Genomic DNA, 72,089 nt, shown 5'->3' on the forward strand with positions numbered 1-72,089 from the left:
TTCTCAAAAAGACACCACTCATTGGAATCAGGACCCACCCTAATCATTTTCACTTAATTTCATCTGTAAAGCTTCACAAATACTGGGGCTTAGGACTTAAACATATCTTTTCCTGGGAGGAAGAGGCACAATTCTACTACTACTACACTAAAGAATAAAGAAAGGTTTGGATCTCAATTTTTATGACAGCGTAATCAGAGACAGGTTGAAAGGTCTACATCAGACATATTGACCAGGGTATTTCTCTCTGGGAAGTTTGCACTGAGCTAAAACCTGAATGACGAGCAGGAACCAGCCATATTCTGCCAAGCAACAACTACAACAATAACGAAAAACAGCCGGTGGCGAGACCTCAGAAGGCAGAAAGCAATGGGGTAAATAAGAGCTGGATCCTGTAGGACTTGACAAAGCAGATGTTCTGGCCATCTTTACTGCTGCAACTGAAAAATCTGACCAGAATAATTTTAGGGGAAGAAAAATTTATTTAGGGGCTCACATTTTCTGTGTTCTTCACACATAGACAGCAGAATGCATTCCTTGGGGCTCAAGGTAAAGACAAACATCATATAGAAAGAGTGTGGCAGACAGAAGCAGCTCAGGTGATGATCAGGAAGTAGAGAGAGACTCTGCTCTCCAGATACAAAATATATACCCCAACCCCCTGACACAATACCCCACCTCCTCCAGCCACACGCCACCTGCCTCCAATTACCACCAGTTAGTCCCATCATGGATCCATTTGCTGATTAGGTTAAAGTTATCATCACCCAATCATTTCTCCTGCAAACCTTCTTGCATTGTCTCACATCTAAACCATAATAGCAGAATAAAGATATTATGATCAATCAGGGTCTAAGTAATTTTCAAAATAACTGTTATTGAATGGTAGGCGATATTGAAATGACTTTTACATACCTTATCTAACAGAAAAATCAGTCATTATATTATCTTCTTTTTGATATAAGAAAACAAAGCCTCAGTCATTTTAAAAAACTTTTCTTAAGGTTTTAGAGATAATTAGGAACATTTGTTATTGATTTGTAATATGATAACTTATCTTCTAATATTTACTTCATTTACATTAGTCTTTGAAGAGTTTTAACCAATGTGTACTAATATAGTCCTACTTATCAATGTATTAACTTATCTTCATATCTACAACTATCATTTTGTTGTATGTGCTCTATGCTGCCTTATGTGATTAAAAAGAAAATGTCACCATCATGGATAAAACTAAATGATGGTATATTTTTTATTTTTATAGTCTTATGCTTTCTTTCCTTTCCTTTTTTTTTAAAAAAAATAATTACTTTACCTATGTTTCTTGCATTCATCTAGAAAATATTTTCAAAATAGAATGCATTTAGGTATTTGACTACAATATCCTAGAAGAACTGTATTGTGATGAAGGCCTGCTCTCTTGTTACAGCCTTTTCCCTAGGCTATTACATACAATTTCTCCTGGCAAAAATCATTTTCAATACAAGGGCATAGTACAAACTCTAGTTTTTGACTTCGACTGACTGAAAATGAATGAGGCTTTGTAATATCCTTCTCTACTAGATTCCTGTTATGCTATATTTCTTTCACCAGGAGGGCTTTTGTAAATCATATTAAAATATTTTAATATTAAGACCTTTATGAAAACAGTTACATCATTGATAACACACTTCTGATTTCTCATCAAAATGATAATTTCATATCAGTTTCAAATTTAAATTTTTATCATCAATGTCATTGGCTTAAATGAAGCATCTTGTTTTCCAAATCAATCATTCACTAACTTCCAAGAAGGTCACATCTTCTTAGTTGTAATTTCTTGATCATGTGGCTAGTCCTTCTGACAGAATTGAATATCAGATAGTATCAGCAAGAAGGAACAATAGGATGTAAAACAGCTTTATTGTCCTGATAAATGAGTTGGCAGAAAATTATTGTTAAAACTCTGGTTGCTGAATTATTTAAAAATATCTGACAATATGTAAAGTTCTCACACATAACAGTGGTATACATAATATTAGGTCAATAAGAACATTAAGAAGGACAGACTTCAAAACAGAAAATGACAGGTCCTTTTTAGATAACTGATTCTTAGTCATTTATGCATTACAACTTAGCTAGATCTCAGTTTCAGTAGATTTCAAGCATCATATAAATTCCAGACTAAAAAGGAAAAAAAAATTTTAAAAAAAGACTATTGGTATAAACCTCAGTATAGAAAACTTACAGAGAAACAAGAAATCCTACCAATTTTCTCACATAGACGCAATTCTGTTTAAACATCTACACTAGATCCATTTATATAATCATAAAATTTGGATGGTTCACTTTAAGTTAGAGATTCTGAGAACTGTGCTCAGAATCTTATAGGAGCTCAGTTATTTATTTTATGCTATTGTGGTTCTATTTTTCCCCCTAAATAGTAACTGTACACACAAATTCCTCAAAACATGATAAATAAAATCCCCCTATTATATACACCAGTGTAAACAAGAAGATTAAATGATTTGTTTTGTATGGTTTATCCTTATTCTTTTCCTTGAATAGAACAGTTTAGAAACTGTAACCTTTTCTTCCCCCCTCCTTCTATGCCATCTGGGTAGGCAAACCCAATTAGCACATGTTGAAAGCTAGCAACACCTTTTCCAACATTTCAAAGTTTTGGCAAGCTTTAAAAGTTACTGTGTCACATAAAAGCTCATTTGGCACATTACAAGGATTTGCAGTATGAATTTATCATATGGAATGATCATTTTCCAAGTACATAGAGAACATACAGTGCAATTGGATTTGAAAAGATCAGTTGAAACAAACTCCATCATTGTGGTTCTAGGATCAATTCACTCAATCTCTTTAATGGAATTCTTCACCTTTGTTACTTATGCAGAAGAAAGAATACCTTCCAGAAAATCCCTGGCCTTGATCTAAGGTGTTCTTATTTCTGGCACTATATCAAGTCACTAAAGGAACCTTAGAAAGGATGGAAACTCTAAGTGTATACTGCAGTTTTTATGAAATCCCCAATTCATATGACTTTCTCATTATACTAATGTTTTGCAAGACTGTCCAGAGCTCAGTGATCATTACTTTTCTTATTGTATGTATCTGAAAGTGGCTACCAGTTGTCCACCAGCTTCTCCTTTTTACCTTGGTAACATGCATTAGAGAAATTCTCTAGAATATGTGCTTATCTATTGTGGTAGATAGGCTATGTTGCCTTGTTCGACACCTGTTCTAAATGTCTTTTAGGGAAATTTCTTTTGCTGCAGAGACCAGACAATGAAATATTACATTTCCCAGACTCCCTTGCACCTGCAGTTCAAGATGTAATTTAAGACCCACCATGCCTAAATGAGTCTGTAATTAAGTTAAGTTGTGAGACAGGCAATAGCCCTCGAAACATCCATTTTTCTGTTGCATTGCAAGCAGCTACAACAGGGCTCTGGGGCTAATAACGATGGCAGTAACTTCATATCCCATGATCAAAACTCAAAGAGCTGGGTCAATAGCTACCCCATTTCTAAGATTCTGGATTTTAGAAGAATTTTCTCTTCTTTTGATGGGGCCAGTTCTATGTCTAATGTCCTTCTAATACATCTCAGCCAGCTCTTCCAGTAATTTGACTGGGCTCCTAAATCCCAGGATTAAATATCTTCTTGTTTAAGAGAGCTAGTTTTCATCTGCAACTGCATTCTGATTCATACAGTCATACTGTACTCCAATGAGATGACTATGTCCTTGACATAAACCCGTATTTATGGAATGATTTAAGCCATGCCACATATTCTTTTATCTCCTTCTTGCACACACAAAGTTGAAACCCTGAGAAATTGTTTTGGAATTAAAAATATCACAGTAGCTCAAGAAAGTGGCTTATTCTAAAACTCCTTGACATCCGGGTAGATCACTTTGAAACTACTTTTAGTGACCTGCCAGTATTAAGAATAAGATTATGGGCATGGAATATACATTTACACACACACACACACACACACACACACACACACACACACACTGTTTTGTTGCTCTATTATAAACCAACTATTTCTCCCCAATCCAATTGCAATAGTTTGCTTAAAACAAAAACTGTAACTGCAACTAATATTCCTATTCTTTAATTTATAGTATGTTGTGGTTTAGATTAGGTATGCCCCAAAAGTTCATCTGTGAGATAATGCAAGAAAGCTTAGAGGTGAATTGATTGTTGTGAGATCCTTTACCTAATCAGTATTTTAATACCCTGGTAGAAATTAACTGGGTGGTTAACTGTAGGCAGGTAAGGTGTGGCTGGAGGAGGTGGGTCCCTGAGGGCATGCCTTTTGTCCTTTTTGAGTGAAACCCTCTCTAATCTTCTGGGTGCCATGAAGTCCTGCCTGGCCTCAGGTCCTGAGGGACAGAGCCAGCCTTCTTCAGACTTAGACCTCTGAAACCATGAGCCCCCAGATTAACTTTCCTCCTTTAATTGTTCTTGTCAGGTCTTTTTGTCACAGCAATGAAAAAGCTGACTAAAAGGTATTACTATATTATTCTTACTTTAAAAATCATCCCTAATACCTAAAAAGTCTCTACGTCTTACTTACTCTTCTATGACAATCATATTTCCTCAAGGGAATCATGATGCAATTAGCCACACCCTAAGTCTATATATGACATTCTCTCATTGCTATTAGTTTCTTCATATGAATTATTGGTACACTAAAACCTACTTGATAGGTTTGAGAGGCAAATAGGAGCATTCATATGTCTAATAGTGATCAATAATTCCTTCATATCTGTTGACATCTGTCTCATTCCAGCTCTTGTTATATCTTATTGGTGCATTGCACTGACCTGGTCATGTTTCTGATGACATGCTGGGGCAGATATTTAGAAAGGACATTACCTAAGGGTCTTTTAGATGAGAAGAGTAGGTGCCTTAGAGGAATATATGTGTTGAATCACCTCCTCCTAGGATTCTCTGAAGGCAGAGGTGAACCTTCAATGATGAAACAAACTGACAAACTTTCCTCTTGAAAACATCTGTGATTTTGAACTTTCATGTAATCCTTATATTTTTCACATATTTACGTTTTCTCAATGACATTATAAGCTGGAACTGGGGTTTACACCAGGGGCCAAACAAGGCTTATTATGGTCTATTCCTCCCAGCATATAACACTGTAGGTTTTGATTGATCTAACCTGACATCAAGGGTGCTAGAATAAGATGCATTCTTGAATAACTACAATGCATTTAAGTTACAAAATAATTCTTCCTGCCCTTATTTCTGTTTGTCTTTTTTATTGATTTAATTTTATTTTTTGGTACACTCTTTAAATAAGACTTTTTATATAAATAGATAACTTATTACTCAGAGCTTTTGCCACCAGAATTGAAATCTGTCCAATGTTACAAAAATAGCTATTTCTGAAATGATGCTTAGTCACAAAAAATCTGATTTACTGGTGCTGAAATGTCACTTTTAGAATTATCACTTTGTCATAGGTGACCAAAGGCCATACTGAATGGGATCAACTTATCATGATTATACTTCAGACTTTCCTAAAATGATTTTTAAGTGGCTGACACATCTCAAGTGCCCTAATAAAGACTGCTTCAAAAATAAATAAGATAAGAATCTATAAATGTATAGTGCATTCAATACAGAAAATTTTGTGTTGTTCTTTTAAAATAGACAAGAACCAATGATAAATCAGTATGTTTAATTGGATATTGGTCCCCATAGTATTTAGTGCATTATAAGATATTGCATAAATATTATTATTTATTGCTAGACCTAACAACTACTAATGTGTCATGTACTACCTACATTAATCTGAAGAGGTAAATGTATAGGCAACTCTGATGAAATTCTTGCCTTAATTGCTGGCATTAGCCAGTTAGGGGCTGAAATGACAATCTACACTTGTGGCTTAAATGGTTAAGCATGTCAACAAGGCAAATGTCCCACAAAGATTCCTTGTTTTCTGACACATCTTGCAAATACTTACGTAATGCAAACCCTGCTCAAAAGACTCAATTCTGTAAGAGAAGAAAGCCAAAAATTTGAGTTCCCAAACTGAATGAAAATGTGTTCATTCCTCCCACTTCAGGGAGGTGTCGAAAAAGACTGTCAGTTTCATAATTATGCCTTTTGAGCAGATGGGTGGTAAGGCATTCTGTGACATTTGAGAAGAAAATAATTTTAAAACCCTAAAAATAATAATAAAGGAACTTATAAATAAAGCGCATGCTCCAGCACACAAGTAAAATATCTTAAAGTAGGAATGGGTTTTTAAAAAAAAATGACTAGAGAACCATTTGTTAGCTAGACCTTTCTATGTTTACAGTACACACACCATCAGGTTTTATAGCAGGTCATAACAAAAGACAACCCTGCAGAAAGTTCCAGAATAGCTGCATGTGTTTGCAGACGATGAATTTATGTAGTATGAATCCACAGTTTGGTCCCGCCTTGAATCAACCACAGGAAATAACTGGTGCAGTGAACAAGGTTAAAATTACAATATGAGGTGGGGAAGTGTGGCGGGGGCTAATTCTCAACTGTTGTTACATTCATCCTTAGAGAGCAAGTAAAACAGAACACAAGGGTGTAACTCTTAGCTCATATTCCTGTCACAACCTGAAGGCTACCTGGTTCTCTGAACTGCCAGTGTATTGATAGATGCTAAAGATTTCTATCCCCTGAATCATCACACCCTTTCACAGCACTGTATTTTCCTGACAGTGTTTTTCGGGGCCCACTGGATAGATGAGCCCACAGCGTTAGGTGTGAACAGTCTATCTGGAGAAGTATGAAAAAGAATATTGACAGGTCTTTTGTGTCAGATCAGAAAACCAAGAAAGGGGGATGGGGAGGAAAGAGTTCAAAACCACATCAAATTTTGGTTGATTTATGGCACAGCCACCTGAGTCGTGAAACTAGCAGAATTGTTCTAATAATTTGATGATCCTTGTCTTATAAGCCTCATACATTGTTTTTATTTTTTTTAAATATGTGTGTAGTATAGAATTATCATAGTAGAAATAGGAAATAAAGATAAGCAAAAAAGAATGAAATAGTGAAATAGGAATTGACCACAATTCTTCTTAGAGGTTTCTTCTAACTATATTTTAATACTGGTTCTTCCTGGTATTTTTCTTTTCTTTTTCTTTCTTTCTTTCTTTCTTTTTTTTTTTGGTACCAGGGTTTGAATCCAAGGGCATTTAACCACTGAGCCACATACCCAACCCTTTTTAGTATTTTATTTTCAATTTTGAGACAGAGTCTCAAAGTTGCTTAGGACCTGGCCAAGTTGCAGAGGCTGGCTTTGAATTTGTGATCCTCCTGCCTCAGCCTCCCAAGTTGCATGGATTACAGGCATGTGCCATCACACCTAGTTTCCTGGTACTTTTTTATATTTGCAGGTCTATGGTGGCAAGACCAAGGTAGTTTTTCTTTTTTTTTTCCTTCACTTTTTCAAAAGCTGCTTTTTCATGTACATTTTGACAATTTAGTTATTATACATTATGATTTTGATAAATATATATTGCTTATTTGTATACATAATATACATACTATAGTATACACACACACACACACACACACACACACACATATATATATATATATATATATATATATATATGCATAATGATTATTTCTATTACATTTTCCTTTTCTTCTAGTAGTACCTACTATAGGTACTAGTAGTTCCTATTGTATTACAGACTATATTACTTAATGTTATTTCCAAAATTTTGCTATTATAAATATTTTGTGATTAATTTTCTGTTAAATATAACTTTTAAAATAAATTTTATGAATTATTAAAATTAGTTTTTTAGAATTCTTACAAGTAGAATTGCTAGGTCAGAGACTATGGAGATGCACATTTTTAAAGATTTGACATACTGCCAAGTTCCTTCCCATAAAAGCAGTAACTAATTTAACCTACCACCAGAAATAATCAAATATTCAGTCTCTACACCTTAGTAAACCTGAACTTTCTCTTTTTACAACTATCTTAATCATATAGGGAAAATGTCATTCATGAGTTTTCCTTCTTATTTGCACTATTTGGTTATTAATGATGCTACATAAACAACATAAATAATTTTGTAGGAAAATTTTATTTTTCATGAATATTGCTTATGACTTTCTTAGGATTTAGTTGTGTATAATAGAAACTTACTAACATTCTTTCAAGCAATTTATACAATACAGGGCTTTATCTGTTTGTAAATTATATTAAGAAAAGGCACAATAAATTGTAATCTGAATGTGTCACTTTGTGGATGGTATTATTTGCCACATTCCCCTTACTAGCAAGTTCACCATGTTCCAGCTGCTGTATTGACTCACTGACTTCGTGCATTGCCCTAGCATTTCGTTTTTGGTCAATAGTGACTGCCTCATCCTAGACATTCTCCCCAGAAAAAATTAACAGACAATAACTGATTGACATGTGGTCATTGAGGTAGTGGTACTGATGCCCCAGACTTCTCTGAAAAGCTAAAACTTGTCTCAGGCATAGGCTACATCTTGCTAAGTCTCTCCCCACTCTAATCTTGCTTTCTTTATTTATTTCTCAAGTGTATTCCCTTAATTAATTACTCATGCAAAAATCCCCATTTAGGATCTGCTTCCAGAAGTTCTGAGGAAACACAATGACAATGAGAACAATACTACAAAACTGGCCCACTGTGAAGGTTGGTGGACCAATTTAAAAGGGGGATCAAGAAGGCTGTCACCCCAGTGCAGTTCAAGATCTAATATACATAGGCACAACAAATGTTTTGGATCCTGCATTTTACTAAAACTGTGGACTGGACACTGGTGAGGACATGGTTTTGAGAAAAAGGAAAAAGAAGGTTTACTGCTTTGCTAGCAAAGGAGAAACACAGAGGAACTCTAGTCCCAAAGGCTGTGATTCTCTAGATCAGGAGGGGGTTGGGGTGAAGGGGTGTTTTAAAGGAACTCTTCAAGGGTTACATTCCAGGCGAGCTCTGGTAAGGGGTCTCAGGGCACCCAGATGTCATGTTAGGATTCACTTGTTAACTGGAAGATATTTATTTCCCAGATCCTAGGCAGGCATCTCCTTTCTGTCTGCAGTGGGTATGTTCTAGGGCAATTAACAAGGGGAAGAAAAGATAACACTGTCTCCATAATTTTATTAAGGAGGGGAAGAGGGGAGAAGAGAGAAAAAAAATATTTAAAAAAAATAAGCCTTAGAGCAATGAGGGCTATATTTAGAAGGTGAAGGGAACACTGTTACATAATCATAAGGACTATTATTACTGCACACAGTGGGTTTGCTTCTTGGTGAGTTCAAAGCCAAGAAGCACAAGGAGACAGTGTTAAAGAAAGCAGTGTCTCCCTAAGCAAAGAAAGCAAGGTGCTTCTGTTGGGGAAACACATACAAATTCACTAAGGAAAATTCATCACCACATACAGAGGTGGGCATATTCTTGAGCAGGCTTTTACAGACATGCTTCTTCACATATCACACATTCAAAAAATGGTAGATAAAAAGGCCTTTGAACAGAAAATTCAGCATTATAATGAGCAAAGTTTACTCAAGGTCACATGAAAGGAGTGGGTCAAGACAGCTTGTCATAAATAAATATTCTGGAAATAGGGAAATTTTAAAAATGTTTATAATTTATGCCTTTTTTATGTTTTTCATACTCAATGGTCTAAACAATTGTATTTAAGTCTCCTACTTTCTGTCCATTATTTTTCTTGTGGTTCTCAAATCTTTGTTTATAAGCGTCATTAAAAAAAATGAAAACCTCATGACAGTTCTGTCATGTGCAGATTGTAAATGTCATAAATGAGTTAGATATTTTTTCATTTCAAGTATCGATTTTAAACTTCAATTCCATTTTTATTTTAATATTGTGACAACTCGAGTAGTTTTGTTTACATGTCTTTTATATTTTTGTGCAGCCTTTCATTATTGGATTTTAATTTTTCCTCAGTTGCCACATTTAAACAGTGACATAGAGTGGAGATTTTTAACATTAATTGAGATGTGTAGAAGAAAAGCAAGCATATCACAATGTGTGAATAAATCACAAAGAAAGTATTATACATGGAAAATGACAAACCCCCCAAATATTGAGACCTGGTAAAGGGGAATGAGAAGGAAAGCCATACATTGAGAACCTTGATCCTTTCCCAATATATTCTTTCCTGAGGAAGAGGTGTTCTTCAAACCTCTGGAAGAGGCCAAAGCATTAATCCTTTCATAAACAAATTCTTTCCAGATACCAACAATGGACCCCGGGTCCTCCATTCAGTCCAGTAAGATAAATCCCAGAGACTGACTGCTGGCCCTAGTCTCCCTCCCATTTTGCCCAGTAAAACAAACCCCAAATTCCTGAGTGCCCAAGCTGACATGCTCATTAATTAAGTCACCTCTCAGTATAATCTACATAAGCCCAGTCTCTTCCTTTGTTTAGTGGCTTATTTTCCACCAGGAAAGTGGGTCCATTCCTGTAGGTGAAGTCCCATTCCTGAATAAGGGCTGAAATGATGGGTGAAGTTTGTGTCCAGCCCGGTCTCTTTGTTCTAACAGAAAGGAGGCAGAAAAAGGAGACATTTTAACAGCAATTTGTCTGACCTCTGGAGGGGCCAGTTCAGATAGTGGAGAGAGTCAGAGGATGCCTTATGGACCCATGAGTTTTATACTCACCCTTATTTCTCTTCGTTTTGTGTCCATCTTATATTACATTTAACAGAAATTTTCAGAGTTTGGCATTTATTAAAACAAATTCAATGACCAATGTAGGGTTTTTACTCTCTTCACTCCCATTTTTTTTTTTTTGGATGATTTATGTTCGGATTTATAGAAATAAGTCTTTCCAGATTTCTAAGAATTGTTTGAGAGTTACATTTCACTTGTCTATAGTGAAATTGCTTCTGTAAATTCAGTTTCAAATGCTTAGTAATTAAATTCATTAATCAGCTAGGTATTCAAACTTTTTTTTTTAAATGAGCTTTATTTTTAGAGCAGTTTAGGTTCACAGGAAAACTAAGCAGATTGCTTTTTCTGTTTCTATGAGGAATGCCATTAGTATTTTGATCAGAATTGCATTAAATCTCTATAGTGCTTCTCATAGAAATAGAAAAAGCAGTACGTGGCGGCGGGCGGGGAGGCAGCGCTTTCAGTACCTCCTCATTAACGGGGTCAGAGAGACGCATTAATACGCTTAGATTCTACCTTCTGAGAAACTTCTAGCAAAATTCCGCTGAAATGAGACCTGCCAGGAATTAGTAGGATTATTGGAGGTGACAGTTTGCCCCAGACGAGTGAATCTCCGCCATGTGGCGCGGAGGTCCAGACCCGCCAGCCGCCGCTTGCGTGGCTCATCGACCGGCCTCCAAGGCGCGACTCAGCAGGCCTGGCGAAGGGACCCTATGAAGAGGTCTCTAACCAAGCCTTCATGAAATAGCGAACCAGGAACCAAAACCAACTGAGATTGGGTCAGACCAGAGATAGGCCAGTCCCACCCCTCCCTTTGTACATTCGGGCAAGGAGCCTGGGGCCGCTATAGCAGAGAGCTGACATCACCAGAGTTTGGCCGACGGGATTCCTTCCCAGTGGAATCCACTTTAGCAGGTGTGTGACTCCCACCCCCACCAGATACAAACAGCCGGGAGACCTCAAAAATCTCTCCGGGGGTGTGACTGTAGGGTCTGAGGGATTCCCGACCCCCAACTCCCCCTACCGCCAGCGACGTGCGTGTGACTGTAGGGGCGGAGGGAAGCAGAGAAGACTCCCCACCCCACCCCCCCCCCCGACCGCCAATGGAGTGGGCTTGACTGTAGGGGCCGAGGGAAGCAGAGGGGAGTCTCGATCCCCAACTCCCCTTACCACCAGTGGCGATACCCAAGGTCTTAGCCACCAGTTTCTGAGGGCATGCCCACCAAAGGGGTCTGGAAAAATTAAACTGTTGGTTCCCAGATCACTGCTCCACAGCACTGGGGCTTAGATGAATGACAGAGAGAGTGCTCAGTCATTCGGGAAATAGGGCATGCGGTGGGGCTGCAAGTGTAACCGATCCTTGGGGAACCGCCTTCGGTGAGCAGGACCTGGCTGGCTGGCAGGAGGAAGGGGGGAGAGGCCGGAGAAGTGAAATGGCTCTGGACTAACAGGATTGAGAGACTCCCAGGAGCCGCCTTACAGGGATTGCTGTGGGCACATAGAGGGCAGAAGCTCATCTCGGAGGGCACAGCTCCGCCTACTGAAAGATAAGAAAATGGATCACTAAGACCTCATTTTTTTTCTTTTCTCCCCTTTTCCTTCTTTCTTTCTTTCCCTTTTCAAGTTTTATTGTTCTTTCTATTCTCCTCTAATCTATCTCTCTCTCTCTCCTTCTTTGTTTTTAAGAGCACCTTCTTTCCCCTACCCCCCAACTTTCATCCCAAGCATTACGTCTTCCATTACGTGTAATTGTCTAAATGCAAATAGGTGAATGTTTCGAGGCTGTCTATAGGGCTCCTAAATAACTACCTACTACCAAACACCCTGATCCAATAGCCTGTTAGTATCCCCCTTCAGTAGAGCAATCTTCCAAAGTAGCCAAGACATACTAACCCTCATACCATCATAGCACCTAACCTAAACATAAAGTGCTAAGACCAAATAACAAATCACTATATGCATACAGAACTCAGAAGCCTTTTATGAATTGAATGAATCAGCTTTAAAGTACAATAAAGCCCTAGGCATAGTCTCCCACCACAAAGGACAGACCACAGAGATATACAAAATCAAAACAAATTTATAGGAGAAAACAGAAACATAGCAGTTAAACAGAGTTGGAAAGTAACGTAAACAACATGAAAAAACAAGGGAAAAAAGGATTATAAACAATGCAGGACAACTTAAATCTATAGGAGAACCTAGAGGCATCAGAAAAATGGACAGAGAAAGAACTCAAGGCATACCTGACTCAGATGGAAATGGAATCTTAGAGAAGTCATGAGACAGCAAGTCGAAACAATGAAAGAATACTTTGCAAACAAATTGCATAAACAAATTCAAATTGCGAAGAAGGAACTCTACCAGGACATAGAGATTTTTAAAAAAATCAAACAGTAATCCAAGAAATGCAGGAAACCATAAACCAAATTAAAAACTCAAACGAGAATATTACAAATATACTAGATCAAATAGAAGTCAGAACATCAGATAATGAAGACAAAGTTTATCAACTAAAAAAGAATATAATCAACACAGAAAAGATGTTAAAAAATCACGAGCAATCCATACAAAAGATATGAGATGTCATAAAAAAAACCAAATTTGAGAGTCATTGGGATAGAAGAAGGTATAGAGGTTCAAACCAAAGGAATGAACAATCTATCGTATGAAATAATCTTAGATAACTTCCCAGATACGAAAGATGGAATGGATTGCCAAATCCTGGAAGCCTACAGGACCCCAAACAAACAAAACCATAGTAGACCAACTCCAAGACACATAATTATGAGGATATCCAACATACAGAACAAGGAGAGAATATTAAAAGCTATGAGAGAAAGGAGGCAGATTACATTCAGGGGTAAACCAATTAGGTTAACGACTGATTTTTCATCACAGACTTTGAAAGTGAGAAGATCCTGGAACAACATATTTCAAATACTGAAAAATAATGGATTCCAACCAAGAATACTGTACCCAGCAAAATTAAGCTTCAGATTTGACAATGAAATTAAAATATTTCATGATAAACAAAAGTTAAAAGAATTCGCAGCCAGAAAACCAGCACTGCAAGGCATTTTGAGCAAAATACTACAAGAAGAGGAATTGAAAAATAGCACCGAAAACTAACAGTGGGAGGTATCTCAGTAAAGGGAAAGAAAAATAACCAAAGAGATAAACTAGCCAAATTAAAATAAATAAACATGACTGGGAGTGCAAACCATATATTAATAGTAACCCTAAATATTAATGGCTTAAATTCACCAATCAAGAGACATAGGCTAGTAACCTGGATTAAAAAAACAGATCCAACAATATGCTGCCTTCAGGAGACTCATATGATAGGAAAAGACATACACAGGCTAAAGGTGAAAGGTTGGGAAAAATCATACCACTCACATGGCCCTCAGAAGCAAGCAGGTGTGGCCATACTCATATAGAATAAAATCAACTTCAAACCTAAGTTAATCAAAAGGGATAAAGAAGGACACTATATACTGTTAAAAGGAACCATCCACCAACAAGACATAACAATTATCAATATATATGCACCAAACAATGGTGCTGCCACGTTCATAAAACAAACTCTCCTCAAGTTCAAGAGTCAAATAGACCACAACACAATAATTATGCGTGACTTCAACACACTGCTCTCTCCATTAGACAGATCCTCCAGACAAAAGCTAAATAAAGAAACTATAGAACTCAACAGCACAATCAATAACCTAGACTTAACTGACATATATAGAATATATCAACCATCATCAAGTGGATACATGCAGCAGCACATGGATCCTACTCAAAGATAGACCATATATTATGCCATAGGGCAACTCTTAGTAAATATAAAGGTGTGGAGGGATAATACCATGCATCTTATCTGATATAATGGAATGAAACTGGAAATCAATGATAAAAGAAGGAAGGAAAAATCCTGCATCACCTGGAAAATGAACAATATGTTACTGAATGATCAATGGGTTACAGAAGACATAAAGGAGGAAATAAAAAAATTCTTAGAGATAAACGACAATATACACACAACATATTGGAATCTATGGGACACAATGAAAGCAGTTTTAAGAGGGAAATTCATTTCCTGGAGTTCATTCCTCAAAAAAAGAAAAAAACAACAAATAAATGAACTCACACTTCATCTCAAAACCCTAGAAAAGGAAGAGTAAAACAACAGCAAATGTAGTAGAAGACAAGAAATAATTAAAATCAGAGCGGAAATCAACAAAATTGAAACAAAAAAAAAAAAACATTGAAAAAATTGATAAAACTAAAAGTTGGTTCTTTGAAAAAATAAATAAGATCGACAGACACTTAGTCATGCTAATGAAGAGAAGAAGAGAGAGAACTCAATTACTAACATACAGGATGAAAAAGGCAATATCACAACGAACACTACAGAAATACAGAAGATAATTAGAAAGTATTTTGAAACCCTATATTCCAATAAAATAGAAGACAGTGAAGATATCAATAAATTTCTTAAGTCATATGATCTGCCCAGATTGAGTCAGGAAGACACACACAATTTAAACAGACCAATAACAAAGGAGGAAATAGAAGAAGCCATCAAAAGACTACCAACCAAGAAAAGCCCAGGACCGGATGGGTATACAGCGGAGTTTTACAAAACCTTCAAAGAAGAATTAATACCAATACTTTTCAAGCTATTTTAAGAAATAGAAAAAGAAGGAGCTCTTCCAAATTCATTTTATGAGGCCAACATCACCCTGATCCCGAAACCAGACAAAGACACTTCAAAGAAAGAAAACTACAGACCAATATCTCTAATGAACCTAGATGCAAAAATCCTCAATAAAATCCTGGCGAATCGAATACAAAAGCATATCAAAAAAATTGTGCACCATGATCAAGTAGGATTCATCCCTGGGATGCAAGGATGGTTCAATATACAGAAATCAAAAAATGTTATTCACCACATCAATAGACTTAAAGATAAGAACCATATGATCATCTCGATAGATGCAGAAAAAGCATTCGACAAAGTACAGCATCCCTTTATGTTCAAAACATTAGAAAAACTAGGGATAACAGGAACTTACCTCAACATTGTAAAAGCTATACATGCTAAGCCTCAGGCTAGCATCATTCTAAATGGAGAAAAACTGAAGGCATTCCCTCTACAATCTGGAACAAGACAGGGATACCTTCTTTCACCACTTTTATTCAATTTAGTTCTTGAAATACTAGCCAGAGCAATTAGACAGACAAAAGAAATTAAAGGCATAAAAATAGGAAAAGAAGAACTTAAATTATCACTATTTGCGGCTGATATGATACTGTATCTAACAGACCCAAAAGGGTCTACAAAGAAACTACTAGAGCTAATAAATGAATTCAGCAAAGTGGCAGGATATAAAATCAACACACATAAATCAAAGGCATTCCTGTATATCAGCAACAAAACTTCTGAAATGGAAATGAGGAAAACCACTCAATTCACAATATCTTCAAAAAAAATAAAATACTTGGGAATCAACCTAACAAAAGAGGTAAAAGATTTATACAATGAAAACTACAGAACCCTAAAGAGAGAAATAGAAGAAGATCTTAGAAGATGGAAAAATATACCCTATTCATGGATAGGCAGAACTAACATCATCAAAATGGCGATATTACCCAAAGTTCTCTACAGGTTTAATGCAATGCCAATCACAATTCCAATGGCATTTCTTGTAGAAATAGATAAAGCAATCATGAAATTATATGGAAAAACAAGAGACCCAGAATAGCAAAAGCAATTCTAAGCAGGAAATGTGAATCTGGTGGAATAGCGATACCAGATTTCAAAGTGTACTATAGAGCAACAGTAACAAAAACAGCATGATACTGGTACCAAAAGAGGCGGGTGGACCAATGGTACAGAATAAAGGACACAGAGACCAATCCACAAAATTAAAACTTTCTTATATTTGATAAAGGAGCTAAAAGCATGCAATGGAGGAAGGATAGCATCTTCAACAAATGGTGCTGGGAAAACTGGAAATCCATATGCAACAAAATAAAGCTGAACCCCTTTCTCTCACCATGCACAAAAGTTAACTCAAAATGGATCAAAGAGCTTGATATCAAATCGGAGACTCTGCATCTGATAGAAGAAAAAGTTGGCTCTGATCTACATATTGTGGGGTCGGGCTCCAAATTCCTTAATAGGACGCCCATAGCCCAAGAGTTAATAACAAGAATAAACAAATGGGATTTACTTAAACTAAAAAGTTTTTTCTCAGCAAGAGAAACAATAAGAGAGGTAAATAAGGAGCCTACATCATGGGAACAAATTTTTACTCCTCACACTTCAGATAGAGCCCTAATATCCAGAGTATACAAAGAACTCAAAAAATTAAACAATAATATAACAAATAACCCAATCAACAAATGGGCAGAGAACCTGAACAGACACTTCTCAGAGGAGGACATACAATTAATCAACAAGTACATGAAAAAATGCTCACCATCTCTAGCAGTCAGAGAAATGCAAATCAAAACCACCCTAAGATACCATCTCACTCCAGTAAGATTGGCAGCCATTATGAAGTCAAACAACAATAAGTGCTGGCGAGGATGTGGGTAAAAGGGTACACTTGTACATTGTTGGTGGGACTGCAAATTGGTGCAGCCAATTTGGAAAGCAGTATGGAGATTCCTGGGAAAGCTGGGAATGGAACCACCATTTGACCCAGCTATTGCCCTTCTCGGACTATTCCCTGAAGACCTTAAAAGAGTGTACTATAGGGATACTGTCACATCAATGTTCATAGCAGCACAATTTACAATAGCTAGACTGTGGAACCAACCTATATGCCCCTAAATAGATGAATGGATAAAAAAAATGTGGCATTTATACACAATGGAGTATTACGCAGCATTAAAAAATGACAAAATCATGGAATTTGCAGGGATAATGGATGGCATTAGAGCAGATTATGCTAAGTGAAGCTAGCCAATCCCTAAAAAACAAATGCCAAATGTCTTCTTTGATATAAGGAGAGTAACTAAGAACTGAGCAGGGAGGAAGAGCATGAGGAAAAGATTAACATTAAACAGAGACGAGTGGTGGGAGGGAAAGGGAGAGAGAAGGGAAATTGCATGGAAATGGAAGGAGACCCTCATTGTTACACAAAATTACATATAAGAGGTTGTGAGGGGAAAGAGGAAAAAAAAACAAGGGAGAGAATTGAATAACAGCAGATGGGGTAGAGAGAGAAGATGGGAGGGGAGGGGAGGGGGGATAGTAGGGGATAGGAAAGGTAGCAGAATACAAATCACTAATATGGCATTATGTAAAAACGTGGATGTGTAACCGATGTGATTTTGCAATTTGTATTTGGGGTAAAAATGGGAGTTCATAACCCACTTGAATCAAATATATGAAAGATGATATGTTATGAGCTTTGTAATGTTTTGAACAACCAATTTTTTAAAAAAAGAGTTCTAAAAGACATTGTCAGAGGTGCTGGGGCACAGAGGGAGACCTGGGAGAACCCAGCACGTGTGGTTTAGAATGAGTATAGTTATATAAACTTTCAAACAAAATACAGAAAAAAAAATAGAAATAGAAAAAGCAATCATGAAAGTCATCTAGAAAAACAAGAGACCAAGAGTAGCCAAAGCAATCATTAGCAGGAAGAGTGAAGCAAGTGCCGTCACTATACCAGAACTTAAACTATACTACAGAACAATAGTAACAAAAATAGCATGGTACTGGCACCAAAACAGACTGGTAGACCAATGATACAGAATAGAGGACATAGAGACTAAACCACAAAATTACAACTATCTTATATTAGACAAAGGAGCCAAAAACATGCATTGGAGAAAAGATAGCCTCTTCAACAAATAGTGCTGGGAAAATTGGAAATCCATATGAAACGAAATGAGATTAAACCCATATCTCTCACCAGGCACAAAACTCAACTCAAAGTGGGTCAAGGACCTAGGAATTAAACCAGAGACTCTGTGTCTAATAGAAGAAAAAGTAGGCCCTAATCTTCATCATGTGGGGTTAGGCCCCAACTTCCTTAATAAGACTCCTATAGTGCAAAAATTAAAACCAAGAATTAATAAATGGGATGGATTCAAACTAAAAAGTTTCTTCTCTGCAAAAGAAATAATCTGTGAGGTGAATAGAGAACCTACATCCTGGGAGCAAATTTTACCCCTCACACATCAGAGAGAGCACTAATCTCTAGGGTATATAAAAACTCAATAAGCTAAACACCAAAAAATCAAATAAGTCAATCAATAAATGGGCCAAGGACCTGAACAGATACTTCTCAGAAGGTGATATACAATCAATCAACAAACATGAAAAAATGTTCACCATCTCTAGCAATTAGAGAAATGCAAATCAAAACCACTCTAAGATACTATCTCACTCCAGTCAGAATGGCAGCTATTACAAAGACAAACAACAGTAAGTGTTAGAGAGGATGTGGGGAAAAAGGTATACTCATACATTGAAAGTGGGTCTGCAAATTGGTGCAGCCATTATGTAAAGCAGTATGGAGAGTCCTTGGAAATCTGGGGATGAAACCACCATTTGACCCATCTATTCCTCTCCTCAGTCTATACCCATAGGACTAAAAAACAGCATACTACAGGGATACAGCCACATCAATGTTTATAGCAGCACAGTTTTATAATAGTTAAACTGTGGAACCAACCTAGATGCCCTTCAGTAGATGAATGGATAAAAAAAAATGTGGTATATATACACAATGGAATTTTACTTAGCAATAAAAGAGAATAAAATCATGGCATTTGCAGGTAAATGGATGGCGTTGGAGAAGATAATGCTAAGTGAAGTTAGCCAATCCCCCCAAAAAACAAATGCTGAATGTTTTCTCTGATATAAGGAGGCTGACTCATAGTAGGGTAGGGAGGTGGAGCATGGAGGAATAGACGAATTCTAGATAGGGAAAAGGGCTGGGAGGGGAAGGGAGGGGGCAGAGGGTTAGCAAGGATGGTGGAATATGATGGACATCATTATCCAAAGTACATGTATGAAGACACGAATTGGTGTCAACATATTTTATATACAACCAGAGATATGAAAAATTGTGCTGTATATGTGTAATAAGAATTGTAATGCATTCCACTGTCATTCATTTTAAAAAAATCAATTAAAAAAAGAAAAAGAAAACTAAGCAGAAGGCACAGAGGTTTTTCAATCCTTTCCTGCCTCCAAACATGCTTAGTGTTCCCATTATATCAATATGTAATATACACTGGATAAAAATGATTAGGCTATGAAAGATTATTATGATATGACATATCACTATCACTCAAAGCTCATAGTTTATATTAGGTTTCACTCTATGTGTTGAATCTTCTAAGAGTTTGGACAAATTTATAATGATATGTATCCACAATTACAGTATCATACAAAGTAGGTTCACTGTCCTAAAATTCTTTTTTCCTCTTATTCATTCCACCCACCCCATAATCCCTCATAAATGCTAATCTCTTTATTGTCCCTGAACTTGCCTTTTCTAGAATGCTATGTAGTGAGAACTGCATAACATGCAACCTTTTCAGATTGGCTTCTCTCACTTAGTCTTATGCACTTAAGTTTCCTGTGTGTCTTTTCATAGCTTGATAGCTCACTTCTTTTTAGTTTTGAACAATATTCCATTGTCTGGATTTCCTGTGGCCTGTCAATTTGCTTCCTGAAAGCAACTTGTTTGCTTCTAAGTTTGTTCATTATGAATAAAGCTGCTATAAAGATTTTTGTGCAGTTTTTGTGTGTGAACATATTTTTTTCAACTTCTTTTGGTAAATATGGAGAAGTGCAATTGCTAGGTCATATAGTGAGAGTATGCTGTATATTTGTAAGAATTGACCAACCTGCCTTTCTATACCATTTTGCAATACCATGAGCAATGAATGAAAGCCCATGTTGTTCCATTCTTAGCCAACATTTGTTTTCCACAATATTCTGGATTTGGGCTGTTCTAACACATTTATAGTTATACGACAATGTTGTTTTAATTTTCATTTTCCTGATGGCATGTGATGTGGAGTATCTTTTAATATAGTTATTTTCTAACTACTTCTTTGTGAGGTATCTGTCAAGGTTATTGGCCCATTTTTAAAAGTAAGTTATTTGGCTCCTTATTATTGAATTTTAAGTGTTCCTTGTGGATTTTGGATCTCATCCTTTATCACATATTTTATTTGCAAATAATTTCTCCCAGTTTTGACCTTTTCCTTTACTCTCCTGACAGCATCTTTCATGGAGTAGAACCTCTAATTATTAAGTCCAGTTTATCAATTCTTTCTCTCATAGGTCATGTGAGCCAAAAGTTGTTCAGATTTTTCTCCTAGGTTATCTTCTAGGAGTTTTAGAGTTTGCATTTACACTTAAGTCTGTGAAACATTTGCGTTAATTTTCGTGAAGAATGTAAAACCTGTGTTTAGGCATTTAAATTTTTTTTTTTTTTTTTTTGCTGTGGGTATTCAATCAATTGTTTCAACTTTTTTTTTTTTGTGGAGGTGGGGAAAGATTAAAGAAACCTTTGTTACTTTGTTAAGTTTAAATACAATATATTTATGTAGATTTATTTTGGACCTACCTTTGATATATTTGTTTATACTTTCACCATGACCACATTATCTTGATTCATGTAGCTTTCTAGTATTGAAATCAGGTAATATATTAGTATTCCACCCTATTTCTTGTTTTCATTATTGTGTTGGCAATTCTGAGTCTTTTGCTTATCCATACAAACTTTTGATTTAGTTTATAACTATGCACAAAATAACATGTTGGGATTTTTTTTGGGGGGATATATTGAAGCTGTAGATAAAACTGGAGAAGAACTGAAATGTTAACAACAATTGTCTATCTTATATATATATATATATATATATATATATATATATATATATTCATTTATTTAAATCTTCAATTTCTTTTTTCTGAGTTTTGTAGTTTTCCTTATGTTCAACTTGAATCCATTTTGTAAGATTTACACCTAAATACTTAACTTTGGGAGGTGGTAATATAAATGGCATAATTCTTTTAATTTCAACTTACATTTGTTCATTGCTAGTGTATAGGAAAATGATTGTTGCTTTTTACATATTAACTTTATATCAGGAAATCTTGCTGTGATCATTTATTAGTTTCAAGGGTATTTTTTCCATTTCTTTCAGATTTTCTACATATATGGTAATGTCATCTATGAGCAAAGACAGTTTTATTCTTTTTTCCTTTCCAATATGCTACTTTTTCTTTTCTTTTTTTATAGCATTAACTAAGACTTTCCAATACAATTTTGAAAAGTAGTGGTGAAAGAGGACATCTTTTCCTCATTCTCAGTCTTGATGTTAAAGTAATCAGTTACTCACTAGTAAGTATAACATTAGCTATGGGATTTTTTTGTAGATATTCTTTGTCAAGTTGAAGTTGTTACACTTTATTTCTAGTTTACTGCATGTTTTATCATATAAAATGGGACTTTTCAAAATGCTTCTTTTATACTTATTATGATTATGTGATTTTTTAATCTGTAAATGTGATTACATTAATTACATTTGAATGTTGAACTAGCATTATGCACTTGGAATTAATTCCATTTATCTTAATGTATAATTATTTTTATACATTATTGAATTTATTTGCTAATACTTTGTTAGGGATGTTTGTATCTAATTTCTTTTTTTTTTTTTTTAAAGAGAGAGTGAGAGAGAGAGAGAGAGAGAGAGAGAGAGAGAGAGAGAGAGAGAGAGAGATTTTTTTTTTTAATATTTATTTTTCAGTTTTCGGCAGACACAACATCTTTGTTTGTATGTGGTGCTGAGAATCGAACCCGGGCCGCACGCATGCCAGGCGAGCGCGCTACCACTTGAGCCACATCCCCAGCCCCTGTATCTAATTTCTTAAGATACCAGTCTTTAATTTTTCTTCTACTTTTTTTTTTTGTATTAGGGTAGTATTGGTCTCATAACCAGTATTACACCTTCTTTGTCCCGAAAGAGACTCTGGAGACTTAGTATACTTTTATCCTTAGTATATTTGGCCTCTAACTAAATTATATCTGTAACATCCCTTTTACTATACAAAGTAATATATTCCCATGTTGCAAAATTTAGGATATTGACAAGCATGAAATTCTGCAAATAACTGTCAAGAAAAAAATTCAGAAGCCTCTTGATTAATCTGTCATTAATACCTCAGCATGAATTTTGCCTCATTTCCTGAGAAAAGTTTTAACTAGAATGTATGAGATCTTAGTCTACCTATTTTAGATAGCTTTTCATGGCTGCGACTGAAAGATTCGACCAGAATAAGTGTAGAGGAGGAAAAAAAGTTTATTTGGGGGCTCACAGTTGCAGAGGTCTTTGTAGACAGTAGGCTGCCTGCATTCCTCAGGGCTTGAGGTGAGGTTGAACATCATGGCAGAAGAGTGTGGAAGAGGGAAGCAGCTCACATATTGATCAGAAAGCAGAGAAAGAGAAACTCTACTTGCTAGTTACAAATATATATCCCTTATGCCTGCTCACAAGGAACCTCTTCCTCCAGCCAAACACACCTGCCTCCAGTCAGCATCAGTTAATCCCATCAGGGATCAATTCTCTAATTAGGTAAAGGCTATGAACTGATCATTTCTTCTTCAAACCTTCTTGCATTGTCTCACACATGAGCTTTTGGGGAACACTTCTCATCTAAACCATAAGATTACCAGACCAGGAAAGGGTGGAACCATTGGTTACAGCTAAAATGTTGCCTAGGAAACCCACAGTGATATTTCCGGATCGTTCTGTAGTTAACCCTGCTCCTTGGCCATGTCCCCTATATTTGTTGACATTTAAAATGGTAGAATGCTCAATTTGAAAAACCTGGACTTTGAGAATTCCATATACATGTTTATTTTACTATGCAGCAGGAGCCCCCAGTGGTGTTGTATAGACCCTGATGGGCTTGGGCATGTCATGATTCACCTGAGAGACTTACTCTCATAAGCAGAGGGAGCTTCTCAGCCCCTGGTTTTATGCCAATTCCCACACATACAGCGACCAATTGACTCTGAAGTCTGCTCTTCGGTTTTGGCTGCTGTGATTACATTTCCTACACAGACAGCTCTCCATGTGGTGGCCAGATTGAGAGGAGTGTCTCCTATCTTAAAGCACCCTCTAGATGATTAACCCTTCTTCAATTCCTCCCTCCAAAGCTCTGGGGAAATCTAAAGGACACACGTGCCTTCAGAGCCTTTCTTATTATGCCATGTCTTTACTGCATGTGCCGAACATCAGGCAGATGTGCTCGTTCTGTCTCCTGCTTATTTTTCTTGAAGTGGTTTGCACAGCAGATGTTCCAGTAAGTGTTTTCTCCTTCATCTCTTTCACAATTCTGCTCCAGAAGAGGCACTGTACGTGTGCTATTGCCCTTTATATTTTTGAAAAGAAAATTATTCAGAGCCCCTTTTCTACCTCAATGGAGATTGCCCTTTTCCTTGGAGGCCTGGGTGTACATTTTTAGAAGAATGTTTCCCATCATGATTTTTTTTTCTTTTTTTTTCCCCCTCTACTTTGAGATGCCTTTTTCTAAAGTCTGATTACTGTATAGTTTTTCCTCTGACTTCAGACTCCTCAACTTCTTGTAACCCAGCAGTAGAGTTAACAGGTCAGTTTGGTCATACCTGCACATTTTATCTCACTAATATTCTGTTTTTCATAACCTTATCACTCAGCCTTTTATAACTGTTTTGCGATTCAAAGACCATCATAAAAGAAATATTTTGCTTACTGAGCATCTTTGTAAATTTTATTAAATGATATTTGCAAAAATTATATATTAAACTGCTATATATATGTGCATTATATAAGCCTAATACCCTATTTTAATAACATTGAATGAAATCCATTAAATGCTGATACTGAAGGCCATTCTCCCAATATATCATGAGCACCTAATACATGTTTTCTTTGCGCTGGTCATAGAGGGGAGGATGGGACCACCTTTTATTCATGTTGTATTCACAGAGTCCAACATCCTGGCTGGCATATAGAAAATATTGATTAAATGTTTGTGGAACATCCTTAACAGACCAAAGTAGCAGCTAAATAAAATAGGCTCATTTGACCATTGAAGGGCAACATGCTATTGTAGTGTGTAACATGACTTCCAGATTCAGAAAATCTGAGATTAGTCAGATACAGTGGCACATTCATGTAATCCTAGTAATTTGGGAAGCTGAGGCAGGAGGGTCACATGTTAAGAGCCAGACTCAGCAACTCAATGATATCTTGTTTTAAAAAAAATGGGGGTGGGGGCTGGGTTGTGGGTCAGTGGTAGAGCGCTCGCCTTGCACATGCAAGGCCCTGGGTTCGATCCTCAGCACCACATAAAAATAAATAAGTGAAATAAAGGTATTGTGTCCAACTACAACTAAAAAATAAATAAAAAGAAAGGGTAGGGGGCTGGAGCTGGGGAAGGAGTTCCTCTGGGTTCATTCCTATGTACTGAGTTGGGGGAGAAAAAAAAAAAAAGAAAACTTGAGGTCACCTCCAGGTTCTGATACCCTATGGATGCATGCCTAAGGTGAATATTATTGAACATTTGTAAGTCTCAGGTTTCTCATCTATAGTTTTTTTATGATATCAAATGAGGTAATGTCTATAAAGCCCTTCTTATGCTACCTGTCAGTTTGAGTCAGCTTTTTCATTTCTGTGACCAAAAGACCTGACAAGTACAATTTTAGAGGAGAGAAAGTTTATCTGGGGCTCGTGATTTCAGAGGTCTCAATCCATGGACAGCTGACTCCACTCCATTGTTCTGGGCCCAAGGGGGGCTGAACATCATGGTAGAAGGGTGTGGTGGAGGTAAGCAGCTCAGAACATGGAACCAGGAAGCAGAGAGAAACTCTACTTACTAAGAAGAAAATTAAAAACTCCAAAGGCCTATTTCCTCCACCACACCCTACCTGCCTTCAGTTACCACCCAGTTAATCCTTCTCACCAGACTAACACACTGATTAAGTCAAGGCTCTCACAACCCAGTCATTTCACCTCTACACTTTCTTGCATTGTTTTGCACAGGAGCTGTTGGGGGACACCTCACCACTAAACCATCACACTGTTTTAGAATGTCTAGCCTATGTTTTAGCTACCAAGCTGTTGCTTTCATTATCATTCTCATGATGTGAGGGACAAAGGAAGCAGACTGCTAGTGTACGAAGATGGAATAATCTCACGAGCTTCCCAGACAATATGAGAAATCAAAAAAACAGCCATCAGAAAATTCAGAGAACAACCCTTCCCTACAAAGACGGAAGGTCTTAAATCGAAGGTGAAATTCTTCAATTGAAGAGTTAATGAGACCTGATGAAATACTGTTCTTGCCAAGCATGACTCATGTTAAGCAGAGATGTGTGAGATAAGATGCTGAAGGGAGAAAATCCAACCAATCAACCGATGCCTTCGCTCAGGTTGCTGCCCTGTGCAATACAGTGCAACCTTGGCTGAGGTGGTTTGCAGAAACCTCTGGACTGTGGTTGGGATGCTGTGGTCAGTCAGGCCAGTATTGAAGCTGGCTTCCAGTGTGTTTTAATTAAGCCTTGCACAATTCCTAAGGAATTGAATAAAGAAAACCCACAGCTACTTTTATTTTAAGGAGAAAGGACTGTTCATTTACTCAATTGAACACATCAGATCTTCCTCCTCAAGTGTACCCAATCACCCAGAAATTCATGAAAAATGCTTAAGTAGTTTCAAACTTGTCCCAAATATTACACAGAAGACATTTCTTAACTTATATATGGTTTGTCTAAAATTCAAATTTAACCGGACATCTTTTTTCTTATTGCTTTTTTGCATTTGTCAGTGCTTAAAGTAGTAACCCTAGATGAGGGGATTTCCCTTCAGCTATTTGGTTCTTACCATTAAAAAAAAAAAAAATTCATAAATTCCCTTTCAAATCATGTCCAGAAGCAGAAAACAAGAACCCAGATAAGTGTGGCCTTAAAGTCTAGGGTCTTCCTGCATTGCTGAAGCTGGCCTCTAACTTTTGATCCTCCTGTCTCAGCCTCTCAAGTCACTGGGATTACAGGTGTGTGCCACTGTGCCTAGCTAATATTTTAAAGTGTATTATCTCTGTTAACCTTCAAAAGAAAAACCTCTCTGTGGTAAAGAAAATTGTCATTCCTACTTTATATGAGGAAATTGTTGCAGGAATACTTTTAAATTACTTGATTCCTTAGAATAGGGATTTAAGGCCAAGTTTTACTGATTGACATATATATACTTATAAGCACTATGCTATTATCTCAAGTAAAGTAACTTAAGATATGTTATAAAAATTACATTCAAAGATTTAAAAATACCTGCTTTTCTCCTGTCTTAATAATGCTTGTCTAAATTTTCTACATTCATTATCTAAATAGGAAACAAATAGCAATATATCACCAATATGACAGTGTACTAGAAAATGTTCAGGTTGGCCTTTGCTATATGAAAAGTCTTTTCTTTGCTTAGAAAAATTAAATTCTAATACAAGTCCAAATTAACTCTCCATTCTCACTTTTTTTCTAAAGAGCCAGTTCTCACGCAGGGGCCAATACTCAGTCCTCTTTGGTCTGTGTCCAATAGAACTACTGGTGCTCCTTCACTGATAAGTGATCACTCTAATACAAAATCACTTAACTCTCACGTTTCAGAAGTTCCAGTGAATTAACGAGACACATATCATAGGCAGATATCAGAGTGTCATCCTTGTGCTCACAGGAATTCTAAAATCTGATCAAATCTTAGACCTAGTTTATTAATGGCTATTTTGAGGTTATATCATTCATTTTTCTGTCTGTTTCTCTTGTTTAAAAGCTTTTAATTCCCCTGTGGCTTTTCTTTCTGCCATTTTCATGTCAGATGGAGTGTGGGCTTTGCTGAGGGACACATTCTTAATTCTTTTCATTATTGTGTCCCCATAATTTGAATAGGTAACATCACTGCCCCAATACTCTTGCTTGGGAACATCTCTAATGCTTTCGTATTCCACTGCCATTTCTGATGTTTCTTCCTCAACCTGTGGCTTTTAATTAAGCACGTTTCACAAAAGTTTACACATCCTTGGCTTTGAGAATTTGTAACTCCAAAGACAGGGTATGCATTATTCCAATTGTAATAATTTTACTATAACTTATGACTCAATTTTGTTTTTCTGGGTTTAACATGTCAGTAACTCACACAAGGCCACCCAATGACATGTGAACCCTCCGTCTTAGTCTATTGGAACTGACATAATAAAGTACTACAGATTGGTGGTCAAAATATACTAAAATACTATAGCAACATAAATATATTTCAGGACTGAAGACTGGGAAGTTCAAAGTCAAGGCGCTGGCTGACTCATTGTCCATTGTAGGTCCCCTTCTTCACATATAGTCATCTTCTCACTCTAACCTTACATGGTGGAGAGTCAAGGAGTTCTCTGGGACCTCTTTTATAAGGGCATAAATCCCATCCTGAGAGTCAAACACCCTAACCTAATCAGCTTCCAAAAGGCCCATCTCCCAAGATCATCACCTTGATAGTCAGGATTTCAACATATAAATTTGGTGGTGGTGGTGCAGGGGTGATAAGCAGACCACAGTGCCCTCAAAGTCAAGTTTTTTCCATTGAAGTCCTGCAGTAATGTTTTTATGTTCTTGGAAATCAAGCCCTGGCTCCTCCCAGGCTTCCTGTTCATGTCAGATTCTGCCTTACAATTTGAGACCCTATATTATGTTGCTCAAATCCTAAAAGGAAATCCACTTCCTGAACAGACAAGATCCTATCTTCTAATTTTTGGAAATTCTATTAATTTTTTTGGAAAAATTATTGTGCAAATATGAATAATTTTTGATACTCATTAATATACATGATAGTGAAAACTATCAGATTAATGTTGAGTTCCTCTTAAAACCCCATATAACATTAGTAAAGAGATTTTTAACAGGTATAGTTTCATTAAGAAAAAAATCCATACCAATATTTTAGAAGCAAAAAGCAGAGAAGAGTGGTAACTATTTTAGCATATAGAGCCAAAGTAGGAAAACTTGAGAAATTACTGAAAAGTCTTAGAAATTGTAAGCAACAGGTGCTCTAGAATTTAGGTTGAAAATGAGGCTAAAAGCAGAAATTTACCAGTTTAGAGCAAAACTGGAATAAGACAACTTGGCAGGAAGCAGGAACTGGCTATTTAAAAATATGGTGTTCTGACTATAAAAAAAAAATTCTACCCAACTCCGTAGAGCTGTCTGTCCCTCTCTTTTCCAGGCATAATAAACTAGAAAATGAATATAGAAAGCACAGTTGATAGCTGTATGCCTTCATCCAACAACATGAATTAGGTCAGTATACACCAAATGGTAAGACAGCCAACTTTCTTCCACCTCAGTGGTCTGTGGTAGTAAGACAGGTCTACACTCTCCTGGCAGCAGATTGAAAAGATCCTCTTTGAGGAATCTGATTAGCTCCAGAAGAAAGACCTGAGAAAACTAATATTTAAAAGACCAAAGCAAAAGCCAAAGAGATAATCTTTCAAAGAAACTCACATCTCGGTTCATTTATAAAGCACTCTTATAAGTTTTCTAAATAGAAACAGAACAACTAAGGATAAAAGATACATGGTGACAAAAGCTTACATAAAATTCAAAGTCTGATAGAAGCAAAAAGGAAATAGAAAATTGGAGGAAACTGGAAAAAAAGAAGAAAAATTTAAAGTTTATGCTAATATGTATTTTACATATTACAGCTTGAGTACACCTTATTCTAAATGCTTGGGACCAAAAGTGCTTTGGATATATATATTTTTTTTATTTTGGAATATTCACATACACATAATGATATATTTTAGAGATGAAACCTGAATAAAAACATGAAATTCACTTACACTGTTTGCATGTAGACCCATGACCTAAAGGTCATCTTTTACAATATTTTTAGTATGCCTGCACTTTGACTGCAACTCAAAACCTGAGGTCAGAGATGAAATTTTCCACTTGGGATATGATGATGGCACTCAAAAAAATTTTATTTTGGAACATTTTAATTTTTTTGATTTTTCTTATAGTTTGAATATGAGGTATCCTTTAAGTGTTCCTCTTAATGCAAGAATATTGAGTGGTGAAATGATTAGAGTGTGAGAGCTATAACTTAACCACTCTATCCTATTTTGAATGGACAGACAAAATAGTGACTATAGACAGGGGTGGGGGGGTGGGTATATATAGCTGGATGAGGTTTGTCACTCAGGGTATGCTCTGAAGGGGTATATCTTCCCTCAACTCCTTTCCACTTTCTTTCCCTTCCCCACCCCCACATCCTATCTGTCTCCTGACCCCACCATAAGCTGAGCAGCATTTCTATTTGGACCTTTGCCACATTAGGTGATGTCACCAGAAGCCCAAAGCAATGGAGTCAAGTGATCATAGAAACCATGTGAGCCCTCCCTCCTTTGTCCTCTAACTTTTTTTTTTTTTTTTTTTTTTTTTGGTCACAGGGGTCACAGCAATGAAGCTGACTAAAACAGAAATTGGTACTAGGGGAGAGGTCATTGTGAATAACTAGACCATGTAGTTCTGAAACCTTTAGAAATGGTTAGCAAAAGGAATTTGAAAATTTTTAGAAACACAGGGTAGAAAAGCCTGAGAATATTGTAAGCAGATCTTAATGGGTGATTCTCACGGAAGTTTCGATGACCAGAATGCCATTAGGAATGCAGATCATGCTCGGGATGTTTCACAGGGTAACAAGGATTCTATTGGAAATTGAACTAGAGACCATTCACAAGAGTCTGGCAAAGAACTTGGCTACATTTTGCTTATGTCCTGAGACTTTGTGTAAGGCTGAATTAAACATCATAGACTAGTTAATCTGGCAGAGGAAATTTTAAGGCAGCATAGCATTCCCTGAGTGGTACTGGAAGCTTTTAGCAGGTTTACTGTGAGAGTCAGGAATAGAAAGCAGACTTGTAAAGCTGGGAACAAAAAAGATGTGCTTGTTGAAGAGATTGAAGACTCTAAAGAGATATTAAGTACTTTGCATAAAGACAGTAGGAAAGGTAACTTGAGGACATCTCAGAAATGTGTAAGACTACATCCTTTACAGGGTCCATGGTATAGAAGAGAAAATTCCTTTGAGAAGAAATCTTGGTAGTGCCCTCCTTGCACAGGGGGTCTAGGAAGTTGTTTCAAAATTCTCATCTTAGATGAATGGATAAAAAAATGTGGCATATATACCCAATGGAATTTTAGTCAGCAATAAAAGAGAATAAAATCATGACATTTTCAAGTAAAATGATGAAGTTAGAGAAGATAATGCTAAGTGAAGTTAGCCAATCCCCAAAAAACAAATGCCAAATTTTTCTTTGATATAAGGAGCCTGATTCATAGTGGGATAGGGAGCGGGAGCATGAGAGGAATAGACAAGCTCTAGATAAGGCAGAGGGGTTGGAGGGGAAGGGAGGGGGGATGGGGTAATTAATGATGATGGAATGTGATGATCATTAATATTAAAAGTACATGTATAAAGACATGAATTGGTGTGAATATACTATGTATACAACCAGAGATATGGAAAATTTTGCTCTATATATGTAATAAGAATTGTAATGCATTCTGCTGTCATATATAAATAAAAAATTTACATAAAAAGTTTTTAAAAAGCAAAAAAAAAAAAAAAAGCATTATGTTGAGTGAAAGAAAAAAAAAAAGATCATGGAGTCCTTTTGTGAAATTTTAAAGGAAGGCCTGGGAAGCCAGACAAAGTGTAGCAGGATCTATGTCCCCAGAGACTTCTCTTGAGAGTTGGATGTGTGAAGCTGTGAAGGTGAAGTCAAAGCTGCAATGGAGACCCCATAAATTATGAAATGATGGTAACATAGATTCTCTACCAGGAAAAGCCGATGGCTGTGGAACAAGCCAAGCTAAAAAGTGCCCAAGTGTATTGCAACCGACAAAGCCAAAGAGGTGGGTCTGCTTGAGCCTTTCAGAGAATACAATGCAAGCCCATGTATCTCAGATGCTGCTTGCAGTTACAGGAAGAGTAATGGGACCTGTTTGCTTGGCTGGATTTTGGGTTTTCTTTGGCCCCATTCCTTCTTTCTATGCCCCTAGTCCTTCCTATTGAAATGGGAATGTTTGCCTTGTGCCACTGTATACTAAACATATGAATATTACAGGGACTTATAGGCAAGAGTTTGCCTAGAGTCTCAAAGGAGACTTTGGACTTGAACTTTGGGGCAATTTACAAATTGTTAAGAGTATGGGATTCTTAAAGGTGAACTAAATGTATTATAAGATGGACACGAGTTTTGGGGGCCAGGACTGGAATGGTATGGTGTGGCTTTAAGGCATCCTCACAGCTCCTGTTAATTCAGGAGTATTTAGAGGTAAAATGGTTAGACGAGATAACTGCAAATTAACTAGTTTGAATGAACTAACTGGGTGGTAAGTGTAGGCAGGTGGGACATGGATATCTTTCCATTGCTTACTTAATGCTAGAATGAATGAAAAGTCTGGAAAGGAGACTTTGGACTTGGACTTTGGCTGGTATTCTGAATCCATGCTGCCTAACAGTTGCATTAAAATAATTCTGAACACAATATTATTTTAATTAAAAGGTAAGTACTAAATGAGATTATAATCCACTCTCTACTGATGTTCACATATAATGTTTAATCATCATTTTGTGTATGTATATATTATATATACATATATTATATAATATATGATAAACATATAATGTTTATATAATAATTATACTATTATAATAATATACATATATAATATATATCATTCATAACATATATTATGTGTATATATTATATATACATATACACAATATATTATATATTATATATACATATACATAATATGTATACAACACATAATATATTGTATATTATATATATGTATATATAATATATACACACAATGTATATATGGGGGGATAGCATGAATTTTTACCCTAGCTAATAGGGTAAAAATTCATGCTATCCCCCACGTATATACATTTTTTTCCTTGCATTTTTTGGGATGATTCCTTTAGGAAAGTCAGATGACCTGAATATTGAGAGTGAGCAAGCGAGTGTAGGAGCGAGAGAGAGAGAGAGAGAGAGAGAGAGAGAGAGAGAGAGAGAGATATGAATGAAGTGAATGAAAAGTGATGATTTTTTTTTTTCCTGGAAGAATGGACATGCATTTTATCTTAAATGAAGAGTGGTCCCTGTCTCAGATGTCTTTCCATTGTTTACTTAATGCTAGAATGAATGAAAAGTCTGGAAAACATGGAATATGTGCACAAAATCTAAAGAACACACAGAGAGAGTGTAGGAGGATCCATCACATGTCAAAGGCCACATTTGTTTGTGCTGCCTTCTCTACACGCATCTTCAGGGCCTGGGAGACTGGAGGAAGTGTGTGTTTACATGGTGTTCAGCTCTTCTCTTCAGTCCTCTGCTCCGCCAGGCCTTCTTTGGGTGCTCTGCACTACAACTGCAAGGTAAACTGCACCAGATGATGTGGATGAAACACAACAGATCTGATCAGCAACAACACACACAAATAGCAAATAAAACTCAAAGGAAATATCCCAATGCGCCTGATTCAGACAACCTAAAGCACAGCTATTGCTACAGTTAAATGAATTCTCCTTGAGTTGAGGTGATTTTTTTCTCCCGCTGGTATTGTTATCAGGTTTGGCTGACCCTGTGCTTATTCCATGCTGCTTTGCACATTAGCCTGCTGCTACTGTCTCCTACACACCAGAGGGAGCAGCCTTGGAGAAGCAAAGCTACTTGACACAATTTGATAAAACAAAGCAAACTCTTCCCTTTCTTAATGTTTTAGGACATGAAACCCATCAGGTTTTAACACAACCTGGCCCATTCTATTTTGTATTATTTTTCCTTCTTTTTCTATCCATTTCGTAAAAGATGTGCATTTCTCTCATAAACTTTTATATAAATAAATTCATCAATAAAATATATATATTTATATTCATTTAGACACACACAAAAAAAATACCTTATACATAATACAGTTAAAATAGAGTTCTGTTGCAAAGGAAGAAATAGGATTAGTAGGTGGATGCTTAACATTTCAAACACAAATCAGAGAGTTTTTTGTTCCCCAAATAGATGTGTCCACATGAAGATTTGCTGTTTTGTTAAAGTGGCAAGTTTTCATAACTGCCGGCAAATATAGAAATACTTTGGAAGAAAATGGTACATTTGAAGAACTATATTTTCTTCTCAATTACAGTTCCTTTTTCTGTAAATACATCCTAATTTGGAAATAAAAGCCATATTGTAATTTCAAATGTGATTGCTACTTATATAAAGATATCGTCCTTAGTACTTTTGCACTTTATTTGCAAGGTGAATTGTATTTTAAAGTTACATAGTAACAACTTCTCCTGTCTCAAGTAGCTAATGTAATGCTATATTGCCAGGTTCAAAAAAACAAAAAATTCAGCTTTATTATCTCTTGATTGCTACTTCCTTCTTCCAAAACATGGATCTGATTTTATTGCCTCCTCAAATTTAGTAAGTCCCAGAGGTTTAACAGCATCCAGTCCTGACCACTCGTCTTCCCTAATTCTCCTTTTCAATCTCTTTATGTTATTCTTTGCTCTGTGTGTTTTTAACTACTGAGCAGGTGTTTCACATAGGTTATCATAATACAGAAAAAAAAAATCTTATGAGGTATACATTTTAATCTGAAATTTTAACTCAGATTTGCCCAAATTTTGTTTATGTCTCTCTCTTATAGTTCACAAATTAACAAGTGCCCTGGTGATTTTAGTTTTTACTTTTTGTGTGGTTAAGCACACAGGGTAGTTACATGAAAAGTAAAGAAAAATTCTTACTGAAAATCACAGTTCAAGGCAGTTATTGGAAATGATGTCCTATAATAGACACCCATTCAGAAATAAAGAAGAAAAGTCACACAACAATTTAAAGGTCATTAGTAATCTGATCCCAGATGACATCACCCACAACCACATGATAGCCCCTAATGATAAAGACTTTTAGAGAGTCTTTTTGAAGCATTTACACATCGCACAGCATCCCAGAACCAAAGCAATAAAGGTTGTATATTAATGGACAAGTGCAATTCAGTGTTAAGATAAAGTTAGAACTGTTGAGGCTAATGGAGTACTTTCAGGAATAAACCTGTAAAAGCCTCGGTGATCCATCTTTGCATCGCTCCAGGGTCTACACAAAGAGATAGAAAAACAACCGCGCTGCAGGCCCAGACGCACTCTACAGTCGTGCCCATTAACTCTTGGAGAGAATACAGACACCGTCACCTAATGATAACAATTTCCAGTCAATCTAGCAAAAGACATGACCTGTTCTGGGTTTCCTGGAGGTTATAAGAACATTGACTAATTTACTGAGCCAGTATAATAAGATAACCAGATGGAGAAGCTAATGGGCTGAAACAATGACAGTTAAACATTATTTGCTAACATCAGTATAGTAGAGAGTGGAGTACATTATCATTCAGTACTTACCTTTTAATTAAAATAATACTGTTTTCAGCATTATTTTAATATAGCAGTTAGGCAGCATGGATTCAGAATACCAGACTTTTTTTTTTTTTTTATCCTTGCATTTTTGGGGATGACTGCTTTGGCAAAGTCAGACTACCTGAATATTGCAATATTTTGATTCCACTGTTTGAACAGCCTGTTTAATTTCTTGTTTGTCACTATCAAGTTATTTAGCTAGTGGGATTGAAACTAGGGGTACTCTACCACTGAGGTACATCCCCAGTCCATTTTATTTTATTTTATTTTGAGTCAGAGTCTCATTAAGTTGCCCAGACTGGCGTAGAACTGTTTGTTGATCCTCCGACTTCAATCTCCAGAGTAGCTGGAAACACAGATATGTGCCACTGTGCTCAGTATCAAGTTAATGCTTTAAAAGAACAAAAACAAATATAACAATAGTAATAACAATCAAGAAGCTTAAACTTGAAAATAAAATCTGTTAGTATATCTGTTGGTATAATCTCTATAACCTATCTTTGAATTCTTTCTCATAGTGATTCCATAAATCATGGAAATTTTAAATGGCATCAAGCTTCTGTTTTCAAGTACTTCTTGGTTGTTTATTATATCCATACATTAAGGCATGGCCATAAATAAATCCATTTCTGTGATATAACACTCTTCTGTATCTGATTCTATTACAAATACTGTAAATCATCTTGAAAAAATGTTCTCATCAATTTATACCCAGGGTCTGACCACATTGTACTAGACATGAGTGTCTATGAGATTCTTTGTACCACAAAGCCTTGAAGGTATCTTTCTGACTTCCTATCTTTAAGTACCTTGCTTTGATCTTCACTTATGAATTTTTAAATTTAATCTTTTAAAAGAATTTTTTTATCAGTGCATTGTAGTTATACATAATATCATAATAGTGGGGTTCTTTTTGACATATTCAGAAATGCATATAATTTTTTTTCAATCATTGCTTCAATTATTGCATTTTGGGTGTCAATACATAAGTGACAAAAATTGGTAGGAAAAAAAATTACTGAATTTCAATTAAGTAAAGCAACATGTACAATTTCTCATTTTCAAAAAAGTGGCAAGTCTGTATTTTATTTTAAAACTTACCTTATGCTGTTCAAGGAAGATTTGTATACTATTGTTCTTTAAATTTTTATTTATTTTGTTAGAGTGCTTGCCTTGCATGCACAGGGCCCTGGACTCAATCCTCAGCATATAGATATAGATATAGATATAGATATAGATATAGATATATAGATAGATATAGATACAGGTATCACATATAAATGAAAAGAAATATATATATATATATATATATATATATATATATATATATATATATATATTTACCCCCACAAATTCTCTGCAAGAAATTTATAAAATATATATGTATTTAGTTCTTTTTATTTATACATGACAGTAGAATCAATTTTTACATATTATACAAACATGGGATATATCTTATTCCAATTAGGATCCCAGTCTTGTGGATATATACGATGTGGAGATTCATTGTGGCATATTCATATACATACATAGAAAAGTTATATCAGTTATTACACTGCTTTTCCTGTGAACTTTTAACTTGAAAAGATGAAATACATGTCATCAGGTTTCCCTTTTGTCAATTCTTTCCATCACCCACTATTCTTCCTTGTTCTGCTCCATTCACACATTTGAACACATTCTCTCTACATACCTTGTTTTAATCTCTCCCTTTCTTCATCCCTCAATTACCATTCATTTCTCCCTTGTCCCACCTTTTATTCTTACTATATTTTTCTTTATCTTCTGAATTTACCAAATTGTCATTCTTATTTCAGTACTTCTGCATTATTTGAATGGCAGTATTGTTTTTCATTTTCTTTTCTTGTTTCTTTATTTTGAAAGACATACACACAAACAGTGCAAACCAGTGACAAACAGACACAGACACACACACACATAGAAATCAAATTAAAGACTTTTATTCCTGTTGTCCCTCCTCCTTACTAGAAATTCAGTGACCTGTCTGGAATTACTTAAAGATTGGTCAACGAAAGAGTATTTGTGAGAATAACATTATATTTGAAGAAAACTGCTTTTAGAGATGTATTACAAATTTCTTTGTTCATTCACCAGGTGTGGAAGATAATATTCCACTACAGATAATTTTTTTTATTTGTTTTAATTAGTTACACATGACAGTACAATGACCTTGACATATCATACATTTGAATCCGATGGGATATAATATTTCATTTTTCTGAGTATACAGTTTGCAGAATCACTTTGGTCATGCAGTCACATATATACACACAGTAATAATAATGTCTGTTTCATTCTACTATTCTTCCTATCTCCTCAACCCCTCCCCTCCCCTCCCATCCCTTCTCTCTGCCTAATCTAGGGTAAAGCTATTCTTTTTTTTCTCACATCTTCACACATGTATTTTGTATAACAATGAGGCTCTCCTTCCACCATCCATGCAATTCCCTTTCTCCCTCCCACTCCTTTTCCCTATGTAGAGGTAATCTTCTTCCCATGCTCTTCCTCTCTTCCCCATTTTGAGTCACCCCCCTTATATCAGAGAAGACAAATTTAAACAAAACCAAATCCACTTTTGTGTGTTGCCACCTATTGCTACCTCACAGGTTCTCTGCAAGAAATTTATAAAATACTTACTCTATAGTTTTAGATCACAAAACATTAAATATCCTTAAGAAAACTGTCATATACCAAATCCTAAGTCACTTTGCATTCACTGAAGATTTTTAAACTTGACTTGGGAATCCTTATATCCATTCTCAATTGTGCTGACCATTTGAAAATTCTGTGACTTTGCTGGAGGTGTTAATTTTCTCTACATTTAGTTCCACCTGAAAATGGAGAATATAACAGCATTTACCTCATAGACTTATTGCCACCTGACTTAATTTTTGTCTTTGTTTAAAGATTCGTTCTTCACATTGCAATGTCTATGTCATTTAGCCACAATTACACAATTACAGCATCATAAACATAAACACAAGAGTTTCACTGGCCTAAACATGTCCCTTGTGTTTCACACATTCAGTGATCCCGAAACCCATGCCGAAATTCCTGGCAACCACAAATCTTTTTTGATATATCTCTCTGGTTTTACTTTTTTCAGAATTCATACAATATGCAGGCATGAATGGTGTGCAATATGTGATCTCCTCAAAGTGGATTCTTGCCCTGAGCAACCTGCATTTAAGATTCATGGGGTTTTATAGCTAGATCAGATCAATCATTTCTTTTTATCATGGGACACTACTCCATTGTATGAATGTGTTTCAATTTGTTTATGCTCTCATCTCTTGAAGAAAATCTTATTTGATTTCATTTTTTTTTTCATGATTATGAGTGAAGTTGCTATGAACATGTCTGTGTAGATTTTTATGAGGAGATATGCTTGTTGGTCTGTATAAACAGGACTATGTTTAGCTTTGTAAGAAACTGGCAAACTAATTTCCAAAGAGACTGTTCCCTTTTGCTTTAGCAATGATTGAGAGCTCATCTATGTCCTTACCAGCACTTGGTACTGCCTGGTTTTTGGATTTTAGTTATTCCACTAAGTACATAGTGGTATCTTATGGCTGTTTTAATTTTCAATCAATTACCTAATGCATATGATATAAATAATCTTTTCAAACCTTTACTTGTCATCTGTAATATGTTCTTTGGTGGATTATCTGTGTAAATCTTTCACCCACTTTTAGCTGGGGTGTGGATTTTGGAGATATTTGGGTACCAGTAGTTTATCAAATAAATTTTTATAAATACAAATGTTACTATGGGATTATGTCACCCCAAAAATCCATCATAAAGAAAAAGAATAGTAAGTTATTAGTTGGGGACTATTTTATTTTCTACTAGTGTGTGGCTTCTTGTCTTTTCATTCTTTTAACAGTGTGTTTTGCAGAGTGGAAAATTTAAATTTAAATGTAATCCAAGTAATCACTGTTTTAAGGGCCATAACTGGGTGTTTTATCTAAAAATTCATCCTCAAACTCAAATTCAGATTTACTTTTTCAATATCTTCTAGAAATTTTAATTTTGAAAGTGCCGTTTAGGTCTATTGACAATTTGGATTAATTTTGTAAAAGGTATAAAATCAGATTCTAAGTTCTGTCTTTCATATGGGAATTGAATTTTTCTAGCACCATTTATTGAATATGAGTGACAAGAAAGGATATTTTTTTCTGTGTTCTTGATCTCAGGAGGGTAATAACATTCACTTTAGCTAAAGAATTGCCATTCCTATATGCCAGATAGCCAAATTCAATTTTTAAAAAAAGTTCAAATTTATAGCTTACATGAGGTAAATTTAAAAATAAAAGCATTTACAATTGGAAAGCAAGTGTCAGCTTATGAGGGGGAGGTCACTATTGTCTTTTAAACAGAAAATGACCCAGATACCTTGTCTTATTTGCAGACCAGCAGGTCCACAACTGCCTCATTTAGAATCTCATGTTTACTTAGAATACAAAAGAAAAAAAAATCAAACTGTATAATGAGGGTGAGCTGCCTCCAACTCTCAAAAAAAAAAAAAAAAAAAAGATTCTGATTTCTAGAGCCTTCCCTGTGGCCTTGTTCTATGAGATGACTTCTTGAAACCCCATTGGAAATGTCTGTTGGGATAAGTGAGGCATGATGAAGAAGTAAACATTATTGAAGCATTTTATACTTAAGAATGAAAAGTAAGCCTTGTACGCCTGTCTCATAAATATGCTTTCAGTGGAATTTTTTTCCTATCACCATTCAGGAGGTCATGATTCATTTATGAAAAAAGCCTAAAAATGAGCAATTAGTTATGTTTAGAAAAAAAAATGCTTAGACTATGAAACATTATCCTACCTTTTGCTAATTTTGCATTTTGTGGTAAAGATAAATTCAACGGTTAACATTAACATTTTTTAAAATAAATTACATCTACTTTAAAAACTATATAAAGTATTTTATTATCACCAATAAATTTGGGGACTGTTTTTTAATTAGTTTGTTTCGAATGAATAGTATACCCATGGGTGAAACAGACATAATCTGTGTCTTAATTTTAAATTTCTGCTTGTTCTGAAAAGACTCTTCATGGTTTCTTGTTTATTGATAACTGTTTGAAAAGTGATTGATGATAGTTTCACAAAAACTATTACAGTGTGAACAAACAAGTTCTTTGTCAATAAGTGATTTATACATTTGCACTAATTAGTAAGATTTTAGTTAACAAACTCCAGTTTATTTGTCCAGTGTTGGTAGTTACTAATCATTGGAATTAGCTTTTGTATAAAAGGACTGGACTTGAATGAATCTCTGGTTGAAAATGATATCTGTCTTTAACTCTTACAACTTCCTCCCTTCCCCTAATACTCAATGAATTACCACAGCAGTGGGAGAAGGAGCTATAGAAACATCTACAGTAAGAGTAGCAGGCATCCCAAACAACTCCTGGCAGTAATCCCCAAACTAATTAATCTGTGGTGAGCTTGTACTTACCAGAACAGCATGTGCTGAATCTTTTCATCCACCAAGGATTTCACTTTCCCTTCATCTACTGTTGGTCTCATTGATCCTGGGTTTGTATTATTCAAACTAGCAGGAAGTTGGCTCTGTTTGGTTTTTGTTTATTGTTTTGCCCAGACACTTTGTAATGAAACTGCCAGAATATCACTCTTATGTATCAATGTCCTTAATCCTGTTTTCTCTTATCTACCTATAAGCTAGTAGGTCAAATTCCAAAAATAATTGAGCAGGACATGATTACAGTAGATTGGGGGGGGGGGTAGGGTGGGGGTGCTTTCTACAACAAAACCAATGTTGAGTGTACAAGAGAACACTACCGAAGGATAGAAATAAAAATATATGTTTTAGAAATATAGTCATTAATATAATAATTGTTAATATACTAACTTAGTTTAGAATAGCAAACAAGTAATGTGTGAAAGAAACATTTGATCTGTGTGCAAAGAGTATCTACTGTGATCTGTAAATGTGGCAGAAACCAGGATTTGAAAGTAGACTGTGCCAACCTGAGATTCTCTACTAACAATCCCATCAGTGAGACAAAAAGCCATAAACTGATCTTATCTGTATGAGATTGGGAGACCAATGTTTGCAAAAGAGAGTTAGGTAGACTTGATGTGATTTAATTTAAGAAATATGATTCATTTTTAAAAACATATAATTGATGATCATAAATCATATTTTGAAGAAGTGTCTTAGCTTAGTGGTTCATAGCAGCATCATTCAGAACTTTTAGAAATATAATTTCTAAGGCTCTATACCCTTTGCTGAATCAGAAACTCTGGGGTTGAAGACTAGCATTCATTGTATTAAAAACTCATCCATGGAATTATGATACATATTTAATACAATTTAGACTACCTAATCTAATGGTATATATGTGCATATGGTTAGTCATACTAATTAAAATAGCTTAAAATAATACTGGAATAGAATGATTTTTATTGAAAGGAAGAGAGAAGCATCCCAAAGATACAAGAATATAGACAAAATCAAATTGGATCCTTACCTAGCACCATATAAAAGGTTTATTCAAAATCCATCAAAACTGAAATGTAGGACCTAAAACTGTAAAACTCAAAGAAGGAAACACAGTGGGAAGATCTCACAGCATTGGATTTGCCAACTATTTCTTAGATATAACACAAAGTGCACAGGCAGAAACTCTAGAAAAAAAGATAAACTGAACTTTGTCAAAATTAAAAACTTTTGCGCATCATATGAAAATAAACGTGGAATGCAAAAAGACATTCCACAGCATGGGAGAAAATTTCTGCAAATTATATAACATATATAAGGGACTTATAAATAACTACTCCAACTCAACAAATGAAAAAATAAAAACAGTGGTGGGCTAGTCATCTTTGTCACTGAGAACAAAATACTTGACAAAAGCAACTTAGAGGAGGAAAGATTTTTGTAAGCTCATGGTTACAATGGGTTAGTCAAGGCAGAAAGCATCATGGTGGAAGGGTGTAGCACAGGAAAGCTGTTCAACTCACGGTCTTTGGAAGAGGAGAAAGAGAGAGAGAGAGAGAGAGAGAGAGAGAGAGAGAGAGAGGGAGGGGAGAGAGATGGTTTGAGAGAGATGGTAAACCCAGGGCACACCTCGACTGACCTACTTTCTCCAGCTGTGCCCCTCCTCTCAGTAATGCATTCAGTTACCAATAGATTACTCCATGGAGATCAGGTCAGTGTTCTCAAGATGTAATCACTTCCCCAAAGCCCCACCTCTAAACACATGAGACTTTGGGGGACATTCCAGATACAAATCATAACAAATAGGTCACGGTCATATTGGTTTAAGTTACAGATAGGATCTAAGTCAATCCCAAATGTAGTCTTTTGCAGGTAACAAGTACTAGGATCATACCTCAAGGTTGTCTTTCTGGGTCTTGTTCTGTATGATTATAACAGAATATCTGAGATTGGGTAATTAATAAAAACCAGAAATTTATTTTCTCATAATTTGAAAGACTGGGAAATTCAAGTTGAAGCATGAGGTTTGATTCTCAGGCAGCATCCTCCCGAAGGTAACGAAGATTATATCTTTATGTGACAGAAGGTAAAAAGAACAACTCACTGAAAAGTTCATGACACCTTCTTTATAAAGGTCCTAATTCTTAATCCAATCTCATTGACCTTAAGTTTTAACAACCAAATTTTAGAGGAAACACATTAAAACTATATGAGTGTTAAAAGGAAGAAGCTGTTTCCTTTTACGAATAAAATGTCATTTAAAAAAAAAAAGTAGAGCTCATTCAGAGAGAGGCCAGGGTTTTCTTTTCCCTTTTTTCATGTCCTTGAACTGGAGGGGAAAAGAGGTTTGAACTGGAGAAGTTGGTGTAACCATAATAGCGTAGTTTCATTGATTGAAAATTTAAAAAAAATGAAGGTGAAGGAAAAATATTAGCCCACCTACTCTCATTGGCCAAATCTTGGTGGAATTTTAGAATATGTTTTATCTTTCACAGGCCCATCAGTTTGTTTTCTCTAGCCTTGGATTTGGCTCAAAGGCAGATTTCAATGAATACTTTCTGAATACACTGTTGATATATAGTTATTTCATTTGTGTAATGAGAAACACATTTTCAAAGTGTAGGAGATAATACCTTCTAACACCTCAGCACAGTGCAGAATTTGTAGGATGCCTTTGGCAATGTAGGTAAAAATGTAGGTAAAAGCTGAAGTTCAGTTTTACTTGCTTCCTGTTTGGATTCTTCTTATCATTAAATCTCAATACACTTGTTTTCAACACACAACATCAACAAATCTTGGTAGTGTTTCACTAAAAGAATAAATTAATTTTATTATTTGACTTACCTCCCTTATCATCTAGTTCTGTTTTATATGCAACTTATTAAAATCTTTTTTTTTACACCAGTCTTTTCCATTCATTGGCCACAATATCTAAACTTAGGAAATGTCAAGGTTAAGTCCCTCACCTAGATATAGAAATAGAATGACAAAGTATGACAGCAGGAATTGTATATGATATGCGCCTTCTAGTCAATCATGTGTAGCATGTCACTTCTCGTCCAACCTATCATGAGAGCCATTGGATGTATTTGACAGGACATATATTTGACTGTTGGAATGATGGACGTCTCTGAGTGTGTAGACCTGGCTTGATGGGAAGAGATTATGAATGTGTGGCACCAAGGGCAGGTTTCCAGCAGTGAAAACTGAATTTCTACCTGATGCTGCACCAGGGTTCTGGGATATTTGTCCTGTTACGATGGCTGACGGTGTGCATGTGTTTTAACTCTGGCAATCAGTCAATCTGTTCTTGATGGGTAATTGCCAGCAGGAACCTAATTTTTCCACATCAATTGTCACATATGTCTCTAATATTCTTATTCACCGTTAACTAGATTGACGATGTTGTTTCAGACTAGAATAGAAGGAAAAGTTATACTTTTTTCCTAGAAATACAAAACAGCACAACTGAGTTCTGCAAGTAAAAAGCCAGCGAATCTTTGAAGCAGCTATTGAAGGTTAAAATAAATGACAATGTCCAATGTCACATTCATGCATTTATTTGTATAAAATTGCTAATAACACCTTATATTGTACATGAAATAAGTCATGTTCATTTGTGAAACAAAGCTATAAATGCAGTTTGAGACTAGGGCTTTTAGAACCACTTGATGTTGATACAGTTTTGTTTCGTTTTACATTTTAAATCCAATTTAAAATAAACACAGGACTTATTTTTCTTAAAAAAAGATAACAAGTCATTTTCAGTCTGGAAATAAGATGATTATTGATAAAATAGAAAAATCCAAATTACACTTCCATCACAAAATAAGCTCATATATGTAGTTTCAGATACAATCACACACATAATTTTCTACAGCTCTGACTGATATTTACTTTTTAACAAAAAATGTGGACCACTGTTATTTATAAATGATCATTTTAATGGAGTTGGGTGTTCATTCCACCAATTCTCTATTGATGTGGATTTGGAGATTTTTGTAGTTTTTAGCTTTTATAAAATATACTTTAATATATAATCTTGGCATTACGTATATGAAAATTTCTTTTAATATTTTCTTATGATGAATAAGAAACAGGAATTGCTATGATGAAGGATATGCAATTTAGATTTTAATATCTAATGCTTAATTTCTCAGAACTTAAACTTCCAGCAGTAGCATGATAAAATGTCTTTATTTTCACACCAAAGAATATTTTTTCTTAGCTAACTTAATAAATTAAGAAAAAACAAATTTATCTTTACTGTTTTCATTAGAATGAATTGATTACTGATGGATAAAACATGATATGTGCATATTTATGAGTATTCTGAATAAAATGGATATTTAAAATCTTTAACAATTTTCCTGATATATGCAATTTACTTTTTAAACTTTTTAACTTGAGATAATTATCAGTTCAGTCAACATTGCAAAAACAGTACAAATGCTTCCCATATAACCACATCTTATTCTTTTCCTATACTTGTGTTTTATATAGCTGTAGAATAGCATCAAAACCAGAATGTTGACACTGATCACTGATTTGATTTTTGGGAATCCTTTACATATTATGGTTATCATGTAGTTGTAATTATCTCTATGTTGCAAATTAACTTAATGGACCACCTGTTTTGCAAATGAGCTTGAGATTTTTTTATACAGAGTTTAATATTTTATTTAATAGAATGTTTAATTTTTATAGCTCCTGCTTTTAGTATTTTCCTAATATCATACATCTATTTTATAGGGCTGTTAGTAAGAGTAGTACTGGTAGTAGTAGTAGTATTTTTCATAGTTGGGATAAACCCAGGGACACTTTACACTGAGCTATATCTCCAGTCATTTTTATTGTTTATTTTCTCCCTAATTTGCCAAGGTTCTTGCTAAGCTGCTGAGGCTGACTTCAAACTTGCAATCTTCCTGCCTCAGTCTCCCAAGTCACTGGTATTACAGGTGTGCACCATAGTGCCAGCTAAGTGTTGAATGTTTCATTCCCTTCTCTGTTTTGTAAAAAACAATATTAAAAAAACACTAAATTATTTATGCATGTGCAAATGGGCATATATACTCATGAATACTTATAATATGTTGTTGTGGGTAATATAATACTTATAATCTGTTCTTGATGGGTAATTGTCAGCAGGAGTTTTGGATTTTATGTGAATGATTTTTGAGCTGCAGTGTGGCCTTAAAAAAAAAAAACCTATTATAGCTCAAGTGCATTTTTAACTTTTGAAGATGCAATTTTCCCTTCATTATGCTTCTTTTTCAATATCTTATTCCTATTATCACACATTATTAGATCTGTGTGTGATTTGTGATTTTTCAACAAATATAAAAATCCCACTGGGGTTGCAAATACAATAATATTAATTTTATAAATCAGTTTGGAGAGAACATTAGTGCAGTGCCAACTCTTTCACTTTGTAATCTCCAATACTTCTCTTTTTTGCATCTCTTGTCTTGCAAGTTATATGTGGACCAAGTTCCATGGAAGTCTTTTACCTTTCTTGTTTAGGTGAATTTCCAGGTATTTCACAAGTTACATACTTTCTCCTCGCTGCAGTAGTTTCTTAGCAGAGGGTGGCATTTTAATGCCCCCTAATCACTTCCACTCCTCCAAATCTCAATGGAAAGAGTGTTTCTCAGTCATCCTGGACATTGGACAGCCTTCCGAGGCAGCAAGACTTGGAGCAACTCAGCAAGCCTGACTTGCCCTCCACCTTTTTGGAGCTCCTTTGCAGAGCCTTGTGGGTGGCAACTTGGCAAGGACAGTGGCTCAGTGGAGACTCTGGCTCTCACACAGAGATGATATCTCCTGCTTGTTTTGTCCTTGCTTAACCATTAGGTGGTGTTTCCCTGGAGAATTTTCACAGTGGCTATTTATATCCTCTACCTCTATTTTTGGACTCCAGACTCTGTCACTTCCCCTCTTCAGCAGATGACCTGTAGCCTACTTCAGGAAGACAAGAGAGACTCTCTTATACTCTCAACTCCTTGGCTTCCTGTCATCATCTTACCAATTTACCTGAGTCTGCTCCTACCTACTTCCCCTCTCCTTGCTCTAGAATAGATGAGTTGTCTGTCCTTTTTGTAGCTTATTTCTTCACTTGTGCTCCTGTTTTCTTGAAAAACTTGCCCTATTGATTTCCCCTCTTGTGTTTCTTCAATAAATTTCTATCTAGTGGCTTCTCACCCTCAAATTTAGCAACACTCAAGTTTCTCCCATCTTAAAAAAAAAAAAAAATCCAATTTTCGCATGTCATCGCAAGTCGCAGTTCTCTGTGGTTATATAACATTTCTAATTGTTTGTCCTTTGAATTGGTGTTTTCTGAATAGCATTGTCAGAGGGCTATTCATTATATCGATCATTTCAAATAACCAGTGCCAGGGTGTTTTATTCATTCTTAAATGTTTATATTTTCTAATCCAATCGTTTTGCTTTTATCCTTCCTTTTACTTTAAATCTTTCCCCCGTTTAATTTTAGATATAGTCTTTATGAATACAGAGCATGTTCTTTTTTTTTCACTCATTTAATTCAATGCTGACTTCATTTGTTATTATTTTTCCTGTTTGATAATAAAAATATTTGTTGCTTCTGTTTTTCTTCTGCTTTTACCTTTTAGTTGCATCTCACATGCTTTGATATATAGTCTTGTCATCTTTGTTTTTTCTATTAAGACTGTAATTGCAATCTTGATTTCTCTTTGACCCCAAAGTTATTAAGGATAGTGCTTTTAGTTTCCAAGTAGTTTGATTATTTTGGTTTATTTATTATTAATTTCTGAAATCATCTTGTAGAAGTCAGATAATGCAATCTTCATAAGATATTCTTTGTAATCTAACTTTTAAGAAATGTTCACAGACATTTAAAAACAGTATATATTCTCAGTAGGGTACAAAACTTCATATGAAACCATTAAAGCATCATTGTTATTAATCATAATATTCCACCCCTGAATTTTTATATTTAATTATTTTCTTGTGAATTTCAGTCTAACACCTAAATCAAAAATTTTCAGTAAAATTGGAGTTAGGGAAATATCATCTGTATTTGGATTTATATATCTACTTGTATAAATATTGGTAAAAATATATTCATTTTGAAGTGAATGTTAAATCCAAATAATATAATCCTTTTATCTAATTTCTTCACCTGAATTACTGTCTTACCAATTAGCATTAGGTTGTAATATAGTTTGCCTAATATGTTTTTGTTAAATCTCTTTAGTTATTTTTTAAAAAGTTATTCCATATCACCATACAGATGATTTATGTTTTTCCTTGTCTTTGAGAATTACATTTCAGCCAAATTTACTTATAAATGCACTTATTTTAAAAAAACCCTTTGGAATGTTGTAAAATTCAAAAGGTACATAATGATATGTTAAAAGGTAAACCTATTTCTGTATCCTGATCTCAGGTACCCATTTGTTATTCTCAGAAGTGACCCTGTTACCTCATAATAGAAGTTTTATGTGATATGGGCCGTGCATTTATGTACATTTGTGCATATGTATACTTTTGTCAAATACGTTGTAGTATATCAGCATACTGCAGTTTTTAATTTTTTTTCATTTAATATTGTTTTAATTGTCAATAGACCTTAATTTTTATTTATTTATAGGCAGTACTGAGAATCAAACCTGGGCCTCACATGGGCTAGGCAAGTGCTCTACCACTGAGCCACAACCCCAGCCCCATACTGCATTTTTGCCATATATATTTTATTTATCTTTGTGACTATATACAATCCCTATCTGTTCTCAGACAACTGCCAACAATATAGCTTATTTTAAATTGACTATTGTTTTGCTGTGTCATAACTTCTGCCTGACTTCTTCCTTTCAACTCACATGTTCAGTGTAGACCAACATTCTTCTTATTCATTGGGTATGAATTTTATGATTAATAGCTCTGAAGATAGTAATTAAAATTAATCTAAAATTAACATGCACAGGAACAATCAAAATACCTTTCAAAATTAGCACTGTGTTGTATTAAGCTAGGTAATTGTGTAATCAAATTACTCTTAAACCACATACATTGAATTTGTTGACTCATTAATTAATGTGAATAGAGATTTATTACAGGAACATTTGTTTCTTCAGGCTCTTTTGTAGCACAGGTGGAATCCCAGCACCAATCAGATCAAAATGCACAAAAGGTAAATTCTAACACCACATGGTTACAAATGCATGCATCTCTAAACTCGTACTCTTTACTTATATTCCTGTGAAATTGTGCTTTACAGTTACCCTACTTTTAATCAATTTTATGTTCATTAATTCCCATAGAAAAGAAAGTATATCTGTCCTTATAGTATGTCCAAGTATATTCTAACAGAAGCAAAATATTATTTTAATTGGGTACCATGAGAACTGAATCCTTTGCATAGTCTTATGGATTTGATAATTGGAAAAATTTTGCACTGATTAGCAGCTGGCTCCATATGTTTCAAAGCTTATTTATTTTTCTCCACTATCCATATGTTTCTAATGCCAGGTGCTATAAGACAAGTTTGCTCAGTGATTTGACCACTGGCCCTACATGTTCAGCTGTGAATGAGTCAGCAGTGGGCAATAGAATGATTTCTTAAACTCATTACTACTTTGCCAGGGAACTATAACTTAATTATGTACAGCAGTGACAACTAAACACATAAATATGTCCCTCTAAACCTAAACTAAGTATATTCCTTACAAATTGCCCTCTTTGCCTAAGGATTTTTTACCTTTTTTTATTCCATGGAACTCTTTGGAAATTTGATGCCAATAGTATTTTCAGAGTAATAAAAGCATAAAATAATATATTAAAATAAATAATTTTGTGGAAATACAGGCATAAAATATTACCATTATAGTAAAATGTCTTTATTATTATATTAAGTTGCAAAAATCTAATTCCCGTGAGTTCATAAGTGATACATAATTGATATTATGAGATGGTTATTATAATCCTGTGACATTATAAAATATAGGTAAAGCCAATTATTGAAAAACAATCCAAGTATTGCAAATTACGTGTGGTTTATTGTCTCCATTCATAAGTAGAGAAAATAATAAGTAGACATAGACATGTACTTTTTCCCAAAAAATTCATGTATGCACTCTGGTTACTATGTATGGACACGTATGTTAAGACCCTGTGAAATTCAAGCTGCCAATTGCCATGTAAATCCTACTAGGAAAAAAAGGTAACAAAGGGATCTTGATAACAGAACATTATGGTGATCTAAACCAATTACTTTTGCAAATTTTCCAAAGAAATCAATGATAATGTGGTCACATTTTTAAAATGGAATTCTAGAGAGGGTCCATGAAAATGTGGAATCCTGAAGCTAACAGTTCAGTTAGCTTCTTGGTAAATTCATTGTCACTTATCTTCAGGGTAAAACAACATGTGCATTATATGTATATTTAATTTCCAGAAGCCTTTCTCCCCAAGTCTCACCTTTTAATTCTGTAGTTTTTGATAATGGCTCTAATTTCTCAAATTGTTCAAATTCCTTGAAACTTTTGGCATTTTCTCTTTGCTTATCCTCACTGAAAATGTTTATATATGTCCTATATTGGTAGTTGAGGTTACCAAAAACTATGGAAGTTACTTTCTCTACTTTTTATTCCAGAGAAAGATGAGGATGGTAAAAAATATTTACAAGTTCACTTTACCAATGAGAACATTTGGCAGTGTGCACAATACTCCAGGTGGAGTCTTTAAAGACAAGTGAATATATAGTTTCCACTGGGTAAAACCTTTCATGTAATTATTGAATTAGCTAAAACTTGGTGAGAGCAAACATCCTCTACTAACCATACAGTTGACAAATCAGTGTTATCCTATAGAATCCATAAATAGTGCCTCTCCCTGTAATGCCCTTCCCAAGGGAAAGATAATATATCTTCTTCCATGTCGTGGTTTGGATATGAAATGTTCCCCAAAAGCTCACATGTGAGACAATGCAAGAAGGTTCAAAGGAGAAACAATTAGATTCTGAGAGTCTTAACCCAATCAGTGAATTAATCCCCGATGGGATTAACTGAGTGATAACTAGAGGCAGGTGGGGTGTGGTTGGAGGAAGTGGTTAACTGGGGGCATGGCTATGGGATATATATTTTGTATCTGGAGATGGAGTCTCTTTCTGCTTTCTGATGCGAGCTGCTTCTCTCTGCAGTACTCTCTCAGCATGATGTTCAGCCTTACCTAGAGCCCCAAGTAATGGAGCCCACCTTCTATGAACTAAGACCTCTGAAACCGTGAGCACTCAAATAAACTTTTCCTCCTTACAAATGTTTTGGTCAGATCCTTTAGTCATAGCAGCAAAAAAGCTGACTAAAACGAGCCTTGAGATTTGATTTAGGCCAATGTTCATGATTTTCAACAAGGGACAATTTTTCCACCAAGGGGACATTTGTCAATATTTGGTGACAGTTTTGGTTGTCATGACAATAGAGAAGGGGTATGACTTGATTTTATTTTGTACAGGCCAAAGATGCTGTTAAAATGGTCAATGGTACGCAAGATGATCCCTTATAACAAAGAATAATCTATCCCAAAAGTCAGTAGTACCAAAGTGGAAAAACCCTGCTTTAGTTCTTATACTATGAAAAGAAATAGTATTTCCTTCCAGGTGGAAAATTTGAGAGTGATTTCATTAGTCATTAAGTTCTTTAGTAATGTGCCACAGAAAGGTAATAGTGTAAATGTTCCACCAGCCTATTCCTTACAGTAAAACATGGAATATTTAAAAATTAGAGTCTGAAATTTACCCTACTTAGAAGCTCACAATTTTGTTCCCTACTATGCTATGGCACAGACAGAACACGAGACTCTTAGATTAAAAAAAGAAAGAAAGAAAAATAAAAAAAAACTACTCATAGCACAGATGAGAAACAACAGCATCATATTTTAGAAGGTGTACCTTGGAAAAGTCTTAAGAATTCCAGTTAAGGTATTGAACGTTCCCAAATCACAACATAAGTTAATTTCTAGCTTCTGTGGGGAAGCTCTACTAGATTTCTGCTTTTTGGGGGAGATGAATCTCTATTATGACTCAGCACTATGCACATCTTTCTAGCAGAGTCGTTGATGTACTTTACTCTGAACTACCTTTTCAGAAATGTTTGCACAATGAACAGACTTGGAAAAGGTGCTGTCCAACAGTGATTCTGCTTACAAGATGTACATATGGTGGGAGAACCAAATGAAGCAGAAAACCAGTACGGCTTTCTAAAAAGAACTAGAAATTAACTTCTTTTGTGATTAGGGATCCTCAATACCTTTACTGGGATTTTTAAGACTTATTAATTTCTACCAATTTACCAAATTTTCCTCAGTTGACTAATTCCTCAGGTTCTGCTAATGCCCTAATTAATAAAAGTTGTACTTAGTCACTAATAGGAGAACTAAGAGAGGTGTAAAAAGGGGTTGTATTCTCTAAGGAGATATTTGTTTCAATCTGTAAAGAACTGAGAACTAACTTGTAAATCACTTACCAATTACTTGAAATAATGAGTATACTAATTAATATTAGTGCAACTGATATGTTGTAAATATTTTACAAGGGATTTGTTACCTGTCATAATTTTATGTATTCTGTTACATAATAAATCATTTCAAAAGGTTAATGTGTCTTATGAATAGTTTGCAAATATTTGCAAACAATTTATCTCTTATAATAGTCCATAAATAATTCGTGATTTATATATTAACATACACTTATGATCTGCTGTTTACCATAAATATTTAAATTCTTGGAAATTCATTTAAAGCTATAAGCTTTGAAGTGATCTATTTTGCTGTGACTGAGAAGAATAGCAACAAGGCTTTGAAGGGTTTTGTTTTCATGAGAACAGTTTGATACATATTTACAGCTCTGTAGTTATTTAGATTGTGTGATTACTAATGGAGAAGATGCCAAGCCTAAATAATAAGAAATAATTTATAAGATTAAATAAACATCAATTTTCAAAATACTATTTCACAGACTGACCTACATTTCCAAAAGTACCCACATTAGTACCTACATTACTATTTTAAAATCTTTCAAAGATTTTTTTTTTTTGCAGTTGGCATCTCTATAAACTTGAACTTTTTACAGAGTTTTCTCACAAACTTATACAATTATTTAAAAATGAAACAAAAGATTCTCTATCTTCCTTTTAATATCCCTTTAATATGCTATCCTGTTTACTTCCAAACAACTTATCTATTTATTACATCATTTTCTCCTAAACCCACTCAGACCTATGTTTCTCATGATTCTTCCACCAGCAATAAATTTCTCTAATGATAGCAATATTTCTTGTGGATGTAGTGTGTTTTCTGATTAGAAAGGTAACAGAAATATGAAAGTTCTACAGTGATAGAATTTTGAACAATACAGAAAAATAAAAACAAGCAAATATTACCCTCAGAGATATGTATCATCATCACTTGGGTAGATATCTTCCTATTTTGTAATCTTTTTTATTTTTAACAAATATATATTCACATAAACTTTTTGCAGATGGCTCCCCAGTTTAGGTTTACTTGAAGACTTGAGAACAGGCTATTGGCTGGAAAAATATTGATTAATAAGACAAGAATACTTCTGAGGAAATTAACAAACTATAAGTCATGGTGTGTGGTAGGTATTTTTAGCATGATTTAGCTGTGATCTATATAGAGATATATTTTTCATTTTTAGCAAATATACATCTAATTTTAAAGTATCATGATTTCATAGTATGATATATATTTGGATTATTTCTATTCCCTTTTCTCTTGTAGTTCATTTTTATAATTGACAAGTCATCCACCAAAGTGGTATTAGTAGTGGGTCAGAAACGATGGGTCCCAATCTTCAGTTTGAAAAACACCTTTCTAGGAGGGGCCTTCCTTACAAGATTTAATAACAGGCCCTTAGCAACTAATGCAATTTTCTCTGTGAGCGAATGGATTCCTTCAGTTTATTTGCTATGGTTTATCTGCTCAGGACCTCTCTATGGCCACCATGAGGTGAATTTCTGTTGATCCCATCTTTGTTCATAGCAGAGCTTCCCAGCCTGTGGTTGAGTTTTATTCAGTTTAATACCAATTTCATTAATTCATAGGTGCTTTATCAAAGCAAAGCACTCCATGGGGGTTTCTCAGCAGTAACATCACTAACATTTTGTGATAAATAATTCTTTGTTGCGGAGGGGTTTTCTATATATTACCAGATGCTTAACAGTATTTTTGACTTTTACTCGCCAGATGTGAATTATAACCATATGTACTATTTATGACAATTAAAAATGTTCTCAGATATTATATTTGTACCCTGAAGTGCGGCGGGGGGGATCATTTGGGTTGAGAACCACAGCTCCAAATGTGCAGATCTTTAAATAGGAGAAACTTCTGAAGACATAAGGAATGAGCCCACACGGTAGGTCCTGCTGTGATCCCTCTGGTTGTGTTCCCCCTCTTTCTCAGTTCACCAGTCCCAGGGAACAGTGTATTCCTCAAGGCCTCTGCAGCATGAAGTGATACGGTGGCCCAAGCTGGACCCCATGTCACTGCTCATCTGGAGAATACTGACTTGGCTCCTTTAGACTTTCTTTTGTCATAAAAAATGAAGACATATTCTCTGTTGCCTTATTATCCATGGATTGCTTTTATAAAGTAGAACAATATTATTTAGTGGGATATTGTCCAACCCAAACAAAGAATGAAATCATGCCATTTGCAGCAATACGGGTAGAACTGCAGGTCAATGAGTTAAATGAAACAATACAGCCACAGAAAGACAAAACAACATGTTCTCACTCATTGGTAGACACTAAAAAAAGTCAATCCTGTGGAAGGATAGAGCAGAATAGTGGTCATTATAGATCAAGGAAGGAAGGGAGAAGGAGGGACAGCAAGAAGTTTAATAAGGACACCAAAACACAATTAGAGGAGGAATTAGCTCTGATTTCTGCAGCACAGCAGGGTACAACAAACCCATAATATATCTCAAAATAACTAAAAAAGCAAGACCTCAAAATTCCCAACACATAAAAATGACAAATATTTGAAAAGATAGAAGTATTTACTACTTTGATTTGATTATTACATGTTGTGAACATGTATCTACTTATCATAATGTACCCCATAAATATAGATGCACAAATATTATATTTCAATAAAAATTAATTATTGGCACATAGCATTTAAATTTCCATGTTAAAGAGCAATAAATACATAGAATTTAGCAAAAAACATTTCATCCATTTGTTCATACATTCATTCATTCCATAAGAACATATTAAAAGCTGGTGATATAACAGGGAACAAAATGGTCTTTATTTTCACAGAAGTTAAATTGTACCTGTGGATAAAGATTCTTACCAAATGCCCCTCCTTTTTGTTCTAAACATAAGATAATCCCCCCACCAAAAAAAAAAAAAAAACATTTTAAATGAAGAAATCTTCATAGATTTTTATGTGGAGACACACAAACATGATTGGGGTCAAGTTACAAATACTTAATTTTTTTACACTTATTTCACAAGTGTGAATGAAGTATACCTCAGGCAACGATAAAATGTTTATTGTGTTGTTTCCATATACTGTGACACTTTAAAGTCAGACCATCCTATTGAATGGGGCAATTTTCAACAGAAATAGCAGAAAACAGACAGATCTAATCAAGTCCCTTTATTTTTAAGAGCGGAATTTCAATAAGCCAGGATTCCAGACAAAGGTAGGAAGACAGTTTCATTGTAAGTACAGAGTTATCATTAAAATAAATCAGGGCTCTGACATATGTGAACTGAAAATCTGTTCTACCCATCCTGCCTGCCCCCTGCCCCACATCTGTTCCAACACTCTTTTATTCTCCTGTTCTTCTGTCCTTCTCCCAATGACCTCTCACCTACTTTGGATTATGCACATTGACTTCACCTCCATCACTGTCTCCCAGCCTTACCTCTGCTTACCTGAAGTAACTGTTCTGTCCTGCTTTTACTTACTCACAGTTTTTAATGGGCAGGTACTAATTTTAACTTTGAAGTTTCATAATTTTTAAGCATAAGAATGGTTGCAAAGTATAATGACTGAAGAAAAAGGAAAAAAAAAAAAAAGGCAGAAACCACCAAGGCAACTCCACACCTTGAGCCTCTATTCCTACTTAAACACTTATCAAAAGTTTCCAGTTCTTGCCATGTCTACTCCATATACAAAACCGCAAGGTGGAGAGCACTTAGGAATGGCCAACCTCTGTGATAAAACTTAGAATATCATAGTCATATTTCCCTAGCAATTAAGCAAACTACTTGGGAGGAAGTTGCTATCAGACCAGGTTCTGATCCCTAGGAAAATTTTCTTCCTCTGTTTTCCTTTAGTGACACCCAAGAAGGTTTTTTGGAATTTAATTGAGGGATAGCCACAGCAGTCCTCTCAACTGATGTCACCTAAGCTTCATTATTCAGGGAAGAATTCTGATACAACTCCAGTCCGTTGATTGTTGGTTTCATTGTTGAGGAGGACATACAGTATATGTCCTCCATTTACCATCCCTGTTGGTCACTATTATCTTAATCAATGCTAAAGTAGGTAGGGCATCTGGACTTTAGTAAATACTGGGGCTGCACCAGATGTACAGCATCTAAGTTCATTTTACTTAGAAGGCAATATCAGGTTTCCCTGTTCATCATGCTTGATAGCACATACATCTTGACAACTACAGAATTTCCATATTAACCTCATCAGTGGGACAATAGTAATTTAGCAGAGATCCAAACAAGGGTCATCCTACTTCCTGAATATTTTTAGTTCTCTCCTCAGAACCTTGAGAGTGACAGGTCAATGCAGGCTCAGCAGCACTAGTTCATCTCACAGTCTTCTTTATGTTATAACACCTTCACATTGTACTGCCTTCAGATTGTAGTACTGGTCCCAGGGATTGTGTCACGATTGAAAAAAAAAATCAGATGGTTTCTTTGTTTAGCAAAATAGACCCATTCAATTTTGTGGATCTAAGATGTGCTCAAACAGTCATTAATGTTAACTCTTGTGTGGAATAGAATACTAATATTAACAATCAGTTGTTATGTGCTAGGTGCCTTTCCAAGTTCTTTAGATAATAACTCTAGGATTTGGAAATCATATGGTTGTTTTGATGAGTTTGAATCAGATACTATCCCCTGAAATATTTGAAGTATATATAAATATGTCCATTGGTTTATTGTATATATTTGGATTACTTAAATCACTGAAAGGCACTAGCAAATAAGACTCAAAATGTTATATATAATGCTCATTACATTATTTTATCTTGGGTCAGAGAGTTTTATATCATATAAAAACTGATGCCAAATGGATCTGAGGTTGCCTAAGATTCAGGGGATGGCCAAGTCTCAGCTATTTTACCTAAATTGACAGGGATGATCTAAAGCTTGCTAGTAACTAATTCTTCTGTAGTAGCATGTCTATAAATGTACATGCTGCAAATTGAAAATATGGTTAAATGTGATTTTCAGGGCCAAGAGCAGTAAATCTGTCGTAACACTTCTTTTTGAGATTCATGATGCTACACTGATGAATCTGTGATAAATAGGACTTGGAAAGCATAATACTATATTGGGTTTCTGCAGACACTCATGCATGTTGAACATAAGGCAATTCTGAGATGTACTACAAGTGGGAAGGCAGACACATCATTTGCTCTGAGAGCTCCACCACATGCAAAGCTGCTGCTTCGTATTTGTGACTCTCTTGATCTCCTTCCATTCTAGGGAATTATGGAAGGCTTTGGGTTTTAGCTCTGACAAGACAACCAACAATGACTGAGATGGTGACTGCTCCATCATTTCAAATCCCTTAGTACCTAATGATTAGCAGAAGGCTCTGCCAGCCCACAGTGAGCATGTAACATGAATAAGAAATAAACCTGTGCCATTTTGCACCACTGAGATTTGGGAGTTATTAGTTCCTGCATAAAATCTATCTCTCCTAGGCTGATACAAAGTGGTATTATAATTAACATGAAGGTGAATGAATAAGCAAGTTGAGCATCCAAAAACAAATAGAGAAGAGCTTGTAACAGAGGTTTTCATACCTTAACATGTGTCAGAATTACCCAGAGTGTTTGTCAAAACCTAGATTTCTACTCCTCACCCCCAACTAGAATTTTTGATTCAGAAATTTGGGGGTGAGGCCCACGAAACAGTTATTTCTGACAAATTTCCAGAGAAGGCTTCTACTACTGAGACAGAAACTACCCTTTGAGGGCCACTGGCCTAAATATCTCTCAAATAAATATTAATGATGGTGAGAATGTATATATTTTTTCATGCAACAAATCTGTAATGAATGATTCAAATGAGCTTGTTCTCTATTATTGATGTTGATATAACCGAATGAAATTGACTAGAAGTCTATGGCTGGATATAATAGTATACATAAATGTTTTATTTTGGCACTTTAAACATGATATGCTTTTAACTTTCCAAAACTGGAGCAACTTGTGTGTGTTAGTCTACTTTCACTGACCAATACCTGAGGTAAATCAACTTAAAAGAAGGAAATGTTCTACTTTGGCTTACAGTTTCAGTCCATAATTGCTTGGCCCTGTTGTTTGGTCTGTGGCTGAACCTTACTTGACAACAAGAGTCTGAGGCAGAGGAAATCAGTTTGTCTCATGTTAGCAGGTGGCAAAAAGAGGGAGAGGAAGAACTGTGCTCCCAATATCCTCTTCAAGGACACACTCTGATGATCTCCCATTAGGCCCTACCTCCTAAAGGTTCCCCCTCCTCCCTGTAGCACCAAAGGGGCTGGGGATGTGGCTCAAGTGGTAGCGTGCTCTCCTGTGGCCAGGGTTTGATCCTCAGCACCACATACAAATAAAGATGTTGTGTCCGCTGAAAACTAAAAAATAAATATTAAAATTCTCTCTCTCTCTTTCTCTCTCTCTCAAAAAAAAAATTCAAACCAAAACAGAACTGAAAGCATATTTCCTCTTGTCCTATCTACTCTTATAATGTTATCTTGGTCTAATCCCATATTGAAAAGCATGCAGTCCCTTAAAAAAAATTCAGTTGCCTATATGACTCAACATTTTCCTTCTCCCCTACAACTCTCATGTTTTCCTCTTCAGGCTGAACTTACAGAGGGGATGCTCGGGCAGCGCTGTGTCATCTGCACATTAGCAACCAGCTTCCTAGTGCTTTCTGTTGTCTTAAGAGTTAGAGTTGCAACTGGGGTGCTCTGTTTGTTTATTAGTTTGTTTAATGTTGGCCTGGTGTTTTAAATGACCCCTTCTTGACTGCTTGAAATTGTTATGTGAATAGTTGTGTATCTCTACAATCCTAACCAGGATGGTGATTTGCAAGGCATTGTATTTTGAGTATTGCAGGAAGTCCCATTGGGGGTGATTATTCATGGGGAATTTAATCCAAGATATTCCTCTGGCATTTGTGGCTCTGTGCAGGACTCAGGTCATCCTTAAGCTCACCCATTCACCTCTTTGAAACATGCCTTTTTTGGGTGTTACTCTGAATCAATGTCTACCATGTCTGTGAGGGCAGTTTTCATAGTTCTACACTTTCTGATCTGATACTAAGTTAATCTTAGGGGATCTCTTCCATGTTTTCTTAGGTTCCAATGGGGGGAAAAATGACAATTCTCTGCCCGTTAAGTAAAAGTCTCCCTTTAATTTTAGAGTAAGTTTTACAAACAATGTAGGGGGGAAAAAGCAATGATGGGGGTGCTACACTCAATAAAGCTTTGTGCCTTCAGAAATGACCAGAGAAGAGTAATAACTTTTATGCTTAAGTATAAGTGACATTCAGTGGGCATGCATCAGAATAGACACTAGGGAACTGGGGATGCTCTGGAGGATCAAAAAGCAACACTCAAACTGAGCATGGTCCTGTGCACCATAATTTCAGCTACTTAGGACACTGAGGCAGGAGGATCACAAGTTCAGCAATTTAGCAAGAACCTATTTCAAAATTTAAAAAATTAATAAAAAAATTGAAAAGGGCTGGGGATGAAGCTAGGTGGTAGAGCACCCTGGTTTCCATTTCCACTATAAAAGAAAGAAAGAGATAGAAGAGGAGGGAAAGGAATGGAAGGGAAGCAAAGGGAAAGAAATAACAAAGAAAAGAGGCAAAAAATCAATACAGGCTCCCAGATGTACTTCCTGATTCTCACTTCTTCTCTCAAAGTCCCATTCAACTTTTCCTAAATTTCTTTCATTTGTGTGTATTGTATAGTAGGTGTCACTGGCCAAAAACTAGATAGCCTTTGAACCTGGCATTGGAGAACTTGATAAATTTATTTCCATGATCTTATTATACCCATGATTATTCCTATTACAGTTTGTAAAGTTGCTGGGTAAGAAAAATATCTTCACACCATTATTTATTTATTCATTTTTTGGAGAGGACAGGTGTTGGTGATTGAACCCAGGGGTGTTTAACTAGTGAGCCACATCTACAGCCCTTTTTATTATTTCATTTTGACACAACATCTTGTTAAGTTGCATAGGGCCTTGCTAAATTGCTAAGGCTGATCTTCAACTTACAATCTTCCTACCTCAGCCTCCAAAATTGCTGGTATTACAGGCATCGGCCACCATGCCCAGCCTCCATCATGTCATTTATCTGCACATTGCATGTTAAATAATTTATTTTTAATAATAGAGAAGATAATTATTTCTACCACCAAGCTACATTACAAGCCTCCAAAATAATTATCTCATAACTTATTTTTGGATAACTAACAATTAAAAGAAAAAAAATTCACTCCAAGGGTAGCTAATATTTATTGAATATTTGCAGGTGTTGTGCTAAAAACTTTCAACATCTGATTTAGTTCTCACAGAAATCCTAAGAGGTGAGTCATAAGCTTTCCCACTCTGTAAATGAAGAAACATTGGTTAGTAAAAATTGAGAAAAATCATCAAACATCTGAGATATTTCTGATTTCAGAGGCAGAGTCTAACCAAGTGGTCATAAGCCAAAGAAAATTTTAGATGAATTTTAGACATAAAAATTAAGCCCCAGTAAGCAGATGTTATTATATGTGCATATGATCCAAGAACTTAGATAGGTATAAAACCAAATAAAATTTACACATAAAAATTAAATATTAAAAACAAAAAATACTCCTATTTTACACATACACAAAGCTTAAAATTCTTTTGGTTCCAGGCTTCTTTTCAGCATTTCAGAGTCTTATGAGAGAAATAACTCGAGAAATGTGGTCTTGAAATACTGACCAGAATGGTGAGGTATAGACTCCTTCTTCCATGACCTGTAACTATAAAAGAACATTCTAGAAAACTATTTTTGACATAGGAAAACATTAATAACATATTAGAAGCAAGTCAAAGTCAGATACAAATAATCAGGAAATGTAAAATATATATATATGTGTGTGTGTGTGTGTGTGTATGTGCATGTGTGTGCACACACATGCACACACACATACAGACACAACTCTTGAAAATAGTGGGTTTTTTTTTATTACTGAGATTACAAAGAATCTTTGTACCCCCCATGTTTTTACATATGTTCTCTATTTCAATAATAATGATCTTGTAATTCGAGGGGGAGTTTTTAAAATTCCACTGTATTTGAACTGAAATATCTTATTTTATCTGTTTTAGGAATCACAAAAGATAATGTAAGTGAAATGGTAATTTTGGTACATGTGGTAAAGAAAACATGCCACCTATTTGCTATGCTCTTATTTTTCCAGCAACAATTCTCTGAATGTCCTACATTTCAACTCAATTCTAAGACTTAACCACCCAGAATTAATGCCAATTATTACACAGGTTTAAATTTCAATCTCATCTGACTGCCCCTACTTCTGAAAGAAAGATAAATTGCCAGCTATAATTGGGGTGTGCAGCATACCTATATTTCTATCCAACTTGGCTACAAATTCTGGGTTTTATTATCAAGGACTCGATTTAAGAACAATCACATGAGATACGTCCATGGGCCAAGGTGCTGGGGAGGGCATTGGCACAGTTTCCATGCCTCCTCTGGGTACTTCCTCTTCTATACTCACCAATGGACTTCTGTGTTCCCCAGTTGATAAGCTCCCCAAGCCTCATTTCTTTTAAAGAGTTTGAGGAGGCTTTATTACTTAGGCATGATTGATTAAATCATTGGTTATTGGTGATTAAACTCAATCTCCAGATCTTTTTCCTTCCTCAGAGGTCAACAAGAGGATGTGGCTGAAATTAAGTGGATTTTAAGGCAATAAACCTCAGTCTTGAAGTTACCTAGGGTCCTAGCCTATGTCATGTCATTAGTATAGCAAAACACTAGGAAAATTCTAAGAGTTCTTAAGGCTCTGTACCAGAAACCAAGGAAAATATGTGTGTGTGTGTGTGTGTGTGTGTGTGTGTGTGTGTGTATTTCGATACATAGATATGATCTATATGTATATATCAGTCACACATAAAATCTATTCAGTATTTAGTAAAAGATAGATTTCTAGCCATTTATATATAGAAAAATATCTGTTACTTGTAAGTCATGCAATAGAATTTATTTCAATCTCAAATATAAAAATTTTACAGCTGTCCTTCCTAAATGCTAATCCACCAGTCAATCATCATGAACTTTGCAACACAGCAAGTACCATTTTGTCATAGGTACCATGAAAAATCATCTTTCTGTCATTAAGACATTCACCATTTCACAAGCCAACTGACAGTTGATGGGCCATTGCAATTTCGACAGTTATTAATTCTCTCTATTTGGATACTGTGAACCAAAAATGTCTGATGAAATAGCCTGCTCCCCACTGTGGCTAGACATTCTATCACTTAGTCATTTTGGGATATCTTCATCTAGAAATTTCTTAAAAATTACATTAATGAATAAATGCTTAGACACTCTGTACAATTACAAGAGGGAGCAGTTGTCACCAATGCTGTCACTGGCTGCTGTTCTAACACATTTTAAGATTTTAAATAGTGTACTTGTCATCACGACCTAATGGTGGTCAATATGGACAAGGATATGTGGATATAGAGTAGTCAGTCCCCTCTTATCCAAGGAGGATGCATTCCAAGACCCGCAGTGGATGCCTGAAATCCAGGAGAGTACTGAACCCTAAATATCTTTGCATTTTTAAATTAATTTTTACTGTATATATTAGCAACCTCACCTTACAACTTTAAAAACAAAAGAAGTTATGTGAGTTGAGAAATTTTACTTTTTCACTTAGAGGAACTACCATCAGGGTGTTATTTGGCCCATCCAAATAGTCAGCATAACTACTCTGGTACCTTTTGGCTACTATTAAGTTCAATAAGGGTTACATGAGCAGAAGTACTGCAATAGTACAGCACTTGATCTGATAACTAAGATGACTCTTAAGTGACAAATGCATAGATATTGCATACAGCATGGATATACTGAATAAAGGCACGATTCATGTCCCAGGTAAGATAGAGCAAGATTGTAAGATTTCATCAACCTACATACAAAACACAATGTGTAGTTAAAAAAACTTATGAATTCTTTCTTTCAGGAATTTTCCATTTAATATTTTTTTTTACTGTTGATCTTCAGTAACTGGAACTACAAAAAGTAAAATCATGATAAGAGGGAACTATGGTATATGTTTTGAGTGTTCCCTATTGGTTTGTATTAGTATATAAGTCTGGGAAAGTATTACTGTATATTTTGGGAGATAATTTTTAAGGATTTTACTATGAAATAGGCTTTATATGGTATTGCAAAGCCTCTGATTGCATTATTATTTAGGTGGAGAATCAAGACTTATAAACAAATAATGCTAAATAAGAAGGAATTAGTAAAAAGTAAGGTAATAATAAAAGATGTCAAGCAGTTGCTATCTGATTAAGTTCCAAAAAAGCAGTACAAAGCAAATAATAGTAATTTAGAGGAAGAGAAGAATATGCAACACAAATCTATTTTTGCACTTAGAATCTCAATTTAAATACAGTAACAGAAAAGACTACCCCTGATTTATGATTCAATCTGAAAAGTTGTAGAAGTCATATCTCTGGAAATTATTTACATATTTGCAATACCCAAATGTATCTCTTTCATCAACAAAACACCACAATTTCTTGAAAAAGACATTTATAAACCATCCATAATTCTAGCTTCAAAAGGTAACTACCATCAAATTAAAGCTGATTTAAGCATCTGCCACATATAACTTAACAGAGCATTATATTTCATTATTTGCTTGTCCAGGCCATGAAGAAATCACATTAATATTTGGGTTGTTGTCTCAAATTTTTTGATGTATTTGTGTTGTTCTCTTTTAACAAGAGATTGAAAATGAAGGGTTATAAAAGCCTGACAATAGAGTTTTACAAAGAAAATATACTTGAAAAGTAAAATTATATCACCCATGCAGCAGCTAGTCAATATTTCCAAAATTTCTACAAAGAATAGAATTAAGGCCTATTCAGCCATCAAGAGTTGGATCCTCAGAGTACTGACTGTAAAGAAATAATGATTTCAAATAGCTAGCCTATTAGCATACATGCACATAATTTACCTCTCTTTCAAATAAGTGATAGGACCTTGAGAACACACATACATAAATTAACAAAACACTCCAAGCAAAATAATTGATCTTACCTTCAATGGTATACTATTAAATGGCTTCTGTGATTGCTCAGGGGACAATTTCAGGTGCCAAGAAGGGTTCCTGTGTGCTGCCCCTTTGGATACATTCATTTTTAAGGAGGCAGATTCCAAAAGGCTAAGGTGTTCTTTGAAAAGATAGCATCAAAGACAGATTAAACAAGAAAATGGCTTAAAAAGAACTGGACAATAAAATAGAGAAAAACAAGTGTGACCTTGGAATGGATAAAAGCAATCCAAAGATTTTTGAGAGTAGAATATTTACGAAGATTACTGTGGAAAAAAAACAACATTAAAAATACTACTTCAGTGGATGCTAACAAAAATTTTCTGCTGGACCAAACTTTAGTTAGGATCTTAACCTTCTCTTAGCCATATTTGTGTACTTCCTTTTAAGTATTCAGGTTTAGGAAAGAACTCCACTAAGGCAGTTTAGCGAAATTCCCTATCCTGAATATCTGTTCACCTTCAATGTCTGATCATATTCCTCATTTTTCATCATCTCTTAGGTGATGTCTGATCATCCTGAATGGTATTCAACCAGAATCCTGGTAGGTTGGTTTAGCCAGAACTCCCTAACCCTTGATATTCCCTATTGATGATTTTCTGTTCACTGAGACTTGCTTTGCTCCTTGGCTATACATTTCCTCCTGCAAGTGCTGCACTGAATCTAGCCTCTCTCTCCCTGTGCAAAACTCCACTGCAATAACCCCTATACCTATCACAATAGTTCTGAATAAACCCTTTCCCATGCTTTAGCAGGTATCATTGAACATTTTTTTGTGATTTGTTTCACTGACACCAAAGTAACTGACTAAAGATATTTTTAAGGTCATAGAGACATTTAATTGCTAATTAATGGCTGTTTGTGGATATTTTGGAATTGCTTACTTTTAGGCTTAAAATATGCTTTGCACAAGTAACAAAAACCCTGAAATCTCAGTACCTTAGCACAACATTCAAATCACCAGCATTCTTGGATTTCTTTAAGTGGCTATATCTGGAACCTTTTCCTTAATAGTAACTCAGGGAGCCAGGAATGGTACCAGCCACATGAACAGAAAAGAAAGTATGAAAACTTCCCAACTGCATTTAACTGCCTCAGGCTATAATTGACATATCACTTTTGTACTGGTGAGAACACAACCAGGAATCTTAAATATACCCATCAACTATACTGGTAATGGTAGTTTTCCAGTATTCTATAGGAGACAGAAAAAAGATCTCATGAATGAGTAGCATATAGTCTTTACCACTGTACTTTGGGGAACATATGAACAGTTTGGTGAGTTACCAAAAGCTTTTAAAAATATGCATTTGAAAAGAAAACTTACCTCATCCATAGAGCAATTAGTCACCATATTTCCCAAATTCATGCACAGGGAGTAGTACAGCCATGTACATGAAGGATGTGTATACATATATATTTTTGTATTTATTTGATAAAACTTTTCAAATTTGTAAAGAAGGGTTCTCTGGGCCATTTATAAATTGATTAATTTTTTTGTGTAACAGAAGACCTAAGTGACAATTTGAGATATGTAAGCTTACCAATGAGGAATAAAGTAGGGGAAAGATGAAAATCATTCCAAAAGGAAAAAAAAAATACTGATTCTTTAATGTACCATTTAAAAATGTGACCATTGCCAAGTTATGTGATGAAAATTATGTTAAATGTTAGATAATTGAAAGAACCACCAGACAATGCTCATTCTCTTTTATTTTGGAGCGTCTGTAGGTTGAGATTGATGACATCTGACATGCACCAAGAGTGTATGGAAAGGCTAATTACTCATATATATTATAGGGCTTTCTCAGAATAGGGCAAGCTCTCAAGCTTGTCCCATGATGGTCCTGTATGAAGAGGGAAAGAGACTGACTTGGAACCTACACACAGGTGGGGCTTGCATGGTTTGAACTTTCCATTGGCACCAAAGGGGAATGCACTCAAGTTTCTCATCAGCTCACCCAGATGTGGGGGAAAAGGGGAAAGTAAAGGAAGGAGCCTTGAAATTGGTACCCGTCAAACATCAGACAGGAGTCATACTTTGTAACAGTTTTTCTGGAGCTTGTCTGGAGTTTGTTTTAGTCTCATTATATAAACCACCCAGCAAATCCTACTATTTCAATATTTTAAACTGGACTTATGTGAGGAAATGATTTATGAATATTAATAAGAAATGGGACAACTTAATTTTTATGATTTGAAAAGATTTCTCAAACAAGCTTTGAAAACTTTTACATGCATAGATGTTTAATAGTAGCAAATAAAAATTACAGGAATATAAGATAATTATTCCTTTTCTGTCAAGCAGGGTCCTTGACTGTCCTTGGGGTAAAAACACTCTAAGAATAATCTTTGGAATGTATTCTGGAGCTAGAAAACTTAAAAGCTGTGTTCAAAATCAATATCTTCACAGTACTCTCAGGCAAGAAATTACCTAAAATCACTATGGATTTTTAATTTTTTTTAAGTACTGGAGTATAAACCAGGGATGTTTAATCACTGAACCACATTCTCAGCCTTTTTTATTTCTTTATTATGAGACAAGGCCTCACTAAGTTGCTGGAGCTGGTTTTAAACTTGAAATCTTCCTGCTTCAGCCTCTCAAGTCACTGGAATTATAGGTGTGTGCTAACATACCTAGCCAATTTTTAAATTAATTTTTAAAAAACATTTTCTTGTGATAAGTACATAAATTGAGATTTTTTAAGTGTATAATATAATATTGTTTTGTATAGGTACAATGTAGTAGTACAGCAAATCTCTAGAATTTTTTTATCTTGCACAACTGAAATTTTATACCTATTGATTAGCAATTCTCAATTGCTCCAGTCTCCAGCCTCTGTGAACCAGAACTGTATTTTATTTATTTTTTACTGAATGCCAAATGTATACCAGGTGCCTGTGAGTAGTTCATTGACAATTTGAAACAAATGCAGAAATAGCTTTGTGATCATTTAATATTTAATTTCTGGATTATATAATTTAGCAAATGTTATGTATTTTCTTATACTTGGTATGTCAACTATAACTATCAAGTCAGAAATTGGGAGATACTGAGAATTAAGAAAATGAAATCCAGCTGTGTTTATTTTTTAAATCTCAAATACTAAAAGTAATCACATAGTTTGGGGCTTTGGAGATATATATAATTATCATTAGAAGGAGTCAAGGTGTCATCTAGTTTAAATTCCTAATGAATGCAAACTGCTTTGTACATTATCTCTGAAGATAGTCATCAGACATCCATGTCGAAAGACCTAAATTACAATTTCCATTAACAGATTTTCACTATATGCCAAGACAGACCCATACATTATTTGTAAAAGTGGAAAAACTTGCTTACCTTCACTTGAAGGAAATCTATCATTCTTGTTATGATATTTTTCTGGAATAATCTTCTTGATTCTTTTTTGATAGCACTTTTGTTGTTCTCCAGGGTTCTAATATGGTCCCCATTCCTTTATCAATCTACAACACTGTCCGTAGTTTATTTATGTGATTCTCAAGGCTCACCTTCAAAATCTAATACATACAGCACCATCTTTCTTTTGAGCTTCAGGTTTACCTATCTCATCAGCTCCTGAACAACACCACTTGAAAGTACCTAAGCCCTTAAAACTGAACATGTCCAGATGAGAATTTATGATTTCATGACACAAACCAAGTCATCCCTCCTGCGACTGCTATCTCAAAGAATAGCATCAACATGTGTTAGTTTCTCAAGACAGAATTATGGGTACTATCCTTACCAACTTCCTCCGACTTCTTCAAAATCTTGCCTACTTCCAATGCTTCATCCTGCTGCTTCTACTTCCTAAATACCTAAATATGTGAAGTCTTAAGAAGTAAGAGCTAAGAACTCCTTTCTCTTGAGACATTTTGGCTTTGAGTTATGGTTCTATCATTTAGTACCTTAATCTCTCTATTAGCTGCATCCTTATTTTAAAATGTGATTAACAATAATTTCAAAATCCTTACCTCAAAGTATTATTGTGGGCTATTAAACATAAAACTATTGAATGTATGCATGGTAGATTAAAAACACTTTATGAATCTTAACTGTCCTCTCCATTTTTTCTGCTTTCAGTTCTCACTGGAATTTTCTTAGATGAGTCCTTTGCCATTTCTCAAGGGTTGTATTACTACTAACTGGTCTCCACAGTTTTGATCTATGATCTTCCATTCAGGTTTCATATCAAATTCAAAATATGTTTATTACATTGTCATCAACCATTTATAAGCCTCTGGTTATTACTAATATGATTTCAATGTTATAATTCAAGTCTAAATTCCTTGGCACAGTCCCCCTCCTACATCACAGGATCTATCCTCTGATTACCTCTCCAATTTTACTTGGTACCACCTCTTCTCTAGCTTACTGTGTTTGGGTTCCTTGAAATATTCATGTTCTTTCTCATCACTGATATGTTTCCCTTCTTGAAATATTTTTTGCATCATCAGTCCTACATGCAATACTTCCAATCTTATCAATTATGTGACTCTAATATGTGTTTCAATTCTGCCCATTTCTTCTTTACTGTGGCTCCTATGGCTTGGAATACAATTGCTAATTTTCTTGTCTATGAAAATATGACAAAGATTTGTGGCTGATAAATAGTAACATTTATTAAATATTCACTTCATAAATAAATGCATTTAGTTGAAATCTGACACTGTATACTATCTGTCCTTCTTTGGCATCTGGAAAAAGAAACAAACATGTTCCTCATTCTTAGATTAAAATCATTTCAATCTTTGATAACAGAAACTTTTTGCCTTACTTGAATCTCTTATTGAATCTAAATTTCTCTAATTCACTGGAAAATTCTGGCATGATTTTCAACATCTCAGTAATCTACTCACCTTGCTCTAGGTGAACTTCAAAGTGAAAGTCCCACTCTTCATCAAACCATAATGAAATATTGAGTATTTAGATGATCTATTTATATAAGAATTAGAGCTCTATGTATTGCTTATATAATATACTCTGATCAAAAAACTCTAAATACTTACTTTAGACAAAAAATTAAATACATTTTTAATGAGATATTTTCCAGAAATTGACATTGGTAGTTTTTAGAACTCTACACCCACACTAAGTGTTCCTTTTTCTTCCCTAGGTAAGGTCTGTAACAGATATAAAATGTGTTCTGAAATGTGCCCTGTGGAAAACTAACTCTACAGGTTCTCAATAGCTTTTACTTCAATAAAAAAATGTTCCACAATCTAATAAAATTGGGAAATACTGAATTAAAAAAGGCTTCTCTACTACAGAAATTCTCAAAGCTTTTAATATATTGATGTGAACTGAGAGTTGATAAAATATGCAGCTTTCTCTTAGGGTTTCTTGACCTTGGAACTCTTTTTGTGCAGATTTTATCATGGGACTAGGACAAAATCAGTTTGCAAAATGTTTTTTCTAAGTAATAGATCTCCTTAAAAAATTAAGATTCTATATAAAACTTGGATAATTAACTACTTCAAAGACCTTATTAAGAAATATTTTAATACTGCATGTGTATTATATGGAAAGTGAGCCAGATAGTCTTTACTTATAAATACATTTACAGTTCTGCTAGAATAAACTGGCTCTCTTTATTATGCATATTTTATATTTTTTCTCTCTGAAATCATTTGGTTCGCTCTCATAGATATTGTGTAGTTTTCTGTTTTTGATTTCCTGCTTGATATGAACTAAAATTTATATGGCAAAGACTTAATCTCCAACATGCCTTTTGGAGATTGGGCCTATAAGGAGATAATTAAGGTTAAATGAGGTTCCAAGAATGGAGAACTAGTTAAATAGCATCCGTGCTTTTCTGAGAGGAGACAGGACAGAGCTCACTTCCTGTTGGCCAGGTGAGGACACAAAAAGAAGGTGGCAGTGGGCAAGCCAGGAAGCAAACTCCTAGAACCTTAGTCTTAGATTTTCTACCTCCAGAGTGTGAGAGAACACATCTTCATTGTTTTAAGATTATGCATTTTATTTTGGTGTTTTGTTATAGCAGTCAGAATATACTAATACATTTACTGATTCATCCTCACCTCCAGCATAATTGTGATGGATTCCCTTTACTATATGAAATCAAACATATATTACTGTTAAGGGGCACAACCAACTTCAAGAATTTGGGTAATATAAACGTTTGATTCCAGAATAATAGTCAGATAGTTCTTCCATTATTATCAGTAGAATAGCTTTTTCTTAAACTTGTAAAATCTGAGCATGTACTTACCTCATTTTAATGCATTTGTGTGTGTGTGTGTGTGTGTGTGTGTGATTTTGAAAAGTAAACAATAATGGATAGAGAAAGTCTAAAATTCATTCTGACTGTGCATTCAGCTCCCTGAATCTATAAGAAAACCAAAACGACCTGGATAGGATAAGCTCAGGCGCATGCCTGGTCCTCTCATCTCCCCTTGCCACCAGCATTTCTATTCCCATAAGTGCTGGCCCATAAAACAGAGGAATGAGTGACATCACCAGAGCCTGGTGACTGATCAGGAGGCTGTCAACTCAGATAATAAAAGCTCTCCACATTTTCATGGGTTCTTTGATGATTTATTATAATTTTGATTTACATAGTAGAAACAATGAGCCTAATCTCTTCCAAGAAAAGAAGAATGTCGGATATGGAGAGATCTATTTCCCATTCATGAAACCAGGTTCTCATCATTTTAATTATTCATTTTCATTTAATCCAGATGAGCTTGACATTTACTTTATTATTAGAGAGATTAAAATATATTGAGTCCCTGATTTAAAAAAAAAAAGAAAAGAGCCTCCATGCATCTCAGAAATAAGAATACATTGTGTCATTTGTAAATGCATAAGTTATCTGCAAAGGTACATGCTTTTCTTGATGGTCCTTAAATCAACATTTCCCAAATGGGTTCTACAGAAAATTAGTTCTTCAGGGTTTTTGTTAGGTATTGAATAAGGAAGGGTTTTGTGGTTGGATACATTTAGAAAACTCAGGTTCAATTTTTCTTTATAATACTTATGATATTATTTAAATGTTAAATTTATAATACCTCTGATATTATTTAAATGTTAAATTTGCTAATGTAATTTAGGTGTTTTTTTGTTTCTTTGCTTTCATAGAGAATATTGCCTATTAGTATTGTATAGCATATTTTAGAAAATGTTCTTTATGAAAATGTTTGGGCTTTTCATGTTGCATGATATTATTTGTTTTTAATTAATTTTTATTTTAAGATTAATTTCATGTTAAACACTAGGAAAATATAAAATACAAACTCTGAATGCCCATAATCATCAATCTAGAGAAGAATTATTTGCTAGCTGAAGATATTAAATTAATACATGTAATTAAGCCATGGAAAGAAGCAAATAGTCACAAATTCACTCTGCTCCTTAGGCAGATGAAGAGTTTCCAGCTCTTCATGAAGCAAAGCTATATGTAAAGTAACTATCTGTGCTTTAAGGCATCCTTCAATGTAGTTTGTCAGTGGCCTCAGCCTTACTTGGAGTCTTCTTCTCGAGAGACCTTTTCAGACCTTATCCTAGACCCAGGGAATCAGACATGTTGGTGTGGAACACACAAGTCTCTTTTCAAAAGTCTTTCAGGTAATTTAACGTATGCAAGTATTTGATGACCACTGATTTTTCATATTAGAATCAGAGTGATGACTTGGGTCTTGGTGGAGTAGACAGGGTACTTTTGCAAACATTTTACCTCTGAAGTAGTCAATCTCCAGGAGAGTGGATAGGAC

This window comes from Callospermophilus lateralis, chromosome 14, assembly GCF_048772815.1.
Source record: "Callospermophilus lateralis isolate mCalLat2 chromosome 14, mCalLat2.hap1, whole genome shotgun sequence".
NCBI lineage: Eukaryota > Metazoa > Chordata > Mammalia > Rodentia > Sciuridae > Callospermophilus > Callospermophilus lateralis.